We start from the raw sequence: 72,089 nt of genomic DNA, 5'->3' as shown, positions 1-72,089 counted from the left end.
GGTGCCTGTAGCCACCATGGCACCTGCCAGTATTGCCCCTGGCGCCTGCTGAGTTTTCCAGAAAGTGGCTGGGGCAGAGCAAAGATGGACCTTGTCCCAATGAACAGGTTTTCCATAACTGCAATAACTGGAGGATCATGGGAATCAGTCAGCATCCTGGTTTCCCCCTTCAAGCCTTCTTACATTTTCTTCCCTCTTCTCTTTCTCCCTTCTCCCACCTCTCCACATGATTATTTCTCCCCCCTACTTTGTGAGTTTTTTGCAAAGTAAGGATTGAGGTATTGTTTCTTCCTCCAGAGGCAGTTATTTTGTGCTTGGAAAGGAGGGAGGGAGGGAGGGAGGGAGGGAGGGAGGGAGAAGAAGAAGAAGAAGAAGAAGAAGAAGAGTTGGTTCTTATATGCCACTTTTCTCTACCCGAAGGAGGCTCAAAGCGGCTTACAGTCGCCTTCCCATTCCTCTCCCCACAACAGACACCCTGTGGGGTGGGTGAGGCTGAGAGAGCCCTGATATCACTGCTCGGTCAGAACAGTTTTATCAGTGCCGTGGTGAGTCCAAGATCACCCAGCTAGTTGCATGTGGGGGAGTGCAGAATTGAACCCGGCATGCCAGATTAGAAGTCCGCACTCCTAACCACTACACCAAACTGGGAAGGAAGGAAGGAAGGAAGGAAGGACATAGAAGATATCAACCTAATGCTTTGCCTGCCTTGGCAACAGGAAAGACTGGCCTCGAGCATTTTCCTCATGCCACAGCTGCCACAGCCAGTAAGCTACAAAAGGGGAATAAAGCAGGGGGAGCCTATTGGCACGAAGGGGAAGTGGAGCTAAAAAGGAGAGGAGAGTCAGTTGGGGAGAGGGAGGAATAGGGGTAGATTGTCAGAGAAGAGGAGGGTGGAGAAAGAAAGGTAGGGAGGTTTGGCAAAGAGACAGAAGGGGAGAAAGAGAGGGGGAATGTTGACAAAAGGGGAGATTATAAGAAAGAGGGGGAAGACTGTTAGAGAAGGGACAATCAAATGATGAAAAGACATGCACCCCACACATTTAAGGGAAGACTCCTGGGGCTAGGTATGGCAGCAGCTACTGTACAACCTCTCGTCACCCAACTTGGATGACTGACCCAGACCCAGCTGTTTACTCCTGTTTAACAGCAGCTACCCTAGGAGAGCCCATGTGATGCAGTGGTTAGAGTTTGGACTAGCATTGAAAGATCTGGGTTTGAATCCCCACTGTGCTATGGACAGTTACACATTCACAACCTAACCTCACAGGATGGTTATGAGAATAAAATGTAGGGGAGGAACATTATAATCTGCTTTGGGCCTCCACTGTGGAGAAATGTGGGACATCGATACAGGAAATCAATTATAATGACAGCTAAAGATTGGGAGTAGATGATAGGTTGGTGGTGGGTAGGGATGTGAAATGGAACTATGGAAAGGTGAGGATATAGGGGTTACCTGAAGGAGGAAAAGAGGGGGGGGGAATTTCATAGTCAGAATAGTTCAGCAGTGGAATAGGCTGCCTAAGGAGGTGGTGAGCTCCCCCTCACTGGCAGTCTTCAAGCAAAGGTTGGATACACACTTTTCTAGGATGCTTAGGGCTGATCCTGCGTTGAGCAGGGGGTTGGACTAGATGGCCTTGATGGCCCCTTCCAACTCTATGATTCTATGATTCTATGATTCTATGAAACCATGTAGGAAGGGGATATAGTGGAAAGTGAGGTGTTGCCTGCAAATCTTGGAGGGTTCCTCAATGTGCAATAGGCCCTGGTCATGGCATGTAGGAAGGGGATATAGTGGAAAGTGAGGTGTTGCCTGCAAATCTTGGAGGGTTCCTCAATGTGCAATAGGCCCTGGTCAAGGCACTGGAAACTGATGCAATTGACACTGCACAGTGGCTGGAGCCAAGGAGAATGTTCTTATGGAGAGGGTGCCAGGGGAAGGGAAGGAGGGAAGTTAAAAATGGGGGAAGATAAAGATAAGTTGGCTGGTAGGGAAAAGGAAGAGGAGAGTGGACAGAGAGGCTTTCAGAGTGAACATGTTTAGATCAGGAACTTCCTGGTATTTTTCAAATAATCTTCTCCTGTGTCCTCTTTGGACCCACTGGAGACTTTTTGCTCCTCTGAGCTCACTTCCTCCCTATTTTCCTTCAGATTTAAAACAAGAGTCAATCAATTAGACAGTTAGGATTCTCTTTACAAATGCTCTATCCTCAATAAAGCTATTTACTCTTCAAGCAGCTAGTGCTTTGCTCCTCCTTTGCATATTAAAACTCTGCCAACACTCTGGATCATCAAGGAAATATGACCACCCAGGAAATATGAGCCAGTTATACTCAGGGAATGAAAGAAATCTTGGGACCCATATTGGACTCATGATTTGTTCTCCACAAATAACAATGACAGACCAGAGAGGAGACTGTTGGTACTGGCAAGAAAAAAGGAAACTGCAAAGAGTCTTAAAGCTGACATAAAAGGAGGTTGGAAAGACAGAGTGATGGTTGAGAGAAGAAAGGCAGTATTAGGGTGAGGCGGGCAGAAAGAGAGAGGAGAAAAGGAGTATCAGTAGACATGAGGTGGGAGAGACACAAAATGTGAGAGAAGGGTGGGAGATGGAGAAATATGAGAATGAAAGAAGTAGGGAGGGGGAGGAAGCAAAGTTGGGTGGAATGGGATGGCCACCCCTTCAAGTTTCTTGCAGGTTCCCACTTGTCAATGTATCTGATTCTCAATGTGGCTCAGTCTGTGAATACTTAAACCTGCAGACTAGAGCCATAAACAGGCCAGCAGAACTCTTTCTACAAACCTAAAAAAGGCCCCAGGTGTTGAGTTTATGGTTTGTTTCTAGTAGACTGGACAGAGAGTGAAGGAACCAGGTTACTGCAGCTGACAGTATCATAGCGTTTTGAGAAATACACTCATCCCAAAGGATCAACCTTTCTAGTGCAATTTTATCCTGCCCTTCATCCAAGGAACTCATGGTAGCATGCATCATGCTCCTTTCCTTTTTTTATCTTCAAAACAGCCCTGTGAGGTAGGTTTAACTGAGTAAATATGTCTGGCTCATGCATCTCACAGCAAGCCTCAAGGCAGGGTGAGAATGTGCGACTGGATGTCCCTGATCCAGATGTGTGAATGTAGAGAATAAGTCTACCATATTGACCCTGCAATGACAAGAATCAGTTGTGGGAATGTCTTCAACACATAGTTCCTGTTGGGGAGGTCCCATGACAAACATTCCCATGGGAATGAAACTCTTCTAAGCACATGAGGCAGCAGGCTGCAGACTGGCTTGATAACAGATGTCTCCCTATGGAGAGAGCTCACAGAAGACTCGAAATATCATGGCCAGAGATCTTGGACTGAGTAAAAGTAGGGAAGGTATGGAGAACTTGTACATTGTGCTCACTGACTAGCAGGCCTTTGCTTTTGTCCAAAAGTGTCCTGAGGATAAGATTTGTCAAGGTGTACTCCCAATAACTTTGCAGCATAGAGGACGTAATACACATAATCTCATAAAAAATATTTAGCAACAGTATATTAATACCGTGGCCTCTTTCTCTTCTTTCTCCAGCAGGTCAGAACTACCGTCTCCTCTTTACAAAGATCAGATACAGCAGCAGTACTTTCTCATCTGCAGGACCTGTTTGGACATCCTGTCAAATTCCTGGATCTTTTCTTGCAAGAACTACTCACAGTCAGGTTTCTCAGTAGTTGCTCCCCTTGGTAGCATCTCCTCACACCCACCCATCTCTTGCTTGTAATTCTATGTATAAATGATGCCTTTGGGGGCACTCTCAGGAAAGCTGATGTTGGAATAAATCCTGTTAGTTTTTAAGGTGGCATTGAACTTCTGTTTTCCAGAGCAAGAGTTCCTCTCAAGACACATTCTCTGCAGGGCTTGAACACAAGTCACAGTCAAGGATTTTCAAGACCAGGGATGTTCAGAAGTGGTTTGTCACCATCTCTTCCCACATAATGGCTCTGAAGTTCCTTGGTGGTCTCATTCAAATGCCAATCAGAGCTGACCCTGCTCACTGTCTGAGATCTGACAAGATCAGGCTAGCCTGGGCAATCCATTACATGCACAATAAATAGACTATGTAAAAGCAAGTCCAATGAGAACCATTCTGCTAGAGGCAGCACTGGACCCTGATATTTGGGGAGGGGAGCTACTTAATATGCATACTGAATTAGAAGGAGAGTTGGTTCTTCTCTACCAGAAGGAGTCTCAAAGCGGCTCCTTCCCTTCCCTCTCCCCACAACAGACGCCCTGGGAGGTGGGTGAGGCTGAGAGAGCCCTGATATTACTGCTTGGTCAGAACAGTTTTATCAGTGCCGTGGCATGCCCAAGGTCACCCAGCTGGTTGCATGTGGGGGAGCGCGGATTCAAACCCATCTTGCCAGAAGTCCTTGCTCCTACCCACTATACCAAGCTGGTGTCATTTATATTATTAGAACAGCGGCTTTTTATATTTATATAAAATATATTTATATTATTAGATCACCGGCTTTTTCTATGGTAGGCTGAGTCTTCTAGAATGGCTACCAGAGCAGGTAGAGAAGGGTGCCTTTCAAAAGCATCTGAGATCGTTCTATATCAAAGGGCATTTGGTAGTTGTTAGGGAAGACTTGGCTGTGTTCTTAATCTGCACATTTTTATTTATTTTATTAACAAATGGATCCTGATGTTTCTGTGGCCTTGCAATTTACTGTTGTGTTGTTGGCTGCCTCAAACCTAAGGGAAATGTGATATGAGTATTTTAAATAAATAGAACGGTTATACTCCTGCGCAAGATGTTGATGGGAGACTGAGTATAGAATACTGAGTTTCACATATTAATTCAAAACAGTCGATCAAATATTGCCCACATTTTCTTGGTTTACAGTATGAACAAAAACTTAAAAGCTAAAGTGACAAATATTTGACAGTTTGCATTGTTTTATCTTGTATATATGGGGCTAAGAGCAACGTCCCTGAAAATACTGTCCTTGGCCTTTGGAAATCCAGCAGTTATTTCTTTCCTTCTCTCATTCATGTGCACACATTTAAAATCTCACCAGATGTTTTCAAGCCTGTCTTTGACCCAGTAAGAACCAGAAACTTGTGTGTGTTTAAAATGAACTCTGAGACTGTTTGGGCACCGACAGGGATTCCAAGAATACACATAACTTTGCCTGTACCTGTTAACACCTTAAAGCAGGGGTAGTCAAACTGCGGCCCTCCAGATGTCCATGGACTACAATTCCCATGAGCCCCTGCCAGCATGGACATCTGGAGGGCCGCAGTTTGACTACCCCTGCCTTAAAGCATGGAAAGAAGAGAACAGCAGCTTAGTCAGTAACGTGTCAGTCATCTCTCCCAGGCTGAACTCTGGATCAGATGGCATTTTAACCATTTTCAGCACAGCTTCCTGTGCTGTTCCAACACAGACACGGAAAATGGAGTGCTCATTTGCTGACTAGAAAATCGCAGTTGAGGTCGATTGATGAAGCAATGCAAAGAAGCCTGTTCTGTCTCCCAGCTTCTGTACAGACAATACCAATCCTCACCCTTCACTAGTTATAGATTCAAATGCTGAATTAAAAAAAAAAACTAGTTAAGCTGCAGTACAATTTACCATTTCTCAGGAAGATGTCAGATTATTTTTACATTTAGCAGCACTTGAAACAGCCATGATTTTTTAAAAAATATAATTGCATCTAATGTGCCATAAATATTAAGGAAATCCAAGCCATACCAGAAGGGAAAAAAAATATCCTGGAAGCGAGTTCTCCATTGTTCTGTTCAAAACCTTAGACGGCAGCAAATGAACAGAACAAAACATGAAGCAAGAAAAGGTACAGTAGTGACTTTCTTGAAAACAAATCCTATCTTTTTCATTCCTGCCATTTGTTTGAATTCTTCCTCTGGGCAAGCTGGACAGCTGCACCAGTGAGTTTTTTAGTCATGGGTTGTAAGCCCCACCTGGCTAGATTTGTTTAGCAGACAGCTGGCAGAATGAAATAAAAAAGAGAGAGAAAGAGAGAGAGAGAGAGAACGGGGATGCACAGCTTCCAAAACAAAAAAGGGAAAAGACTACTTTTTTAAAATGCTTTTTTGCTTCTGCTGGGTTGATTGGATTGATACACATGCATTTGGGAGGAATTTTTCCTTTTATCATCTGCCATTATTACCTTTTCTGTACATCTCAAAACCCTCCAAACTGCGGTGGAAAATGGTGGGCCCTGCCCCTAGCTTGAAAAATCCCGAATATTCGCACAGCAACAGCCTCTCCCACACTCCTTTGTTTCGTCTGCTGTTCCAGTTCTGATTTACAGGTTTTTAAACCCCTCAAGAACCACATTACTTTTAAATTAACTTGAGTTATGCTTCATTATTAGTATTATTATTATTATTATTATTATGGCTTTCTAATTTTTCAAACGCCTCCACTGGAATGTTCTTTCCAGCTTAAAAGATAAGAAAGGAGTTGGGGGGAGAAATTGTGGGAATGGCATCCGTTCTGCATCTGTTTCTCTCACAAACCTATCAAATATCTAATTTTTGGCATTGCTGCTGGCTCCAACAGGGGAATGACATAAACCAGCTTTGTGGTTACATGTTTCACTTTTAATCTCACAAAAATGAAAATCAGTGCTGAAATGTCCCTTTAAACGCGACTCAATGAGACCTTCTTCCAAAACCATAGAAAGGAGCGTTAACTTGATTCAAGTTAATAAACAGCATATGCAGAAATCTGACTTTCTGTTCAGTCCATCAGTCTTAGCCAAAACTAGCCAATTAAAAAACCACTCCCTTGAAACAATTTTGAATGAACAGGTAACAGCTGACAACGCATAACACTGAAATACTGTGACACAAATACGGGGCCCCTAGCTAGTCAACATGTGCAAATCTTCACTGCTGTTCTCAATGCTATCCATAGATGTTGTAAAATCAAGCCATAGTTCTCTCTGTAAGTACCACACAGCGATTTGAGACTCTTCTGACTTGTTTGCTATATCAGTGATCCCCAACCCCCGGTCCGTGGATCAGTTGGTACCAGGCCGCGGCTTCTCCTCGTCCTCCTCCCCGGGGTTAGGGGAGCAGCCTCAGGGGCTGCCCTGCCACTCTGCCGCCAGCTCACGTTTGGTGCTGTCCAGCGATTGCCACGGCTGGGGCTCCTCCTTGGCATGGCACTGCACAACTGCTGCTGGCAGCACCCCCCAGCGGGCAGCGGGAAGTCAGGGGCACCAGTGGGAAAGCAAATTTAGCAGGGGCTCAGGTGGTGGCAATGTCCCTCAGCAAAAGACTACCCCCCCCCCCCCGGGCATCAGTAAAATTGTCAAGCGTTGACCGGTCCCCGGTGATAAAAAGGTTGGGGACCACTGCGCTATATGATAGATATTGTTTAGAAGATTACCAAGCTATGCGGCTTGACCGGTGCCCCCACTGGAGGAACTCCATGTCAACAGAAAGCCAGAGTTGTGATTCAGCAAGCCTGCTTACCCTCATGATTTCAAAAGCCATGCGGAGGAAGGGAAGGATTAGTAAAATATGTATTCTGGGGCGGGGGGGGGAAAGAAAATCGCTCTGCTGTGTCCCTGGATTTCACTGAGAGACTTCTGTAGACTGCACCTCTGGTGTTAAGGTGAAAATGTTCCTTGCGCCCCATCTGGTCCATTCTGTAAGAAAACAATTTATGATCTGCCCCAAAGAAATGCAAATCATCGGGTTACAAATAGATTTCATGCTGCCCCCCTCCCCTCATGCAACTCTAGTCCTGGTGGAAACATCCCAAGTATTAAATAGCAAGCCTTGAAATAAATCTAACCCATTACATAATACTTCAGTTTTCCTTCCCAGAGCAGAAGCCCCCTCCCCCCATTTTTTTTTGCTTCCATTCACCCATGCCTATACTTCTCTTCAGAGCATAGACTTCATGGAGCCATGTGTGATACATGCATTTTAAGAGTCCAAACTAACGAAAAACACTGGTATCAATATCAGATGCTTCAAAGGGAAGGAGGATCTAGGCTGCCTTAATCCCTTGGGTTGGAGGAAACTCAACGCCCTCTCCTGAGATGTTCCTGACAGAGAGCAAAGTGTCGTATTTATTGTGTCAGGGTGTGTGTGTTTTCCCCCCGTGTTTTTTCGGGACTTCAGAAACTGTGTCTCCATCAAAAAGCAGGCAAGCAGGCACAGTGGGGTGTGGGCAGCAGAGGTCACTTTAGATTTCTGACTGACCCTCCTAGGCAATTAGATCACCGCTGTAACCTAACAGTTTCTCTGTAGTTTACTACAGACAATTACATGTATTTGGTCAGATAATTATAGGAGCCGTACATCTTCCCAGTTTTAACCATGACTCATTAGCATTGCAAAGCTTTGTAATCCCCTCCTCCTCTGCCCACACACACACATGACCGGCTTCAGCTCCTTCTACCCCCTTCCTCCCCTCACACAACTTACACACACTGACAAAAATAGAGGCAAGACTAATTTGATTTCCCTCCCCCCCCCCACAATTCTTTGACAAACATTTTGCTAAGAGTCCACCAGTCCACCAGTATCTGCTCTGGTGTGACTCTGCCAACTTCTTTACTATGGGAAATTGATTCTTGTTTACTCTTTTTCAGAAAAGGAAAAAATCATGATGAATTTTAATAGGGTAACCCCCCACTGTTCAAAATCTCTCTCCTTTAGCTGTGCAAGCTTTGAAATACATACATCAGAAATAAGCTTAGATTTTGCAAAGGAAAAGGTGGGGGATAAAGGGGAGCCAGAAGAGGGAGGAGGAAATTAAGGATTCTATGACTATCCCCCCCCCCCCATCTTTAGACTTGGCTCTGTATTCTTCTGTGATATTCTGTTTCCTTGTGTCACACCCCAAAGACCACTAGTTCAGTTGCTGCATTATAAAGGACTCTAATGGTACATTCACCTTTACACAAACAAACAAAGCAGGAGCACTGATGAATAGCAAAAACAAGTATTTCATTTCTCTGCTGAATATTTACATAATTTCATTTCTGTTAAGCAAATAGAATTTACTCTGCGGATAACTATGAAAACAAAACTCCTAAAGAAAAAGGGGCAACGGTTTGTAGAAATATTGCCCTATATGCTAACAAAACAAGAGTGGCATAGATATATGGTTTCTATATGCCAAGGGGGTACTATGCTGATATTCCTTGTATCCTTCCATTGACCCCTTTACTATAAGTAGTAATTTCCTTACTATTTGTCATGACACCACAGACAGCAGACTTACTAAATGATTACTGGCATATCATATCCTGCAAATTACTATGTGGTAAAAGTTCATTTGTCTCCACAAATGTTTTAATATAAGTTCTGGAGAGGTGACAGTGGTCTAATACTCCATAAATGAAATTAATCCAGGATTCCCTTAACATTATTAGGGGAGCACATTCATAGTGGAGATAGAGTATACCTGTGTTGAGTACCTCAATGTTGAGATATGTTCAGCCATGTGAAAATACCCCAAAGATACCTTGAACATATTACACATTGCAAGCATTAGCCTTTTCCTGGAAATATTATTAGCTCATAATTATTTCAACCAGAGAATATTTCATAAAAACAGCCCTGCTGGATAAGAACAGTTCAGTGGATCAGGCAGAGTTGCCTGAAACTAAACCCTTCCAAGACAGAGGTCCTGTGCCTGGAGAAAAATGGACAGGATCAGCAAGAACATCTTCCATGCCTGGAGGGGGTGCAACTTACATCTGCACCAATGGCCAGGAACTTGGGTGTGATTTTTGATGCCTCCTTATCTATGGAGGCTCAGATCACAAAGGTAGTCCGGATAGCATTTTTCCACCTGTGCCAAATACAGCTACTAGTGCCCCACCTGTCCTTGGAACACTTGGTCACTTCCAGGTTAAACTTCTATAACTTGTTCTACATGGGCCTACCCTTATCCCTGACTTGGAAATTGCAGCTGGTACAAAATGCAACTGCATGAGTCCTCACTAGGTCATCTTGGAGGACCCATGTCCAGCTGTTGCTGCAACAGCTGCATTGTTTGCCTGAATCAGGTTTAAAGTACTGTTTTTGACCTTCAAGGCTATACATGGTCTGGGTCCTACCTATCTGATGGACCACTTATCTCCTTGTGCCCCCTGCAGGGCACTCCGCTCTGTGGGTTTGAATCTTTTGAGGGTCCTGGGCCCCTAGGAAGTGCTCCTGGCTTCGACCAGGGCCAGGGACTTTTCTGGTGGAATGAGCTCCTGGAAGAGCTGAGGGCCCTGCCAGAATTGTCAGCTTTCCACAGGGCCTGCAAGATGGAGCTCTTCCGCCAGGCTTTTGGTTAATGCTGGGCCGCATACCAGACATACTAGGTCCTCCCCTGTGCTTGTACAATCTCGACCCCCGGGAGAGGGCCTACCATTGCCCCCCCCAACTTACATCAGATGGACACAGCTGGGAATAGAAGGAATGGAGGAATTGGGGTTTAGGATTATCTGACCACCATCTTTCTGGATTACTGTTTGTTTTCTGTTTTATCTGGTTTAGCTTGTATTTATGGAGTTATGTTTTTAATATTGTCAGCCTCCGTGAGCTAGCTTGTTTGGGAATGGTGAGATAAAAATTTAATAAATAATAATAACAGTACAGCATCCTAACTCACAGTGGCCAACAAATACCCCTGAATGTCCAACCACAGGGCACAGAAGACTTGCCCTAATATTAATGATTGCTGACCTCCAGGCAGTGGCTAAAGTTCCCCTCAGATTACTACTGATTGCTTTGGAAGGTGGGCTCTATGGAATTATTTCCCATTGAAATCCTTCCCCTCCCAAACCCTGCCCACCTCTGGCTCTTACCCCCTTCCCAACCCCATCTCCAGGTATTTCCTAACCTCCTGGCACTGGGATTCAGAGGTTGATTGCCTGAATGTGGAGATTCCATTTAATCACTATAACTAGTAGCTGAATCCAATCTGAACCACCTATCCCCTGCATTTAAAAGGGGATTGAAACCCCTTGAAACCATTTGGATTTTGTCAAATCGATTTGGTGGAATCTGAAAAAGTAAAGAGATATTAATTCTTAAGAGGACCCACCCTCTTAACCCATGACTGCTAAATTTATTCGGGGTTCTTTGGTGAGATACCATCAAAGTATTTCAAAAATACAAGTATATAATGTCTACCAGGTCACTTTGTTCTACATGCTTGTTGACTTTCTCAAAGAACCCCCAATGCATGTCTCTGCCTTCATACTAATAACCAATGATAGACACACAGTGTGGGAGACAGAACACAGCCTCTCAAAGGACACAATGTAGAACAACATAATCTCCATTCTTTTGGTAATCTCTGTTCCTGTCTGATGTTCCATTTACCTGTACAGTTATAATAGAATTGTGTATATCTAAACATCAAGAAGCCAGATTTCACTGAAAGGTACCCAATTACATTTTGTGTGTTCCTTGGTGGATGTTGTTAAAATCAAGGAATGCAGGATAACTTGGCTAACACACAAGGGAGAAAGGGCCCCAGATAGGTCAGCTTTTTTTTCTGGAAACAAAGCTATATACTCCTCAAATGTCAGGCTGGGAGTTGTGAGGATCCTGTACCCTCCTTCAGATGAGACCCTTTTGGTTAGTAGAGTCCCCATCTTAATTTGGACTTAGATTGTAAAAACAAATGGTTCCTATTAAACAACTAAGTCCAAAATAAGATTAAGACTCCACTAACCCAGGAGGTCTCATCTGGAAGATGAGGTTGTTAAAAAGGTTGTTTAAAAAGGTTGTTAAAAAAATTGTTCCTAATAAAACAACTAAGTGCCAAGAGGACCAGAAATCTGGAGGGTCTGCCATGACAATGAACATGAACCTGGGTGTTGATTAGTATATTTCCAGGGACAGGAAAGGTAAATGCAATATTCCTCATCTGAGGGCTCTCAATAAGACTTCACTTAATTTTTCAATAACAAAAGACTTTCAACACTGGATTATCCTAGCATACCCTAGAGGTGTCTCCCCACCCAAGGAAGTTGCTATTTAATCAACTAATGCCTGGTTTCTCTTTTCCTTTGTATTAATCAAGAAGGGCACTCAGAAAATTAATGTATGTTCCAACCGGTTTCAGAAGCTATCTTCACTCATTCAAACTTTTATGTCAAGTACAGAAGTATGTAAATCATTTTGCCTCACCCAGGCTCTTTGTGCCCATGCAGATTTGGCTCACAATGGTCTCTTTAAGGTATTTCCGCCACTTTACCCCACCATAGTTTGAAATCAGTTCCCATGTCCAGCTTTGGGACTCTTCCACATAAAAAGACCACATAAAAAGACCATCTCATATCAGTGAAAAGTGACTACCCAAGTGTCCCTGCAACTGAGTTGTAGGCTCCTCTCTAGTTGTAGGCTCCTCCAGGACTTCAGATTGTACGTCCCTTTCCTATAACTTCTACGTTTCTTCCCTTGTCATTTTTATCAAGGGCAGCCTCTTGTGTGTGTTAGTGCGTGTTTGATTACTTATTGAATTGGTTTGCAGGTGTTTAGTGTAGGTTCTTTACACTCATACTACTTTTATTTTATGTGATATACAATAAAGCTGTTTGAGTTTTCAATCAATTTCTCACTTTCTTCCTTCATAATTTTATCATGTGACACCCCTACCAAGATCCACCTTGGTATACCCAGACCATGGTCCTGTCTAATTCCTTTCTAGATCTCTTTTAAAGCTCACTCCCCCTTCTTTCTGTCCAGTTTGGGTAACAGAAGAGATGTCTTTCTTTTCCTTATAGAGGCAAAAGGAGGAAGAGGGTATTTGAAGCACCTCATATGAATGCACACAGGCTTCATCTGCACCTGAAACCCGAGACAGCAAAAGAAAGGTCAGTTTTAGTTAAGGCAACTACCTGAATAAGACCAGGGAAGGTAGGGCAGAGGGGAATCCAAGCTCTGCCACATATATATAGCCCAGCCCCACCTTTCAGGTACTCTCAGGCAAATAGAATGGGGAGCATGGAGAATGATCACAGATGTGTTTGGGTCACTGTCATTTTTATGGTCAGGAAGGAAGGGATTTTTATTGATTTCTATTAATTTATTTATTACATTTTTATCCTGCCATTTCCCCACATTAAGTGGGCTATGACCATATATTTGGTTGTGTGTGTTGTAGCTTTGATGGGCTTGAAGAGTATCAACTAACCTAAGCTACTATGGTTTGGTTGATCAATGAGGGAGGCTAATTCAAATGTGCACGGGTGAATTTTAGTTGGTGAGGCTGTGGATTAAAAAAAAACATGACAACTGATTTTAGCAGTTTATTACTACTACTATTATTATTTAATTTATATACCGCCACTCCCATATGAGCTCAGGGCAGTTCAAAGCAATAAAACCACATATAGTAAAATCTATTACAGTAATAAAAATTCAATAAAATACAGTTTATAACCCATCCCCACCCACCTCCCACCCCCATCACTCTCTCTGCCAGCTACCCTAGATTGGAGAAGATGTCAGATAAAAGTAGCAGTTCTGTTCTGATATGTAACAGTAACAGGAAATAAAGAAAATATTAAAACATGACCTTTTCAGTCACCCCCCCCCCCAACACAGCAAATTAATAAAGCAAATCTACAAAGCCAAATCCAATTCAGGTGGTCTGAAGCAACAAAATATTGCATTGATTCTGCTGGGCTTCCAAGCTTGGACTACGATTCTGTGCCTGACATCAGCTGGCATTGCTACAATGGCACTGAGTTTCCTGGGTGCTGCTGGTCCTGCTGGGCTTCCATACCCCTTTCCTTGTACTGTGATTCTGTTTTTGACATCAGGACGCAATGACACTGGGTTTGCTGGGCACTCTGTGGTTGAGCTGATTCTGCACGGCTTGCAAAAATTCCCCCTCTTCGGCTTCTACTGCAAAAATTATCTGGTTTGACTTAAATCCTTTGGAAACAATGGAGGATGGGGCCTCTTTGGGGCTAGGGTGTTTCTTAAACATCCCTTCTGGCAAAGTTTGTGATCACTATTTTGTAACGCTTTGGTTAATGTTCATTAGTTTAAAAAAAAAAGTACAAAGGCAGACTCCTAGCTCTAAAAATGCCTTGTAGATATTTGGGGTGATCAGCAGCTTCAAAATGGGGAACAGAAGCCTTCCAAAATGCCTACACTGATGTGATGGGATTTTTTTCCATTGAGTCACACCCAACTTATGTGTTTTCCAATGCAAGAGACATTGGGAAATGGTTTGGCGTTGCCTGCCTCTATGTCAGCCTGCTTTGCTTCTGAGATCTGGTGAGATCAGGCGCTCCAGGTCAGGGCTAGGCTGAGAGTGATGGGACTGGCCTCTTACCTGGCCTGAGAGGGGATTTGAAGCTGGATTTCCCACGTACTAGGCCAACATTTTAACCACTCTCATGATAGAACAGCATGTTGGAATTTGATTTGGTTTTTACTGGCATGATTATATATACAAAGTTAAATAAAAGGAATTATTCACTGTCCACATTTCTTTCATGGCCATTGAAACAACGTTTGGATCAAGTGGCACGTTAAACATCATAATTTGTGATGTTGCTTCAGACCAACAAGGCTACTCATCTGAATCTATTTTGGGGCCAGTATTTGTATTTCTTTTATTTCATGATTATTACTGAAAATAGTTTTGTCAAATAGAGGAAGGTCCCTGACCTGGATAGCCCCAGCCCAGCCTGATTTTGTCAGCTCTCAGGAGCTAAGCAGGGCCAATGTGGAGGCAGGCAATGACAAATGAAGTCCAAAAATCATGCCTGGAAAATCATACAAGGTCAGCAGTGATGTGATGGCAATAAATAAAGGAAAGGGTGTTAAAAAACGGTCCACCCTGGGAACCAACTAGGCTGGGTACACTGCTGAGTATAACAAACCAACAAACTCCCCTACCACCCGCGTAGGCTGCAGAACTATAGAAAAGTCTTCCTAACTCAATTCTCAATATCTCCAATATTGTCAGATGTGAAAAACAGAACCAGGAAATATTAGGAATGCCTTTTCTGATTTCAGATATTGCAGATTCAATCTGCTACCTGAAATAATAGACAAGGTTGCAGATTGGCAATATCCACTTGCAAACTCCTAATCTAGAAGAAGAAAAAGACAGAAGAAGAGTTGATTCTTATATGTCGCTTTTCTCTACCCAAAGGAGTCTCGAAGTCGCTTACATTCGCCCTCCCTTTCCTCTCCCCACAACAGACACCCTGTGAGGTAGGTGAGGCTGAGAGAGCCCTGATATTACTGCTCAGTCAGAACAGCTCTATCAGTGCTGTGGGAAGCCCAAAGTCACCCAGCTGGTTACATGCAGAAGAGGAGCAAGGCATCAAACCCAGCTGGCCAGATTAGAAGTCCGCAGTCCTAACCACTACACCAATCGAAACCTATTGGTGAACTTATGAACAGATGTCTTGTGCACATGCAGCAAACCCTACAGTTGCAATGGAAAAAGCTATAAGCCACCAAGAAATAGTTGGTTTTGAGGCCTTGAGCTTGCTCCTTGAGGTGCTGGTGCCACCATTGGTCCCAAGTAAGTATAAATTTCTTTTCAGCAGACATTAAACATCGATACTGCTAAATTTTCTTTTCATTTTTATCAGTGTCTGAGCTAACATATAAAAAACTGAAATTAAATGTTAAATTGATGCCTTGTTTAATTATATTCCTGATTTTATTGGATTAAAAACCCCAAAACTTTTACCAAAAATTAACCTGCTGTCTGATACACTAATATACTAGGGTCTTATTTTTGGAATTCCTATTTGTTCCTAGAATAAAGTTAATGGAGCTTGCCATCCAATTAGATTTATACAATAAAAGAAACCCTTTTTCATTGGCATGCTTATTCTCTCTTTTCAGAAAATATTGCAAGTACTTCCTAGTGTTCTAAATAAATAACTGTTTTAAATAAAGATAAGTATAAATAGCTTTTATGAGTACCTGAATTTGCACTGGCGGCCTCCATATGGAGCAATGACCCAATCCCGCTGAAGATGCTTGATGCGATCTCAGCCTGAGGTCATCTGGCTGCAGGCCCTCCTGATTTTTTGTTGTGGTTTTGTATTACTTTGATTCCAGGCTTTTAACATCAGTTTGATTGAGTCTCTGAGGGCTAAATCATGCTCATGGATGTGCAATGCTATCGAGCTTGCAAAATCAGTCCCTAGGCTGGTGTAGGCATGCAGCGCTGGAGGGTTTCCCGAGGAGTTTGATGATGTTGATCTGTATTTGTGTACTGGAAGATCTAGGATGCTTCTAAAAATCATCATTCCCCTCCCACCCATCCCACTCGGTGCTTACATCTTAATGCTGTCTTAGGCAAACAATGAATTCCGCATTGTTAACAGCATCAATATTGCAAAATCCTTAACTGACTTAATGTACAAAAAGCACAAGGTCCCCCATGCTCCACAGCCTGCACACAGTACACAGTCTCTTGCGTTGCTTTTCAGTATTTTCTGTAAGACCTAAGGACTTGTAAGGATGTTCCGGATTGCACCCCGGTTTTCCAACAAATGAGACATGCACTGATTACAAATGGCAGTACAAAAATGCACTGTTGCCACATTAAGAACAGCAGCAAACAGCATGAGAAAGGGCTAGAACATCATCCACACACCCTTATCCTGTGCTGCTTACTGCTGCTGCCTCTTCCGCCCCATTCCTTTCCCACCATTACACTGGAATCCTCATAGGACTACCAGGCCTCCCACTATGTTCGACAGTCTCCTGCTGGCAGCCCACTTGAAGCAATGGTGGCAGGAGAAACAATTTAAAAATAGCAGTGTCGGTGATTTAGCTGTGTCACTTCTGGGAAAACCAGTTTACCATCTGAGAAGTTGTTTCTTTCCATGAAGCACATGGACCAAGCTCTCCTTGAGAAAGCTCTGTTCCACAGCTTTAAGCGAGACATAATGACACTTAATTTTTTCAATAAAATCAGAGTCCAGTAGCACCTTTAAGACTAACAAAGATTTAATCAAGGCGTGAGCTTTTGAGTGCAAGCACTCTTCCTAAGACTATGATCTTCTAGCATGACAGGGAATATATAGCAACAGAACTGATTTTTGCTATATATTCCCTGTCATGTAAGAGGATCGTAGTCTGATGAAAGGTGCTTACACTCGAAAGCTCACGCCCTGAATAAATCTTTGTTAATCTTAAAGGTGCTACTGGACTCTGATTTTATTGTGCTACTTCAGACCAACACGGCTACTCATTTGAATTAATTTTTTCTAGACTGTAATGGATGAGGTGAACTGGTGCTGTGGTGAGCTTGGGAGGGGCTGTATCAAGTGCTAGGATACAGGTTGTGGTTCGGGTCCAGTCTCAATTCCAGCTTTTGCCAGTTGAAGGACCTCGTGTATTAGGTGTTAGGAATAGGGATGCCAGTCTCTTTTAGATTTCCACCTTTTGCATTCATCATCTTCTTTAGTCTTGAGACTGATTATTAAACTAGAAAAAATAATTTTATTCATCTTGAAGTATTTTAAAATTTATTCTGGGTTTCTAGACATTCCAAATAAATTTGTAATGGTATTAAAACTTCTTCAAAATGAGTGTAATACATTGCTGCTAGCCTATCACAGCCTGGTTCTTTGCTCTTTTTCATGTTTTTAATTGGCTGGGAAATTTCTTGAATCGCTATTGTTTGATCTCAAGTTTGATTTGATCTTGTAGTAAAAGAGCATTGTTTTTTCTCCATCTTCTAATTTATTTTCGATTAGATTGCCAGATTGCCACAGGGTTATGATCTGTGAATAATTTTAGTTGAATCTCTGGGTTTATCTAGATTCATTGTTAGATTTTTAAAAATCCAACACATGTCTTTTATTGAATACATATGATGCCTATCAGGAAAAATGTGCAATTTCTATCTTTTTGATTTTTGATCCTCAAGGCATCTTCTAATTTCAGCATTTCCAAATACTGAATTATATTGTTTTGGTAATTTCCCACATTTAGGATTTCTAGTTCTATAATGTTTTAAAGATCAACTCAGTTCATGTCTACAAAAATCGTTATATCTTCATCTAGTAGTAGGTTTATAATGGAATTACACTAGAGCAATAAAAATAGAATACAACATATGAACTGTTTACACCAAAGTAGTACAGGAGAAGTAGGATACAACCTGATATAACGTCCCACATAATACAAATGAAAAATGAATTGTTTTTTAAATGATCAATGGTTTAGGATTGAATTTAGAAAAGTGAGTTAAAACAGAAATCTAAATTTGGAAAATATCTTCAATTTGCCTCAACTTTCTACATACTTGTCTCCAGCTGTACCAAGGATTTTGTCACAAAACTGCTCTCAGAAACTTTACCTGTACCCATACAAGTGGGGAGAAACAAGAAGAACCAAGGAACACGTCCAAGTAGTTGGGCTAGAGTCTTGGCATGGAAACTTTAAGTGCAGCTGGGGAAAAAATGACCAAACCTGTTCTAAAGGAACTTAAGTATATTATATGCAGACACAGATCTGGTTCCAAGATCTGCAAGATAGTTACTATGGGCTAATTTTGAGCCAATGGCCTGCAAAACCATCCTTAAATATTTAAAGCTTTTAACCTGCTCTATGCTATGATTTTTATGTACCACTTTCTAGATGCTGGCAGGGGCTCATGGGAATTGTAGTCCATGGACATCTGGAGGACCACAGGTTGACTACCCTGCTATAAAGGACCCCTCAGTGTGAGGAGGGGCTTGGCTACTAACACAGTAGTCAGCAAGTGAAAATTTATTGGCATGGAGATACAGTAGCAGAGAAACTTTCATTTTGTATAGGTCAATCTGTTATCATAAATACAGAAACCCTAGAGAGAGAGAAAAAACCCAGAACTATTATTTTGGGTCGCAGTTACCAATAACACCAGCCCAACACAGACAAGTTACACATTTTAACATTGTCAGGATAGTGTTACAACAGTGCAGAAGAGCTTTACCTCCTTCACATATGTGTGACGCTTTGATACTTCAAGCACAGACACAATTGGGGGGGGGGCGGTTAGAAGCTGGCAATATTCCCCACATTGTTCCCTAAATCAATCCATATATAAGCTCTTCTCCTTTAATGATCACAGCTTTTCAAATCTGACTCAGAAGATGGGTGGAAAAAAGATGCTTCCTCTCAGCTGTTTCTGTGCCATGACATCTGCTCAAGGTAGAGAGACTCAGTGGTGTGTCTGTTTGATACCTCCTGCTGCCTCCCTATCCCTGGTTCCCACAACATCAGGATATTTCTTCCCCCAGAGATCTCCCATTCATGTACTAACCAGGCCTGACACCGCTTACCTTGTGAAATCTGACAAGATCACAGACAGATCTGGTTTGGCTGCAGGCACCCCTCCGAGAAAATCGCAAGGCAATCACAGCCACCGGCTGGCTACGTACAAATAAAATGTGACAAACATTTTTTAAAAAGTTTTTGGTGGGCCTCAGCTGTGTTGGGAAGCTTTCGTTTGGGAAGGCTCACACCTGTTTCTTCTTAACAGGCCCTTCCCACACTGTGGCCTTGAGCTTCATGTGAAGACAAGCAATTATATCAATATAATCAGAGTCAAATCCTATGTAATTTACACATTAAAAGGAGAGAACGGTGCATGGAACAAAATCAGTTTGTCTAAAGCAATTAAAGCCTTTAAGCAAATACTGGCACTGGCTGAAAGGAGATGTATGAAAATGGCTCTAATATCACAGGACTCTTGTTTCATGAGCAAGGTGGGGATAAGAGTGTGTGCTTTGCCTGCCTTTTGCTGAATTACAGACTCTGATTCTCTTTGGATGTATAGCCCAAGCATAAGGGACCAGGCTGCCTTTCAGTCACTGTTCCTGACTTTATTTTTTCCTTTCTGGCAAGTTTCCTGTGCCTTAAAACACCTAAGTAAAAGACAGGGGGAAAATCAAATATGTAAAAGACAAAAAAGGAATTGATGAAATATTTCCTACCTTTCCACCTGCTTGTCATAATAAAACTTCTGCTGCTGTATAATCTGCATGCCAAAGGTGGAACAGCGCTGCAAAGAAAAAGTTGGCATTTCTATCATACACACACATACAACACACACACAACAGTCCACTTACGACACCCTTTCACAAATACAGATAAATCAGGAAAAAAATGGCCTACCTCTTATAGGCCATGGGCTGAGACAAACTTGACATTTCACTATCACAGGGGTAGTCAACCTGTGGTCCTCCAGATGTTCATGGACTTGCTGGCAGGGGTTCATGGGAATTGTAGTCCATGAACATCTGGAGGACCACAGGTTGACTACCCCTGCACTATCAGATAAGATGGAAAAACTTCTTTTTCTGAAAGCTGTATGTCTATATATTAAGTTTTGATGGGAAACCCCATTCTGATTGATAGTTTAAGCTATGATGTCATCAAGTTAACAAAAAAGGGATAGAGGCACAGTTAAATTTAGTCATTTGTTGTGGGAACTTCTTGGCTTTAAACTTGAAATTGGTCACTTTGTTCATGCGTTACAGCTCAAATCATAAAAGGCAGGGGAAATTGGCTTTAGCCATTTTGATGATATCATTAAAAGCATATGCTACCAATCAGAATGGGCTATCCCATCAACATAATGTCTGGCATACACCTTCTAGAGCAGGGGTAGTCAAACTGCGGCCCTCCAGATGTCCATGGACTACAATTCCCAGGAGCCCCTGCCAGCGAATGCTGGCAGGGGCTTCTGGGAATTGTAGTCCATGGACATCTGGAGGGCCGCAGTTTGACTACCCCTGTTCTGGAGAAACAGAATGAAACTTTGCCTCCTTACCTTATCATGTTCTCCCTCAGAGCTTATATTTATCCTCAAAACAGAGTTGTAAGATAGGGTAGGCCAAGAGAAAGTGCTGATTCAAATGTTACAAAATCCATATGCCCCCTACATAGACTTTCACCAGATGTGTCCTGGGACTTCCCTGCTTGAAACTGATTTGGATCAGACCATGGCACACAGGGACAGAGAACTCATATCTTCCCCATAGCACCATTTCCAGCCTGAAATGGCCCTAAAGAGATGCTGTTTTATCTACTGATAATGTACACTTCTTCAGTAGGGTAAACAGTCGCTCCTCATGCCCATTTCCAGACAGAAAAATTCTGGTGGTGAGACTGAAGCCTGTTCTCCAAATATGTCATGGTACCAATCCACTAGCAGCTGGCACATACCTGGAGATTAACATCCCAGCAGGTGCATATCTGATTAAAGTTCTCATAATGATCATATGACAGACATAAGGACTTTGTAATGTATAAATCAGCCCAAGGGTCACCTGGTAATCTTTATGGAGTCACTGAACACAAACTTTGTTCTTTTGCTTCAGACCAACACGGCTACCCACCTAAACTAGCTTCATGGGGTCAGGCACTCTACTTTGCCAGTCTGGTTAGTTAAGATACTCCAAGGCTAATTTGTAGTTTTGCTATTTTAAGACAGATGCAGACTAGTTGCTGGCCTCATATGTGAGAGAACCAACTATGTTTACAATCTGGAGAGCATACTTTTTATTGTCCCCCCCCCCATACCTCCCAAGGCTCAGCCCCAATTCAACTGAAGCTTTACCACAAAGAACTTTACGCTCTGCCACCTCCAACTGGCTGGTGATCCCTGGCCTCAATGAAGTTCTTCTGACATCAGCTTTCTGTGTCCTGACCCCCACCTGGTGGAATGAGCTCCCAGGGGAGATCAGGGTCCTGGGGAGCTAGATCAATTCCACTGGGCCTGCAAAAGGGTGCTCGTCTGCCAAGCATTTGGTTGAAGTCAACCAAAACTGACAACATCTACTTGGCCCCCAGAACCTCTTTCTATGAAGCAAACACCCTGAACTGACCAACCATGTGACTGTTGTTAAATACTGTTCTCTCTGCTATCACTGTTGCTACTGTTACTCATTGACATGGTTACCAAGTTATATTGTATTGTTGCATGTTCCTCCATGTTAGGGGAGGGCCACAAATGGATGGATGGATGGATGGATGGATGGAAGGAAGGAAGGAAGGAAGGAAGGAAGGAAGGAAGGAAGGAAGGAAGGAAGGAAGGAAGGAAGGAAGGAAGGAAGGAAGGAAGGAAGGAAGAAGGAAGGAAGGAAGGAAGGAAGGAAGGAAGGAAATATGTTATTCAATTCACAATTTTTTTTGCCCAAGTACTGGGAAAAGGTAACAGCAGCATGAAAAAAAAACAGTACTTGCCATTCCTTTGACCATAAACCTGGCCTTTAGCTATGAAACTTATATATATATATCAGTGTTTCTACAGTGCAGAACTTCTACACGTACCTGTTACTTTTGTGCCTCTCCTTTCCATTTCAAAGCTCTTCTGATCAATAGATCTTCAGCAGTGACTAAAAGAGTCGTCAGCTTATGAAGGAAAATGTGATAGACAGGAATTTAGCAACCAATAAGGTTATACTCAGATCTCTGTCTGGCATCAGATAGGGAATAACATCTCTTTGAGAATAAAGGCCAAATCCACCAATCCCTAACAACAGTATAAAAGGTACATTCCAGAATTTTATGAGATGAAGTGTCAATTTTACCTAGGGCACAGGACAAAGATGATCTGATACTACGGAACCTCCCATGGAATACTTCAGAAGGGTTAGTGTTAATATGCGCCAAATCCCCTAGCATAGTGAGGAACTGTTAAATATCTTGTATAGGCTGTCAAGGACTGAGGGGGTAAAATGCCAAAAAACTGAGTCAAACAAACTCTACGAGCAGGAATTACCATAATACTATCATAACAGAGCGTCGTGAGACAATGCTTGACAATATTGAGGGTCTCTGCCTTACCCAGCTGGAAAATTTCTTCTAATGTAAGGCCCAGCTGCTATAATCTAGTATCAACAATATTCATCCAAACTGAGTAATAAGCTTCTTGTTTGAGAGAAAACAACAATCCGTCTGCTTCTATAGCAAAGATTGTATTTATTCTAAACTTAAATGCATGAAGCCATGCTCTCGCTTCTGATGACCTTTGACCCAATTCAACTTTAAGAGACACATCTGAAATACATTGAGAGATGCCCATTATCTTACACAAAAACTGACAAAGGGAATGATCAATAGAGCCCGAGAATACTGAGATCCAGATAGCAACACGATAGAGTAACTGGGAAATTATTTTTGAATTGAATGCCTGAATTTCAGCAGGGATATATCTCCCTCTCCTAGGGAAAAAATCTAAGATCACTCCAGTACTAGGCTTAATGTTATTCACCACAGAATTAAGCTGGGGAGACCAGAAAGCGTTATACATTTATCATTTTTCACCAAAGTTAGTTCGCTGACCATTTTAAATAATCCCTTTTTAAAACAGTTCTCTTTATGAATTTGCACTGGTGCTACAGTGGGTTTTTTATAACCTAACATTGTAAACGATATGCATTTGAAACATTCAAGATGGTGAATCCTCAAAAACTGAGGGCCATTTCGCACGGCTTCAAAGTAGCAGAATGGTTGCTATTTGGAAACGCTACTAATTTGCCATAACCCACGACGTCGTAGACAATCTGCAACAATCCTGAAACCAATCAGCAAAAAGCGCTTCGTTGTGGCGCTTTCAGGGGAATCCAGAAAAGTGGATTCACCCTCCGGATAGCGATACACTCCTGCAACCAATCTGCAACAGTAGCGCTAAAGACCTGTGCGTTACCATTGTTGCTGGTTCTTCAAAGTCCCTCCCCCTGGCTCTCTCCTCCAAACTTCCGGCGAAGCGATCGCCATTTTTTTTTCTCCGAGCGAGCGGGGATAAACGCACCGGCGAGCCTCTTTCTGTTTAGAGGCTTCCCTGGCTTCAGTCCTTCACCTTTAGTCACTAAGCACAAACCACTGAAAAGCCCGTTTGCTGAAATAAAGTCCCTTTATTTTTTACAAATAAATTCAGCCGAAAATCGGGCCCGTGAGAGGGGGGGGGGATTTTTTTTTATCACTCGAGGCAGCGTGCAAACGATCATACAATCAAACGACAGCTCACATTAGGCAGCTGGATGGGTCTCTCAGTAGCAACGAATCTACCTAGATTCGTTGCTATGGGTCGTTTTTTTTTTTTTTTTAAACCTTTCTTAAAGGGAAAGGGGCTGTTTGGGAGCATGCTAACGGCTGCCCATTGGCTGCTTGACGGCCAGGGGCGGGACGAGCTTGGCAATAGCGCTTCCTTTCTAGCGATTTCTGCCGAGACCGGAAGCCTGTGGGAAACGCTAAAAAACGCAACTGATTCCACTACAAAGGCAGGTATGCATAACGACGAATTCCACTATTTTAAATGGCGATTTTTCATTCCGCAAACAATTTGCAACAAAGATCCCTGTGCGAAAAGGCCCTGGGAATACCAGTCCAGTGGGAGGGATAGTTCCTCCATCATATTGGATGCTCATTGGCTAGCTGGGAGGACAGGCGTGCCACTAATAATCTCTGACTTTTCCCACTAGGGTTTGCTGTTCTGGTTGCCAACTCTTAGCACTGTGACAAACTTGGATTAGCTGTCCAAGTTTGTCACAGTGCTAAGAGTTGGCAACCAGAGGAACGCTGTGGCCATACTCTGAGATTTCTTCTATTGCTGCAGTCAGTTTTGCCTGTAAGCTTGTATTTTAATAAATCTGGCTAGAAAATGTTTCTTTCTATGCCTACACCCACTAGATCTGGGGAGCACAATGAAGGGGGATGGAGGCGGGAGGGGGGCCATTACTTGCAGGCAATTGGTGGAGAGCAGCTACTGAGGCATACAAATGAGACATGTGTTGCTTTCAAAATGGAAGAAAGTCCTAGTGCATCCAGCAGGGGTTCTTCTGTCATGCATTACACCATCAGGAGATATTTATATCCACTCACCATATGTTTCTGGCCATCAAATGGCACCTTGCGGTTCGCTGGACTCCCTAAACTGGGATTTCCCTCCTACTGTGGAGCAACAGCAGGCTGGAAAGCCAGTCTCGTGTGTGGCACCTCAGAACAAACTGAAGGCCACTGCTGGTGGTTGTTACGGTCTGACTTTGTGCGTTCAAATCCCGTGCTAGAATTTTGTTTTTGACTTGTTTGGGTTTTGGAGTCACATAGGAACCTTTCAACCACTCAGGATGACCCCTACTTTTGGAAACAGAATACTTTCCCTGATTGGCACAATCCTCTGAGGTATACTTTCCCTTTTATACTGTATTAAAATGCCTCTGAGGGAATGACAGTTTAGGAAGGGGACATGTCCACACGCGGCAACAAAAGAAGAGAATGGAGACTGTGAAAAAAAGTGATTTACTGTTAAGTTTGTACTTCTTTTTCTTAAAGGAATCTTAGTATGACCTTCCATGTTCACACACAGCTCCAACGGAAGTCCTCAGAGTTAAAGTGATATTTGTAAGAAATATTTTTTTCCTGTAACCAATCATGCACTATACTGTGCTCCCATGCATTCATTGCTGTAGAGTTAATGAACTGTGAGGTGCAACATTGTGCTCCCTGCTGGTGGCATGCTGTAATAGCAGAGTGGGAAGAGCAGTGCTGAAAAATATTGACATCCCATTGGTTGATGAGGGACTACAAACAGAAATGGGGCTGTCCATTCACCCATTGATGGATGATAGCTCAGGAGAGGAGAGAAAAAACATGGTAACATTTATACATGCAAAAAAAGGCATCCTTGGAACTGTCATAAAGCAAAAGGCATCGCAAAACCAATTTAAAATGCCATGAGGAAACGACATGAAAAAGGCACACTCACTGCTAAAAGGAGTGAGTACCATGCAGAATTGAAAATACAATGGTGGGGTTTCCATGGGGAAAATGGTGCCACATGCAGAAAACAGGGGGAAGGGATATTTTTAGCAGAGTTTTTTTGACCCCCCCCCCCCCCCCGAATAATTCCCCTAGGATAGGTTTGAAGCAAGAATAATTCCCAAGTAACAAAATTTGCAACTTTTCTTCTAAACAGTAATTTGAGAACTGTCTCAGAAGTCTCTTCAGACCAATCTTTAATACAAAAAAATAAGGACAGAATCATCAGCATAAAGCAGCAATATCTTTTGAAGCTAGTTTGGAAGCATGAAACTCCAGGGATGAGAGGCTCAACATCAGGTCATTTAAGTATAAATGAAAAAGTAGGAGAGCAAGCAAACAGCCTTTTCGAACCTCCCATCCCAAACTGAAACTTTTCAAGAGTTGTCCATCATCACTACATCAAACCTGAGCAGTAGTGTTAGGGTATAATATCTTGATTAATCAGGAACATCTTTTATCAATTGATGAGCCCTCTAGTTTCTTCCATAGCTTTGCCTGGCTGAATTAAATGCACCTCTGAGGTCCATAAAAGACCTCCTCTTTGGCATAGCTGTATTCTTTTCTGCTAAGTGGAGAAGAATTCAGCAGTGGTCAGTGGTGGAGGATACTCACCTGAAAACAATTTGTTCCCATCCCAAAATATTATTGGTCTCAATCTATTCTATTAACCTTTGATAAGGGAAGAATATAATTTCCCAACAGATGACAAAAGGCTAATCGGGCAATAATTAGCAAGATCAGACTTATTACCCTTTTTGAAAATTGGAAGGGTTATAGAAATACTTTGAAATGAGGGAATTTTGCCCACCAAAATTTATCCATGAAAAAAAATGGTGCTAAGCTACGCCACCAGGAAGTCAGTTGGTACCCTATTTATGCCTAGAGCCTTATCAGATTGCATCTGACAGATCATACCACGACCCTTTGCCCAGGGCCTCTCTCCTTACCTGCTGCTGGCTCCAGGCACTGAGGCATCTGAGAGCAAAGAGGCTAGAGTCCAGGGACGGAGGGCGGGAGCTGCAGGGGCACGGCCAATCAGGGCAAAGCTGGCTGCACCCTGATTGGCCCTATCCTAACTTGGACAGCCAGACACGTCCCACCCCCTAGGCTGTTTCAGAAATATATAGAGGAACAACAATGGATAAGGATTATTCAGGTAAACCCATGATAATATCATCTGAGTTTGTGCCAGACCCTGATATAGGTGGAGGAGTCCATTTTTCAGAAAATAGATCTGGATATAGATGTCTTCAGCTCTTCCTTTTCTTCCTTAGAAAAAGCAACTAAGAGTCCTCTTCTTCTGCACAAAATTTACAGTATGACCATATTCTAAGTTCATGAGCTTTCTGTGATCCTTTCTGGGTCATTTTGCCTCATCATTCGCTCCTTACCATAGGGTAATGGTCCCTGATATATCTGAAAGAAGAGGAAAAGAGACAAGCCAGATTTGGTTTGTTCAAAAAAAAAATCAAACTAACAGTTGCCTTTGCCAAGCTACCCAAAAATGAAACTAAGCCCATCTCATTGATTTTTTAAAAATGTGTTCATTTATCTGTTTTTGTTTGTTTTGTTTTTTGATACAAAGAGTGAAGAGAGGGGAGAAAGACAAAAAAGTGAAGAAGTGAGAGATAACAGAGGGAGATATCGATTGTATACAATTTAATATTGCAGTCTCTGTCCCCGAATTTGACTAACATTCTATCGGGTCTACATAGACTTTTACATCTATATGATTATTTCCCCTTATGATCCAGGAAGCATTGCCAGCATTGTGAAAAGTTTTCACAATGTAGCAAGCTTGTTAGCTTTGCCGTTGAGACAAGATCTTCCAGCTTACTTATCTATGTCTGTGTTTCAGGCATCAATTGTTGTTTTTATCTCTGTGCTACTACTAGCTGTACTACTGCTGTTGTGTAAAAAAAAAACAGTTCTTTCAACTGTACACAATAGCATAGATTTGGTATGCATTGGGAATTTGTGTTTCATGATGTTCTGCACCTGGGTGTGAATTTTGCTTCCATTCTTCATGTTGAATTACATGTCCAAATTCCTGCATCCATTTGATCATGCAGTTATTCACTTGTTCTTCCTCTGTGTCCAGTTTTAATAGACACTTGTATATCCAGTTTAGAAGGTGTGGCTTGTTTATTTTGACTTGGGTTTTAAATTCAGTAAGTTCATGTTTGTTGTGCTATTTCCTCCTTCATTGTGGAGACTAACTGCCTGTGCACTTGCCAGTCTAGGTTTTTATTTTATTTGACTGAGTATATTCCTTGAAATCTCCTTCAGGGGTTATCAGGTCCTGGTATCTCAGTGTGAAGATTCTGTATAATTCTGTCTATTCCATGAAAGCCTCTACTGGTGATTTGAATGGGGATACACTTGGCCTGATTCTTTCCTGAAGTCTCCTTCAAATTTTGATTAAGGGTCCCCTTATTGGGTATATGTCTCTTGCTACTCTTTCCTTGCCCTGGGGCCAGAGTAGATTGTGTAGGCCTCAAGTCAGCCCAACTTTTTCAACCTCCAGATCCCTCTTTGTGGGATTGCTAATCCAATCCAGTCTGACACCCAGGTAAGTGTGGCTGCATGATGATACAATGTCAGATTTGGGACTCCCCAAAAGAGTGGATTTGGGACTCCCCTTCTGTTTTCTCATCTTATAGAATCTTAAATGTGATTGTTGATCTTTTGTGGTTCCAGATGATTTTATTGACCTCTCTTTGCCAGTTCTGTAGTGTTAGTTCTTTGATATCTAGAGGGGATGTTTGAAACAGAAAATTCATTTTTGGCAGGACTGTCATTTTTATTTCAGCCATTTTGGCCGACTAAGAGAAATTTTGTGTAGTCCATCTTTCAAGATTTGTCTTTATCAGGGTCCAAGCCCTATTATAGTTGTTTTACATTAACTCATAGAGGTTTTTAGCAAGGTAGATGCCTAAATATTTTATCTTATCAGGATTTACTTTGCAACCTGTAGAGGACTTCATCTCTTTTATTTTCCAGTTGTTATTTCAGTAGCGTAAGATCTTGTCAGTTGTATTAATTTTATATCCTGAGACCCATCCAAAATCTGCTATGCAATCCACGAGTTTTAAGACAGACCTGTCCGGATCTTTTACAGTTAAAACGAACTCATCCACATAACTTCTTACTTTATATTCTTAATTGTCTGTTCTTATGCCTACAATCCCTGGGTTGGCTCTTATTTTGTTTGCTAACACTTCTAATGTTATATTAAATAGAAGTGGAGATAGTGGACAACCTTGCCTTTTTCCTTTGTTTATTTTTATCGGCTCCTCAGCTACCATCCCATTGACCAGAATTTTGGCTTCTTGCTTGGAATATATTAACTGTATCCACTTTATGAAATTACTGCCACAGTCCATCCAATGAAGGATGGCATGCATGAAATCCCACTGAACATTATCGAAGGCCTTCTCTGCACCCAGAAAAAGGAAGGCTGCTTCTTTAGTTTTGGAGTTTGCTAGTTTCATGGCATTTAACACAAAGCGAATGTTGTCTCTCATGTGCCTTTTAGGCATGAATCCTGTTTGGTCCTCATGAATCATCTCAGATATGTGCCTTCTAAGCCGGAAAGGCATTTTTTAATGCAGAAATGGACTGAAAACTCAGCCCTTTAGAAATGCAAATCCATACAATATTGCTGGTGCAGATATCGTCTGATAAAGATGGAACTTTAAATTTTTTAAGTCCTCAAGGTTGCTTTTTGGGGGGGATGGCATGAGAGAGTCCTCAAAAGGATAGCTTCTTTTCTTAGACATCATTAATAAATAAATAGGTACAATTAAATTAGTAACAAAAATGAAGAAAAGACTGTAAATACAAATAGATATGAAAGCAAATGGGTAATTTAACATGGTGACAAGGCAACCATTAAAAACAACAATAAAAAGGAACAAAAGAAAGAATATAATAATAACAAATCACAAGTCAGTGATCCTGAAAATAAAAACAGGAGATAAAACTGGTTAAAACAATTAAAATAAACAATTCTTCACAGAACAAACAGCAACACTATCACCCAGCCCAAGCCTGAAACCAGAAGTCAATTTTTTGTGTAGTTCACGAGGTTGCTCCACACAATGATATGATTGAAACTGAGAAGAGAGGAGTTTGTCAGAGTTTTGAAACAGGCAGGAAAGACCTGACATCTTTTAGTTCACAAACATTCTGAGGAAGATCTCTATGGTTGTGATTTTTTGAACACCATGAAAACCCAGCAAACCTCTGCAGCCAGAATCAATCTAACACCAAACTACTAAACAGTGGGATTCCTCTAAATCTATTGGTTTCAGTGGACATAGAGGGGTATAAGTAGTTCAGGATAAAGTTTGATTCCAGTGGCACCTTTAATTCTGGGTGTAACCTTTCTTGTGCATGAATTAAACTTTGTTGGTCTTAAAGGTGCCACTGGACTTAAAATTTATTCTGTTGTTTCAGACCAACACAGCTACACGCCTGCATCTGGATAACACTGTAAATCAGTCTTCAGCAAATCTCATCTTTCTCCAAACAGGTTTTTTTTTCCCCAATGCAAATTCTCCATCAATCCTTCTCCAGCTCCAGTAGATTCCCATCAGTTCCCTGTCCCTTTCCTCACTAATTTTTCATTTCCTTTTCTTTATCATATCTTTCTCCAAACTCAGCTTCTATCTTCCACTCCAATGAATCTATTTATTAATAAACCAGTGTTATCAGTACACAGCAGTTCAGTTAGTCAGCATTCTGGAAAATCCTTTCCAGTATTGAATAACTGTAAATCTTCATTACTGCTTCCAATAGCACAAGTAGAGAACACCCTCTCACCTTTGTGACATTTTCTTTGTTGATTTTAAGGGTGAATGTGTATCTTCAGTTCCTGCACGGGTCAAATAGCAGACGGTTAACTGTAGCTGAAGGAAAAGTGACTAGTTACAACCTAGTAAACATGGGTTTAAATTTCAAGGAGGTGAACATGTTGTAGCTGGGTTCAAGCACCATATGTACTATGATTTATTTTGCCTATGGTTCATTTGCAAAACTGGGAATTGAGATGGAGAATTCTCCAAATCCTGCTTTGCCTCAGAACTGCTGGTTTCATTGCTGGGCCCCTGCCTCCCTAGCAGAGAGAGAGATGGTGTCTTGCTAGGGGTACTAGGCAGTGCCATAGAGTTGCCAGGGATTCCTAGAGCTACCCCTTATAACATCCAGTAAGTACACAAGGCTGCATTAAAATTTCTTCAAACAGCAAAGAGCAATGGGACACAGAGAAGGGGGACCCGCCATTCCCATGAGGGGCTTGGCAGCCCTAATCTTGTCCCACGTTGCAGTGAAGGTACTGCTGGTGACTGAGCCAGCATGAAGCTAGGATGTCCATCTTCATACATCATAGAGTGTAACTTGTGATGAATAGCCCAATATAAAACTATGGTTTCAGATCCAGATTTGATGTATCCCAGTTAGTAGAGTGGCCTTGTTTGGTTGATTCACACTAACCATAATTAAAAACCCTAGTTATGCCTGACAATCCAGCAAGGGAGTCAAAACAAATGCCATTTTTCACACACACTTCAAAGTTCCACCAAGATAGGCTGTTAATCTGCGTCAGTCACTATATAGAACCTGGGGTACGGACATCAGTACCTATACAACTGTCTCAACAAAACAACTAGTGGCCTTTAAAGGCTTTTTCAGGTCAGAAAATCAGTCTGAGTTCTAACATCCTGCACAAGAGTTTCAATCAAAATCAGGCACCAGTGACCCCAATAATTACATTTAACAGACTCTGGGGGTCATGATTACAGAGCTCCTAAAATATTGTCTACTTTGGCCACAGTATAGACCAGCCTTTCTTAACCGTTTTTATTGTTGAGAAACCTCTGCAACATTCTTCAGGCTTTGAGGAGCCCCAGAAGTGGCACAGTCATGCAGAAGATGGTTGGGAAACACAGCTATATACATACCCACCTGGGGCCCCGCCTCACCTCCCACAGGCCCATCATTGTTCATTTTGGGAGGGGTGCATGGGTCAACATAACCATATATGGTCATATCACCTGAGCTGCGGGCCCTGCGGGAGCTTTTGGCATTCTGCAGAGCCTGCAAAATGGAGCACTTCTACCAGGTCTATGGTTGAGGCTGGTGTGACAAGGAAGATCTGTATGGCCCCCATTCCAGAATTAAGTAATGTGTATGGCAGCTGTGGGTTTCATCCCACCTCCGTTGATGAGTTCTGTACTGGGAGAAGGTATAGGTTTTTGTACTGTTTTTCTGCCGTATTCTTCTCTGCTTTTTTGTATTGTGATTATTGGATTGTGTTGTTTTTATATTTGGGGTTTTAATGGGGTTTAAATCCCCATTAATGGAGTTTTTATTCAGATGTAACCTGGTGGGTAATAAATTGAAAGATAATAATAAAAAGTAATAATAAATGTTTAACAAGTTTAAAATATATATGTAAAAATTAATTAACTCCCACCCATTCAGGAAACCCTTCTAGAGTCACCATGAAACCCCAGGGTTTCACAAAACGCTGGTTGAGAAAACCTGGTATAGACATCCAGCCTGAAAAACTGTTGCTTAACACTAACCAAATATTCAGAAGAACAACAACATGGTCACTACTTCATCAAGCTTTTGGATTAGCTTTATTCTGTGGGGGTGCTGCCATTTTTACCTTTGATGCTATTTTCGACCTTCTTCAGCGATGTTTCCTTATAATATGCATAATCCAAGAGATTGTAAAAATTACATTAATAGAGAAAAGAATCTGGAAAACTCACTCAAACCCCCAAAATATGCCCAAGGATTAAGCTCTGAGAAGCCTGAGCAGAGGATTCTTTTCCACCACCACCCAGCTCCCTGATCCTTATACAGCATTCTAGCCCTTGTAATCATTATTCTTGATCACTAGATAATATAGGAAATACTTTCAATCTTCCAATATGAAGGGAAAGTGCAATGAAATTGTATTAATAACATTTTTAAAATATAAAGATGTTAAGATGTTTTATGAAGAGCCTCTTGGATGGGTCTCTGGAGTTTTTCTGTGGAATAATGTCTGGAAGAAACTTTCTTGCTGCTTCCTCCTTCTGCAATCTCCAGTACCGCAGTCCTGCACCTGAGGGACAGGGAATCCTCAGGAGCAGCACTTAGGAGATGGGAGGTAAGAAAGTCAGGCTCCGTGGGGAAAATCCTTCCTCCCTTCAATGAAATGGTTTTGCTGGATCCAAGCCACAGGATTTTGTCTTCTTTAGTAATCAGGATCCCATCAGGGTCCTATCCTTTCAGCACTGTCCCTAACCCTGTTCTGGTGGAATGCTCTCTCTAGTGAGATCAGGGCCCTCCTGGATCTTAAACAGTTCTGGAAGGCCTACAACAGGGGTAGTCAACCTGTGGTCCTCCAGAATTGTAGTCCATGGACATCTGGAGGACCACAGGTTGACTACCCCTGGCCTACAAGAATGATTCTAACAGGCCTATAGTTAAGGTCAGGAAATAATACCATGAGGATGCTAGCCTCCCGGTTTGAGAACCCACCTAACTTCCACCAGCTACTAACCTTCGTTTTTTTAAACAATAAGGTGGGCAGTTTTAACAATTATTTGTTAGTAAAAGGCAGTGAGGGGGATGGCAGGGCCATTTTCATGAATGTTTTGGCCTTTCAGGAAGAATTCATTAGGCCTAGTGAAAACCACCAGGCTGTCTGCCATTACCTGATTTACATGACTCATCTAGGCCTAGAATCATAGTCATAAGAGTTGGAATGGACCATACAGGCCATCTAGTCCAACCCCTGACTTAATGTAGGATCAGCCTAAAGCAGCCATGAGAAGTAAAGGTCCACCTGCTGCTTAAAAACTACCAGTGAATGGGACTTCAACACCTCCACAGGCAGCCTATTCCACTGCTGAACTGATTTTTTTCTGATACCTAGTGAATATCATTTTAAATGTAGTTTGAAGCCGTTGCTGCAGGTCTTACCCTCTGTGGCCAACAGAAACCACTCCCTGCCCCTCCTCCACGTGACAATCTTTCAAATACTTAAAGAGAGCAATTTTATTTTTATTTAATATTTCAATTTATATCCTGCCACTCTCCATGGCCTCCACGTTCCCTCTCAACCTCCACTTTTCCAGGCTGAACATACCTAATACAGTTTGGTCCCCAGGCCTCAGATCATCCTTGTCACTCTCCTCTCAATCTTGTCCACATCCTTTTTGAAGTAAGGCCTCTACAATTGTACATAGTACTCCAGGTTCAATCTGACGAATGTGGTATACAGCAGGACTATGACATCTTCGAATTTTGATTGGATGCCTCTGTTGGTACAGGGAACTGTATCTTGTATGCATGCTTCTCATTTTTGTGACCCAGAATTCTGCACTTATGTTTATGTAATTGCATATTCTCATTTGCCCACTTTTCTAGCATGTTAAAATCTCGTTGAGTATTTGCTACTCCTCCCAATTTGGTGTCATCTGCAAATTTAATGAGTAGTTACTCCACTTCCTCATCCAGTTCATTTATAAAAATGTTGAAAAGTACCAGACTCAGTACCAAGCCCTATGGCACTCCACTGCTCACTTTCCTCCAATCTGATGAAACACATTAACAACTACTCTTTGGGTGTGATTTTCTAACCAGTTCCTTATCCACCTAACCATCTGAAAATCCAGTCTTCAGTCCTCCAGTTTATCCATCAGAACATCAGGGGAACTCAGTCAAAAGCTTTACTGAAATCCAGGTAAACAAAATCAACTGAGTTTCCACAATCTAGTAAACCGGTCAAAGAAGGAAACCAGGTTGGTCTGGCAGGACCTGTTGGAGACAAATATGTGCTGACTTTCCCGGATCAAAATTCTCTTTTAGTTATTTGCAGATAGCCCCCTTTAAAATCTGCTCCATTATCTTCCCTGCAGTGGAGGTCAGACTCACTGGCCTGTAGTTTCCTGAGTCATCACTCCTCCCTTTTTTTAAGATTGGGATAACATTTGCTCTTCTCCAGTCCTCTGGCACCTGTCCAGTCCTCCAAGAGGTCCTGAAGATGATGGACAAAGGGTCTGCAAGTTCTCCAAAAAGTTCCTTGAGCATTCTCGGTTGTGCACCAGATGGCCCAGGAGATTTGAACTCATCCAATTCAGCCAGGTGCCTCTTGATAACCTATCTGGCTGCTTTCGGCCTAACCTGCCTCACAAGGCTGTTGTGAGAAGAAAAAGAAAAGGAGAGAGGATTGCTAAACTCCAGGTGATGGCTGGAAATATTCTAGGACAAGCTTGCCACAAGTCCTGGAGGACTGCCCGCTGTCTATTCCATCTCCATAGAATGGAGTGATTCAGCTCTTCACCCCCAAAACCCCCATTGCTAACAGTCCATCACCTTATTTATGAGCTTCCCATCATGGGTCAGCACTCCCTAAATTGACTTTTGACCACCACTGATCTAAAAAGGAATCCAATTGCTAAAGTTTTCCAGACTCAAAAAAGGGAAGGCCCCATCCTCTGCACTTCCCATCCACACTGTAATTGCTATCTCCAGGCATTTTCAGTGAACCGGATAGTGTCTTGCAGTGTCCCAGTGACATCCAATGGTACGGAGACATTTGTGACATGACGTTGGCTGCTGATACAATGAGACAAGGTGTCCAAAGGAATACCTGCTTTCAGCCAACTCTCAATTAACTATAACGTGTATTTTGACATTTCTGTAGAGAATGTGAACCTGCAGGTAATTTCAGTTGCTATCTCCATCAGCACAGATGTCTTCTTGCTTGATTAGGAAAAAAATCTGAAACCAGGGAGTGTTTAAATTATCTTTGTTCGCATCAGGACTGTCAAGCAGGTGGGAAAACCTATCCAATCCAGTTGCTTCAACACGTCTCAAGATGACTCCATGTCCCTCAACATGCCTGGAATATTAGAAACCATGCACTTGCACCATAGACATTAGAAGACCCCGGTGTATGGCAGAGTAGATTTTAGTTACTCTTGGAAACGTTTTCTATACGGATGAAGAAATTCCCAAAGCACATGCATTACATGAGTGGGTTGTAACCTGGAAAGAAGGGGGGGGGGGGGAGAGTGATGTATTAAAAGATGGCAAAATTACAAATGCAATATCCCTTCACCATATTAATTAATTCTGAATGACTGTGGGATTTTTTTTATATAAATGCATATGACATACCTAGCATGCCAAATTAATTCTTTATTATCAGTGACCTATTGCAATCAATACTAAATGAATTCATAATGATAAGTTACATTAAAAGCTAACTCAAAAAACAATGAAGGGGCAATCATTGTCAAAGCCAGAGCATACCAATAGAAACATGACTCATTAAGATGGGTGGGTAGATCTCAGATTGAACAGTGCAGGCCTGTACAGAGTTACTCTAGTGTAAGTCCATTGAAAATCTGTTCTCATCATCCTAGATATCTGTCTGTGGCCCTATGGAACATCCTCTGTTTTGCATGCAGAAAGGTCCAGGTTCAATTCCCAGCCATTGCCAGTCTGAGTAGACCAGCTTTCTTGATCAGCTTCATGAAAGCCTGGGATTTCTTGAAAACCCTAGAAGGGTTGCCCAGTCGTGTGTGTGTGTTTTTTGTGAAATATTTATCAGATTATATGATTATATATGATCATGCTGATACCCCTCCCCAAATGGCCAATGATGGGCCTGGAGGGGGTGGAAAGGGGAAGGGCCCCCGGTGGGTGTGTAAACAGAGCCAGCATGGTATAGAGAGAGCCAGCATGGTATGGTGGTTAAGAGTGACGGCTTCTAATCTGATGAGCGTGGTTTGATTCCCCATTTTTCCACATGCAGCCATCTGGGTGACATTGGGCTAGTAACAGCCCTGTTAGAAGCTGTTGTCACAGAGCAGTCTCTCTACCAGTTCTCTCAGCCTCACCTCTAACAGGGTGTCTGTTGTGGGGAGAGAAAAGCAAGGTGATTGTAAGCCACTTTGAGACTCCTTTGAGCAGTGAAAAGCGGGATATAAAAAGCAACTCTTCTTCTTCTTCTATGTTTCCCAACTATATTCTGCAGGGTTCCACTATGGGGTTTATCAAAGCCTGAAGAATGTTTCAGGGATTTGTCAACAGTAAAAACGTTGAGAAAGGCTGGAGTAGACAATACTGACCTGGATGGACCGATGGTCTGATTCAGTATAAGGAAGCTTCATGTGTATTCAACTCACTACATTCTTTAATCCCATGCCACAGAAATGATGGGTGCGAAAATTCTGTTATTGTCCCCCTCTGGGTGACCCCATTACTTTCCTTTCTTTTCCAACTCAGTTGCTAGTCCCATGGACTTGGAGCTTTTAAAGGAAGGAGTCAATACATACTTTTCTATTTGCTGACTGAATAATAGATGTAAAGCTCAAGTTGACAACTAACTCCCTAACTGATTTGCCCTCCCTGGGGGTGTGCCATCAACAGAGAGAAAATTCTGCCAATGAGGGTTAATCAGTTCAAATTGAACTATGCCAATGAGGGCCAATTGGATCAAATTGTGTGCAGACAACTCACTCCCTACTAGATTGGCACTCCCTGGGGGTGTGCCACTAATGGGACTGCACTTTGCCCATGAGGGCCAATCATGAGGCTTATCTGTACTCTCCTTCCTCTTCCTGCTGCTTGCCAAGGGAAAGAGGTGGTGGCCTTTCTGAAAGACCCTGCTACTGGTAAATTGCCCCATCCTCTTCCCACCCCTACCCCCACCATCCCCAGGCAAGGGAGGGAAACCAGCTGCTTCCTTTGCCTCTTGTGTGGATCTCAGGTCTCAGCTCCTTGCTGGAAGGAAACACAGATGTTGCCAGGAAGGCAGAGAATCAGTGTTTTAAAAACATAATGCCTTAACTCAGTCCAGTGAGTCAAGGGTTCATTCACGCATCAGCAGAAAGAGCTGTTGCACAACCCAGACCTCCCAGCCTCAAATTAATATAACTGTTAGCAGCCTCTCGGTCCCCAGTCTGCAATGACTCAAAGCCTTCTGCTAACATGGTGTGGTGCCTTTTAGGCTGGAGCTCTCTTCCAGCACATAACTGGCATTGCTTAATTGGCTCAGGGGAGCCAGGTGGGCTGACAAGGCAGGCAGCTACAGATAGAGGCTGGGCAAAGGATCAAGGAAATCCTGCAACAACTTTGGAATCTAAGCCTTGGTTTGTCTGCAGCTCCATTCTCTCCTGCTGGTCAGAGCTCTCTGCCTATTCAGCATTTGCCTGGGATACACTCTCATCCAGCTGAGACTCAAGTAAAGCAAGGTTTTTCCTCTGAAGAGGAAGGTTTTTCCTCTGGCAAGGTTTTTCCTCTGAGGAGTCATCCCTAACAGGACCTGAATCACAGCACCTCCCCATGTCCCTGCAGCTGGCCACTGGAGCACTCTTTGCTTTCCCCCACCGCCCTCTCCTCAGAGGAGCTGGGGGGATCTAGCAGTTTTCCCCACCTAGCCTGGTCCTTGGGCAATGTTGGGGGATGAGAAGGAGGCAACCCCACCCACACACCCACACACACAAAGCCTTACTTGTCCAGCCTGTCCTTAGGGAGATCTCGGGGGTGGGGGAAGGAGGCAGCCCAACACAACCTTCCCTGTCTGGCCTGGCCTTTGGGAGACATAGGGTGGGTGGTGAGGAGGCAGCCCATCCCCTATGGCCTTCCCTGCCTGACCTGCCCTTTGGGAGATGGGGTTGTGAGAAGGAAACAGTCTCTCATGGCCTTTCCCAAGCAGCCTGGCCATTGGGAAATGTGGGTATGGGTGGGAAGAAGGCAGCCCCCCATGGCTTTGCCTGCCAGTCCCAGCCTTTGAGAAATTGGGGGGTCAGGAGGGTGGCAATCCACACACACCCCACACACACACACACACATGGTCTTCCCAGCCTGGCTTTTGGAAATGTGGGGGGCAGGAAGGTGACAGGCCACCCCTCCATGGCTTGCCTGGCCTTGCCTTTGAAAGATGCGGGGTTTGATCTGAAGGTAGGGACAGAGGTGACCTGTGTAGAAACTGTTGTATGAGGGTGGGGGTAGAAGGGCCAGTGCCCCACCAAAGCAGCTGTTTTCTCCAGGAGAACAGATGCTTGCCTGCCTGCCTGCCTTCCTCCCTTCCCTCTCCCCTCCTTCTTTCTCTCTCTTTCATCCTGTCTTTCTCTTTTTTATCTTCCTGAAGTTTTCCAAGCCCCCACCTGGAAGTTGGCAACTCAGTTGGCTGCATATAGAGGAGGAGTCAGGAATCAAACCCAGCTCTTGATATTAGAGTATGCTACTATTTAACCATTTCACCACACTGGATCTCAAGATCGAGCGGGGGTGGGAGGGAGAAGGGCCAAAACCTAAGAAGGACACAATGCAGGTCTATGTACTAATGCCCATTGTATTCCTGGCTACTACAGGCTTTTCCTCTAGTCAATTTGGTGTAGTGGTTAGGAGTACGGACTTCTAATCTGGTGAGCCAGGTTTGATTCTGCACTCCCCTACATGCAGCCAAGTGGGTGACCTTGAGCTCACCATGGTGCTCATAAAGCTGTTCTTTCTGAGCAGTAATATCAGGGCTCTCTCAGGGCGTCACCCACCCCACAGGGTTTCTCTTGTGGGGAGAGGAAAGGGAAGGCAACTGTAAGCCGCTTTGAGCCTCCTTCGGGTAGAGAAAAGCAGCATATAAGAACCAACTCTTCTTCTTCTTAAAACTATAAAACTTCAATTACATATTTCCATTTTCCATGAACTTCATTCTTTAGATTAACAGAAAGAGCAAGAGGTTATCCTGTCTATAGGGTATCTTGCTATACGGTTCCTCACAGATGCACGTTGGTTGCAAGCTCTTTTTTCTCTGGTTTTTAGATCACTCTGCAACAGGGGTGGCTCACTCTTTGGCACACTCCCCTTCTCTCTTTATGTTTGTGTAAAGTAGCTCTGTTCTATTCAATAGCAGCAACAGTTTGCCAAAGAGGTTTTTGGGAAGAAGCAAGCCTGCCTTACTGAACAGAATTGGTCTCAAGAAAAAAAACGGAACAGCTTGGGAGGACATCGTGTTTAGGAGGTCAGCTCCTATGTTGCAAGGAGCAAATCAAGAGCTCCAACTGTTATGGTTTCTGCCCCCTTATGCAGGCAGTGAATGACCCAGTGGGATCACAAGAAAAGTGAAAGGAACAAACTGCCTTTTTAACTCTCAGACAAGGAGGGGGAATGTAGCAACATGAAGCAGATGTGCTGAGACCAAACTGAGCTCTTCCTCATGATTGCAGTTGGGTATACCTGGGGAGGTGCTATTTAAATTCAGATGCCAACATGCAAAAGAGAGCAACACGGAAGTCAAATATGAAAAATGAATGGCTTCTTTGCCATTTACAGTCATAATTATGCCATATTTTGTTTTTCCAGACATAGCTTGCATGTAGAGAAAAGATGCGCAGTTTGACACCCACTGTCACCCACAAGCACAGCTAAGAATGTGTGTTTGTTCTCAGCACTCTTTGTCATAAATATCATGAAATTTCATGTTTGAAGTAAGGGAAGAAATTATTCTTTCTTCTGTATCTTTGCACCCTATTGTTTCCCACACTTGTAAATGCCTGGGATTGTCATTATACCTTCCCGTATCAATATGAATCCTTTACAAGCTGTTGACTAGATGAGCTGTTATTATCTTTGTTTCTGAAAATAGTGTACTTTTTTTAAAAACCCTTTCATTTATCAGTAACTAGGTATAGTCAATTACTCTCTCGTATTGATCACAATATCTATAAGAGTTGTAAAGTACCTTTGCTCAAGGTCATTGTAAGGTCAAGTTATGATCAATATGAATTGACTGTCTGCAAATAAATTTAAGTAGCTGACATAATTGCAAGGGGTACCTATTTTAAATTAAGGTGGACCATTCTGGAGTATGGCACGAAGGTTTATAGCATTAACTGCAGAGCACTTGATCTGCAAAAGAATGATTCAACAGGTTTAAAAGTAAAAAGCTGACAAATATCTAAATGATCCAACTCGGACAGAAAACTTGACACTGTTGTAATAAGATGGTCATTCAGGAGAACCTCTAGATGTTTCAAGCTTAAAAAAAAACTATTGAAGAAAGTGCATAAAGTAGTGCAAGTATGCACTGACTGGAACTACAGAGAGATAATGGAGGCCAGAAGGAAAACACTGGCCATAAATATTTCTTTCATTTCATTTCCATTGGTGGAGGCATCCAAAATCTATCAGGTGTTTTTTTCTGTGGTTCACTTCTGGTTACTACTACATCCATGCAGGCAACAGCTGTTCTTATTACCCAGTCCTGTTGCAAGCTTCTATTAGACTGAGAACAACAAGACAATTAGACCGTTCTTAGATGTAAAAAATTCAAACAAACCAGAGTTTGCTCATGATGAGAACAATTCTGGTTTATTCTCAGGTGGATGTATTTCTCTTCCTCCTCCTCTTGTGCATGGAGCCAAGATTGAAGACATCAATAGACTTCTAGATTTGACACAATAAGAAACCTAGTTTAGATTGAAGACTTTATAAATCAGGGAGTAACTCCATGCATGAGAGAAGTGGGAATCCGGGGAATTAAGCAGACTCATTCTTCTATCTGAATAGAGTTACTAGCATGGCTGGTTTCCCTACCTTCAACCTGATTGCTCGAAAAAGGGTTTTCCTCACAAGAATTGCTTTTTGATGTAGTTCAAACAGATTAATTATGAAGTTTGAAATTAAAAACAATTGAATACAACTGTATTTCAATAGAAGTAAGAAGTATTGTATATAATAGGTAATACCTCAAAAGTTTCAGTGATGTAAGGGGAAGTATTTTCTGCCATATACATTTTGTATTACATGATTGTCCTTGATAAATGCAATTATATTATATAGCCCCCTTTATCCTTTCTGGTTTATTTTCTGTATCTCCACTGTCTTTTTAAATAAACAGATTCTAAAAAGAAAAAAAAGGTTTTTAAAAAAGTTCTTTAGCTTTTAAAAAAGTTTTTTGTTTTTCATTATATCCTTCAAGGGTTTGGAACAGTTCAGATGAAGCCACAGAGTTCCCCTCCAATCTCACCCAACATCATACCTAAGGGAAATTAATGTGGATGCTGGCAGGATATAAAAGCCTCTGGCTTCTGTGGCCTCTATATGCCATTCTCTCCCTCCTCCCTCCAGTTTTGTGGGAAGTACACAGTGAGTAGGCTCCACCCCCAAGTAGGCACACTTCTTCTCAGATTTGTGCTTTTCAGGAGTTGGCAACATGACTTACAGTGGGTGTGGCAGTGCTTTGGGTCCCTTAATAATTTCCATTTCCTAGATTCTCAATTTTTCCTATATCTTGGCACAATTAATCAGATTAACTAAGAATTTTAAAACTTTACAGAAGAGATAGGATGTGTTCTTATAAACAGAAAGCAACCACTTGCAGAAACAGATTGATCTTAAATGAACCAGAAAGACTAGCAATGAAATGAAAATGAAGAATTAAGTACAATGATAAAAAAACTAGAATTTTAAAATTTGTGCTAGATCATGATGTGATTTAAATGAGAAATTTTGCCTTAGTTTCTCCAGAATTAAGACAGATGTAGCTGCTACCAGTTCTAGTCTACAGCTGTGTTCTTTACCTTAAGAAGACCAATTATGTTCATGGAATTGACTGTTGGTCCATTGGCTCAATTAGTCTTTATAAGCCAAAACCACAAATCCAGACTATTAAAAGCTAAATCACAAGAATTCCCCAACTAAATCAGTATTTAACTCAATGCTGGTATCTTTAACCCACAGATAATTGATATATAAATGGTGAAAAGTCTTGATTTTGGCGTCCTGAGATTGAACAGTAAGTGGATTTACATCTAGTCCCCTCTGGGTGGAGGTCAATTCCACCCAGAGTTGACCGAAGTATTGCCTTCTAATACGAGTTGGCTCATTGGTGATGACATTACATTTTTCTCTGATTGAGAGTGATTTTCCTAACAATTAAGGTGACATAGAATTAATTTCCAAGCATGAATCCTCATATATCTAACCTTAATCTTACAAATCTTTCCTTATTCCTTGGGCCAAATGAATTAGAATGCTTGGGCTAAATGAATCAGGCAACAAATCTTGTGATCTAGATAGCACCAGCCATTGACCCAAAGGCTTCCCACCTCCATAGCCTAGACCCTAGGGCTTTTTTGTTCTTTCAAATTTTGAATATCTTACTATGATTGCATCTCACAAATTTGACACAAGATTAAATAATATAAGCAATATAACCTGCAAGCACTTGTGAGGAGCATTTCATTTTTACTCTTCTTCACTATCTTCTCTTTCCCATTTGTGCAAGCCCCCACAGGTTCTCCTGTTTTCCTGCTTCTTTCTCTCCTCCCCATCCCCAGTCAATCTACTGTAAAAGGAGAAATGTGCTCACCTATGTTGAGCTTTCTTGCCTTCCCTACCTCTGGCAGCCTCTGCAAATGAAAACTATGGTTGATGTATATAGCACAGGCCATGGGCCCAGTTGTGTGCTGGAGGAACCCTCAAGGACATTCAGGGGTCATTTCACTTTATTTTCACATTGTTTCCTTTCCCCTTCTGGCAACCACCATATCTTCGCCTTTCCCTACTTTCTTCTGTCTTTTCACTCACCCACTTTTTATCTGCCCCCCAATCTTCAGGTGTATTTTTTTATTTTATTTGTACACCACTTTCCTCCATAATATGGAACCATACCAGTTTACATTATTTTTTCTATCCTCTATTTTATCCTCACAGGAACCCTGAGAGGTAGGTCTGGCCTGGGTGGGTCAAGCAAGTGGCATGGTGGTGAGTTGCCTGGTGGTTGCTGTCAGGACTTTCCCTATGAGTCCTCTCTGACCTTCTTTCTGCACCAGGAATCCACCCTGCACAGTGCTTGTACAGTCACAGAGCTAACTTCTACTTCTGGATGAATGTAGCATTTCCTTGCCACAAGGCAAATGAGGGCCTGCATTGTTTCAGGCCTGGGACCACCCCAGACCAGTGCTGACATCGTCAGGAAGCAGAAATTAGCCCTGCAACTGGACAACCTCTATGCCGGGCCAGATTCCTGGTGAGGAAAAGGTCTCTTAAAGGTCAAAATAGCCCTGGAAAGGAGCCTGGTCCCACCTCCCTGGCTATTGCTGTCAGAAACCAAGCACTGAAAACCAGCAATAGCAACCCCCAGAGTGGCCACTGACAGGGCATTGACTTCTTAGAGCTACTGAGCTGTTTCTATTATTGGGGCAGGGTTAACCTCATTTCCCCCATTAAAAACTAGGGCTTTAAACAAGATTTTTAGAAATAACCATCTTGTCTGTTAATGGCTCCAGTATTTGAATTCCCTTTCTTTTTTTCTAGCTACTTTTATCCAGTCATCTTGAGCAATGGATAAGGAGTCTTTAATTCTTGGCGAGATACTTGGCCACTGTCAGCATAGTCCTTGGATCTTTATCCAGCAACAGATAGGGCCTTCATTGTTTTTTAATACAGGTAGTTTAATTAAAATAGGGGCAATCCATAACTCACAATAAAGCTGTAATAAGGGCATCCCAGTAGCATATGGGACAGGGATTCAACTTTTTTCAAATGACACTGGCGAAGCCTTTCGGAATAAGGTAAATTGCAATATCTCCCACGCAGGACTGCTAAAGGAAGTAAAGTTCAGATGTGCAAGCATAAGTGCTCTACAGTAACAAGGAACTGTTAGGTACTTGGTATAGGCTGGGATGATAGAAGATGGACGGATGCCAAAAAACAGTCGAGCATAATCTCCAAGCTGGTATAACTGAGCTGAAGTAATCTAGGTCTTTTATGATTCTTGATAATAGTAAAGTCATATTTTCCCCAGTTCTCAGTATATCACCCATTGCTAAGCCAAGACAAGAAACTAGAGTCTCTTTGTTACATCCAGCAGAAGTATCATTGATCTTGATTAAGCTGACAGAGCAGTCCATCCTTCTTTTGGAGGGAAATGACCTGTAGCCTGTTTAAAGTGTTTAACCAAGGTTTTACTTTGATAGAACCCTGGCCCAGTTCCAGTCTTAAAGCTATCCCAGTGTCCTGAGTCAGCCAGCTTTCCCTTCCCTTGAGGATGAAATGGAGGGATCAGGAGCTGAACCAGTGGAATGTTCATCTGAACAGCTAGATTTGGAGTCCGAACCAGCTAATGAAACCTCAGGGGGTGAAATCAGTTTTTCTCTCATCTCTGGAGTGTCCTGAGCCAGTACAGCATTGCAGACAAAAGGTAAGATTTACAGCTCAGGAAATATGAAGGATTGCCATGTTATTAGCATAGCACAACTTAGCCTTCTTGACTCCCAACTCATGCAGCACCAGGAACTTGATGAACACCTGGATTTCAGTAATTAGGCGGATAAAAACAAAGATACAGGCAGAGCCCATTTGTGGGAGCAACTTTCCTAACCACTGTTCTGTCCTTCAAATCTTTTGGTAAAACAGAGTATTGTCTGTGCCTGGTTACTAATATTGCATTTCTTTTCAGTGAGAGATCTTTCCTAATACATGCCTTGCCTGTGGGCCTTGAACCCTGGTTCTCCCAGTTTTCTTGCACAACACACCTGGCTCTCAGACCTGTTATGGAGTGATTACCTAAAACGACTTTGTTAATTACCTTGTTATCTTGTAATTGCTCTGAGCCGCCCAGAAACTCTCAAGCACATTAATTGATTATCATTGTCTGCATGTGTTCTGAAGACTGTGTCAGCAAACACCAGGCATAGCATTGAATATGACATCCAGCTACACATCTTGATGTTCTTGTTGTGTTGTATGAAGTACAACATAAAGAGGATAATCTAGCTTCTCAAAGAAGGATCCATGTTTTTAAATATTTTAATATAAAACACATGCAAGCCCCTTGGAATGTATTTGCCTTCCCTGGAAAAGAAAAAGTGGTCGATCACTGTCACAGAGAAAATATGTATGACTAAACATTATAAAGTTGAAGTTGTATGCAGCCAACTCACTCCCTACCTGATTGGTCCTAGGGGTGTGCTGCCAATAGGGAGATACCAGTCTGTCAGTGAGGGCCAACCAGATCAAATTGCACTGTGTCATTGAGCCCAATCAGTTCAAATTGCATGTAGACAACTCAATCCCTGCCTAATTGGCCCTCCCTGTGAGTGTGCAGCCAGTAGGGAGAGAATGCTCTATCAATTAGGATCAAGCAGTGTAAATTGCACTCTGTCAATGAGGGCCAATCAGTTCAAATTGCATGGAGACAATTCAGTCCCTACCTGATTGGCCCTTCCTTGTAGTATGCTGCCAATAGGGAGATGCCACTCTGCCAGTGAGGGCCAATCAGTTCAAATTGCACTCTGCCAATTAGGGCCAATCAGTGCAAGTCTGCCAATGAGGGCTGACTGCATGTAGACAAAGCACTCCTTACCTAATTAGTCCTCCCTGGAGGTGTGATGCCAATAGGAGAGAGTACTATTCCAATGAGGGCCAATCATGAGGCTTATCTGTCCTCTTTCTGCTGCTTACTGGTTGGAAAAGGTACTGGCCTCTCTGAAAGACCTTGCTGCTGGTAAGTTGCTCCATTCTCAGCATATTCCCATTCTCCATCTCCCTAGGAAAGGGAGGAAAGCCAGCTGCTTCCTTTGCCTCCTCTGTTGGTCTCAGGTTTTAGCTCTCTGGTGGAAGGAAGCAAAGACAAGATGCAAGGGAGGCAGAGATAATCAGTATTTCAAAAAAAGAATGCCAAGAAACAGTAAGAATGCAGTGAATGGCTTAACTCAGTTCACTGAGCCAAGGGTTCTTTCAGTTAATCCAAGGGCATCAGTAGAAGGAGCAGGTCACAGGTTGTGGCCACAACCCAGGCCTCCCAGCCTGAAGCCAGCAGTCTTTCAGTCCTCACTTTGTGCAGTCATCAACTGTCTTGCTAACATGGTGTGGTACATTTTAGATTTCACTCCTCTACCAAGGCAAAAACACTCTGTGTTCTCCCTTTTCTCCACAGTCGAGATTTCTTATTAGCCAAAGCAATCTTTTATCAATTGACGTATATTCCAGATTTCCCCACCATCTACTCTTAGATATGGTGTCAAAAGCTCTCTTAAGTTCTCTAAATATGACATGCATATCTCTGGGCAGAGAAGTGTATTTTTTATGTAAGTGAGCTAAGATCACACAATGAGGTGTGAAGCCATTCCTGAAGCCAATTTGTTGCCATCCGAGAACATGATTAGGAGCTATCCATTCCTCTAATTTGAGATATAAGTATGTACAACTTTCCCACTGATAAGAAGTGGTTTATAGGGTGGTGGTTTATTATTTATTTTTTATCTGATTTATTACCTGCCGCTCCCAGGTTAGCTGGCTCATGGCGGGTTACAATAAAAATTGCCAAAGTAAAACACTTAAAAAACCATCTTTTAACAATTAACAACAATGGCAGCAATCCAGTCCTGGAGCCCACCAACCCACCAAACTCAACAGACCCCCATTTGCTGGATCTGACTTGGAACCTTTTTTAAAGATTGGAACAATAACATTTCCAAATTGAGGAAATCTTCCCAGAGAGGTTGTGTTCCAAAAAAAAATTGAGGCTAGAACCGTGGCCCATTGTACTGGAATAACTTTGAATAAATTGTTAGACACTGAGTCCATACCTGGAGCTTTCACTGCATGTAAATACTTGATCATGGAAATAAGCCAGGTTGGGGATACTGGGCCAAGAAGGGAGGTCAACAGGAATCAAATCACATGATGTGGTATTTTCAGAAGAGAATAGCACTCATTCAGGGGCAGAGCTACAGAACAGAAAGGGTGGTCTCCTGTCTAGATTTCTAGAGAAGAATTACAAAATAAGTCTGTAATTATTGTTAATTGCAGAGATCAGAAAGCCCCACGCCCATTACATCTCCTATCTTTTTTCTTATTTAATGTTTTCATATATTGACCTTTAAGGTTCAACAACTCCCAATGTGTTGTCAGTGTCTGAATTTAAACATCCACAGATTTCAACATGTTGAGAATTAGATATGTTGATGATTATAATGTGAATTGCCAGCTGTCAAGTTCTTGGTAGCACTTATTGAGCAGACAGCCTGTGACAGCCTTTCTGCCAAGCCCAGAACCTGCAAACCTAACATTTCTAGTTGTTGACTGTGTCACACATCCCTAAACCCAACCCTGGACTTATCCAGTCTCCTCAAGTGCCTAATGATGCCTCATATCTATGTATACAGCCGTTCCCCAGCTTTTATGCAAATGGACTTCTTGCTTCTTCCTGGCATAGCTTCAGACCTTTGTCACGAATCTATATGCAGGCAACTCTAACTCTGTTTACGCACTAGGAACTTCACTGCCCCAACTCCCGTGCAGGAGTACAAATCGGAGGTGGATGAGGTGCACCGGGCCAAATGCTCCCCCATGTGGGTGCAGGACGAGGTGGGGCAACCTGCCACAACTAAAACTCCAGCCTGCAGTCCAGCATTAAATCTACAGTGTGTAAACGGTGTAAGCTGTGAAACAGTATTTAGAAAGATGGTTAGTAGAACGGAAAAATATCTGGACTTTCCTGGACTTAGCAGAACTAAAAAATATCCCCTTTTCTTGGACTTTTAATATTTCTTTTAATGCTTAATGTTTTAATGTTTCTTTGAACATTTAATGTTTCTTTGACTAAAAATACATCTGGCATTATTTCACATTACAACAGCAGATTTTATATTTAGTTGGATTTCTTGAGTCCATTTCTAATAATTTTCATATACACGACCTCAGTAATCTTAACAACTACCCTGCATAGTTGGTCAATACTATTGCCTCCAAGCTTAGTGCTGATGCTGAGAGATGAGCCATTTCCTTTAGGGTACTCAAGTTCACTGCTGAAATTTTTTGAAGCAGGGTGATGATGGAGCTACACAGGGCACTGGAAGATCCATGAATGGATTTACTGGATAATTTGTATTAATAGTAGCAGCTACAGAAGGCTGTGATTCACAGAGAAGGGAAGAGAGCTAGCCATTTCTCCCACTCTCTTTTCCTGACCTGCAAAGATTTGTTAGAAGAAACCACCTTTTCAAATGGATCAAGGAACAACGCTGGGAAAGTGAGTGCAGGGGGAAGACAATACCCCTTCCCTTACATGATGATCCTGATTCCTGCCCTTCTCCCATTCCTCACTGCTATTACCATTTAACAATAAAAGCCACTAGGAAAATCCTTCTATGTATCTCTCAACATCTCATTGACTTTGGCCCTTCATTTTTGGCAGCTTCTTACTTCCACAATGATGTTTCACATAATCAGAACCCTTTTTTCCAGCAGACCGTACTTAGACTTTGGAGATACACATTTTGGATCATGTATTCCTGTAGCTTTCAAAGAAGCCATATCCCACTGAAAATATAAATGTTAATCCCACAGTTGCTTTCCAAAAGGCATCTTCCATTGAGGAATATTGCTGTTGAAAGGGCAGATGTGCCCATCAGCTTACAGAATGAACAGAAAACTATAATGCTGAGACCCTGCTTTTCAATGTAAACTGAAAAGAAAGTTCAGGTAAGTTCAGCCCAATTTTTCTAACAGCAGAAATGAGACCTCTGGCAGTCAAAGGAACCACAGCAGTTGAAAACACAAATGGAACCTTTAAAATTATTTCCCAGAATGCTCTTTAATTATGATCTCTATAAGAAGTTTTAAAAAAAGAATCAGGCATACTTAAACAGAACGGGGAAAGGTGGGGGAGGACTGCTTGCCTGCTTTGATTTATACAAGCACAACCATGATGCTGAGAGTTGCCAATTTTGGACAAGCAGAGTAAATAGCATGGCTTTTTCTGGCAGGCATGGTGGGCTGTGAGCCAGACTAGATGTTGCATGGCAGATGAGTGTAGCAGTCTCCCAATTTTATTAAAAAAAATAAAAAGCAAATGCAGGAGACTGCCAGTTTGAGTGAAGGAATGGCAAGGAGAGAATCCACTTCATCCTGTCCTCTTTAGCTGTTTTTCTGTTCAAAATTTCCTTGCCCAGGTTGTTTTTACACACAGTGGGGTGGGATGAGAACAAACCTGACTTTTCCTTCATGGCCCCAAAAGCACATTCTACAGGAACATAGCAGTAAAGGAAAGAACTAAGTGGCATCTTCTCCTAGGTGTCCTTCCACTCATATTCTCTTTTGAAAAAATCAATGGGCAATGTTAAATGTAAGGTCTAGTGATGGGGAAAATCCATGCAGAGAAACAGAGGTAAAAACAAATCCACATAAGTCCCAATACGAACAACACTACATACTTTGTAGTGGTTGGCTACTTATTTAACCTCCTAGTGAGGAGGGAGACATGTGGAGGAATCACATGTATGCAGGCTTGCACATAGCATTATGCAAACTAATGTACTGGGACTGTCTTGGCCCTTCAGTGCCACATGGGCTACGTATACATTTCAACATGTACGTTAAGTAAAAATGTGTTATCTGACTGCAAACAAACAAAATTGTGAAGACAAAAAGCTGCAGCAATCTTGAGGGTGATACATTATTTAGGATGGATAATCATCAGTACCCCACATTTTAAAACAACTTTTTTATTTGCATCCTTGGAGAATCTAGCTCTAGAGTATTTAAAAACCATGCGTCACTGTTGTTAGTACAACCACCATGGGCAAAGGGGCAGTTTGCTCACAAACCACCTTTAAGTCAACATTGCCTGCATCTCTTGAAAAAAACAACACTCAGCCAGAAATATATTAAGACATGACAGTTTCATCCAGGAAGCTGACCTAGCCATGTTTGTACACGTACAGCAAGCAAACTATACATTCTCTAGCTGGATACTACTTCTTTCTGGGGGAATCCTAGAGTATGCAGAGCGATATTGTTCTCATGAGGGGACTTTTCATTGACCTTTCTCTCAATCTGGACTAAGTTAATGTTGCCACCCAGGAGTTTGCTCATTTCTTTGACTTTCCTCACACCTATGGTCATCCATCCTATCTCAGCCATCTCCCTTCCTTAATTACCAGAGCGTCAAATACCTTGACATTGAACTATGCCATTACCGGGCCTCCATTTCTCTGCTACATCCTGGCAAATACATTAAATGCTTTGTTTTAGGGGCTAGCTGCCCAGCCTTAGCCTCTAAACATGAAATAGGTGGTTGTTCTCAGATTCAAATGGCACACCCAGCACTACACAGGTCATCTACACAGGAGGTAGCTATTAATCTTTATTTGACCAGAATTATTACACCCTCTATCACACCACTGCAATTCCTTACTTTCCTCTTATGTGCTTGTGTTAGTTTAAATGTTTCAGATATTGTGGTCACCATCACCAGAATAAGCCACTACACATCATATTCAGCCCGGATGCCTTCAGAACCCACCAGGTTTTATTCTGACCTTGCATATTACATTTGCAAGTTCTATTTTGGTCTTCCCCACTCTGTGGCTCCACACCCAGGAGATTACAGTTCGTGCATCCAAAATTTGGCAATCCCAGATATAGGGAAAACTCCCTTCTCCAAAGTAGGCTAGTGACCTTCGGCCTTCTCCCGGGGTTTTTCAACAGCTACATGTTATGTTATCATTATCTCTGTATGGAATACCTCCTTACAGCGCACCACAAGCAGGGAGTCCAGCCCTACTGGAGGCAATGATAATCAAATCAACAATGTCTGCAGTGGGTGCTGTATTTGATTAAGTAAAGCATATAGTATGTTAAGGATAGCGTGCAGGCACTAAAAATCATGTATTCCATAGTGAAAATGCAGCCCTTCCAAAGCTTCCATTTATTGAAAGAGAACTGATTTCTGCAGTATGGAGAACTGCTGTAGCTCCAGGAGATCTTCAGGTCGCACCTGGAGCCTGCCAACCCTAAAATGCTCATATGAGGAAGTGCAGGCCAGTCTGGTGGGTGGGCAAGTGAGGCACCCTCTCATTGTGTGTCAGTGCAGGCAGCTTTTCTGATTTAAAAATGGTATTCCTCAGGAGAAATCTGGCTTTCTATGTAGGATAGAAACCTGTGGGGGAATGCTGCCATTTTGGATCTGTTTAAGAATGTGTGACCTTATTTGAAGTATTAACCAATGACTTTGGAGGAGATGCCATAGAGCAGTTCAGGAGCAGAGAGGGAGTGATTTCTGGAGTGTTTTGAGTTATATCTACCAAGCAGTTCTCTCTTTCATCACAAACATACATTTTGAGGTGAAAACTGAGAATACTCAGCTCAGCTGTAGTGAAGCCCAAAGCCAACCGTCCACCCACAAATGCCAAGAAAGTGAGAAAGCCAAGGTTTATATTTCAGAGAAAAGCTACTTTTTTGCAATGAGATGAACCAGAAATCAAAGCAGAGTAGACCCTCAATTATTTTTTCCACATCGCTTGTCTGATTAAAAATTAGTGCCGGATACATGACTGGATTAAGGGTGGAAGGGCTCTGTTAGCCATGTTCAAGTGCAAGGGGCCAAAATACAAGGTAGGCTCAGCAACGCACTTCAGGAGGAGCAGAAATGTTTTAATAAATATAAATAGAGCTTTGCTGCAATTCTCAGAAAAATTACCATTCCACAGGAATGTCAAGGAAGTGAAACAAATCACCCAAGTTCCTAAATTCATAGCCAGGAAACACAAAAGCATAGACTATTTTTATACATGAGAGTTCAAGTACCTTTGGACCTCTCTCTGTTATTATTTTTGTTAATGACCATTGACTGTTCATGTAGAAGAGACAGTGGCGGTTGTAGAGGGAAAGGGAATTCTGACGATCATAGATTTTACATCCGTATTGCACATCGTATGAACACGTGTGGTGTTTTCCTTTGGATCATGGTAAAACTCTTTCCTGATGATTTACATGGATCAATCTATAAACATGTAAATCTGTCATACAGCAAGCCAGACCATTGTGTACTCTGACTGGCAACGGCTCTCCAGGGCATGAACAAGGAAAGGTCATTCCCAGCACCTGCTGCCAGAACTCCTTTAACTGGAGATGCCAGACATTGAACCCTGGAGCTTCTACTTGCAAGGCACAACCTTGTCTTATTCTCCCTGTGGACTGGAAAACTGGGGCTTTTGGATAGTGTTTCAGTAGACACTGACTTCTCCAGCTTGCAAGCATTCTGGGCAGCACTCATAACAATGAAACTAGAAAGTTCACATTATGGGGTGGGGGAAAGACAGGGCCATTACCTTCCCAATTCCTTATAGATATGGTTGTCAACTATCAGGTGGAGTCTGGGGTTCTCCTAGAATGACTATTGATCTCTAGACTACAGTTGTAACAATCTTTCCCCTTCTTACATCTACATCGTTCAATAAGTAAAATAAACACAGAGGCAGTTTTGATGCAAACTAAGTCATGGCTATTGGAATAGCAGTTTTTGAATGTACTAAATGCTTTACTATTTACCTTCTTACAACAGCTCTATGAAGTAGGCTTGGTGATGTGGTTGCCAGTATGGTGTAGCGCAGGGGTAGTCAAACTGCGGCCCTTCAGATGTCCACGGACTACAATTCCCACGAGCCCCTGCCAGCGAATGCTGGCAGGGGCTTGTGGGAATTGTAGTCCGTGGACATCTGGAGGGCCGCAGTTTGACTACCCCTGGTGTAGCGGTTAGGAGTGAGGACTTGTAATATGGTGAGCCGGGTTTGATTCCCTGCTCCTCTACATGCAGCCAGCTGGGTGACCTTGGGCTTGTCCCAGCCCTGACAGTACTGTTCTGATCGAGCAGTCCTGTCAGAAGTGCAGTCCTCAGCCTCACCTCCCTCACGGGGTATCTGTTGTGGGGAGAGGAAGGGAAGGAGATTGTCAGCCAATTTGTGACTCCTTCAGCCAGTGAAAAGCAGGGTATAACAACCAACTCATGTTCTTCTACTGACCAAATCAGCAACTGGAATCCAACACTACTGTGCCAAACATTCTATTCCAAACATTCCAGTTGCCAGCTCTGGGTTCAGAAGTGCCTGGAGATTTGAGGGTGGAACCTGAAAGAGTGAGGTTAGGAAAGGAGGGACTTTGGTAGCGTAGAATGCCATGCAGTCCACCTTTCTGAAGCCACCATTTCTTCCAAGTGGAATAAATGTTTATAATCAACAAGTAATTTAGGGAGTCTGTAGATCAAGTGCAATTCCCAGAGATCTCCAGCCTCCACCTGGAGGTTGGCGACCCTACTGAGCATGCCATTCCACCTTCTCTCGTTCTCAAGAAAGAAGTTTGGCTGCCGAATTATATCCCAAGCGAAGTGAACGGAAGGAGGAACGGGGAGGGGAAAGACGCCTGCTTCTTCAGCAACCTTGCTCACATCTGTGTTTTCAGGTGTTAAATTGCGTGGAACAGTACAAATCTGGGAAGTTAAAAGCAGCTGTCTTTTCCCTGGCACTGTGAGGCAGCAAAGTTTCCACCTTAAATACATTCAATTGTGCAGCAGCAGCTAAGGTGGTCAATGCAATTAAATTCAAAACCTGAATGTATTGAACTTTTCTGCAATTATATATGGGTCATCTCTGGACAATATGTTGGCCATCTGGTAGCATCTGTGCTGTTCCCACTAATAGAGTTCCCGCTGTGTCTCCAGGCCATGACAGGCAGCACTAAGCGGGTCACATGTTGTGTCTTTCAGCCATATTTAGGTCACAGGATGTGGAGGGTGTTTGCTTTTTGTTTTTGTTTTTGAAGGGGCAAACCAGAGCAGTCTAGTTTTTTCACAACGGCAAGGGAAAGGAAGATCCCTGCACTTAGGTGCTGGGTGTCTGTAAGGAGAGAACGGCTACTTGGCGCAGCTGAACAAATACGTTTGGTCCAAAGGTGTACACACACCGAGGGCGAGGGGAATAAATTGAGCCCCTTGAAAGTCATGCTGAAATGTTAAGATGCTGCAAAAGCTCGTCATGGACTCTGAGATGCAGCATCATCCCCAAATGAAGGCCTCGTAAGGCCCACAACCATCACCACACACAGTGCATACATACATTCTCCTCCTCTTTGGAAAAAGGCAGCACAGGGAGTCCAATCCAAAGACATTTCTGTATTTCAGGCACAAAGCGAGGTTGCCTCTTTGTTGATGGTGGTGATGTAATTCTGTGATATAAGAACAGATTTTTCTGAGTGATGCTTAGACAGGGCTCTTGGTAGGGTTGCCAACGTCCAGGTGGAGCCTGGTTCTCTCTTGGAGTTACAACTGATCTAAACTGCAGAGATCGGTTCCCCTGGAGAAAATGCCTGCTTGAGATGGCAGATTTTATGGAATGATATTTGCTTGAGGCCCTTCCCCTCCCCAAACTCCAACTTCGCCAGACTCCATGACCTAGAATCATAGAATAATAGGGTTGGAAGGGACCTCATGGGCCATCTATTCCAACCCCCTGCACTATCGCTCATCCACTGTAACCTGCCACTCCCTTTAGCCTTCACAGAAACCCTAAGTGTCCAGGTACTCCCCGGTCTGGAGTTGGCAACTATAAATCTCAGCCCTTGCCTCACAACCTGTGACCTGTACTAATCTGCTCAGCAGGCCTAGACTTTCGTCTATTTGTTTAAATGATTCTGTAATCTGGAACATTTTCCTTTTCTGTAAACTTCTTTTTGTCTCAATGGGGAGAAAAGCAATCTAAGAATGCTTAATTATTTTTTTTTAATCTTTGCTGAAGTTAAGCAGCTCTGGGTCTAGTCTAATGCCACCAGGTCCCTGGTACTGGCTTGGTGGAGCATTGTGAAAGAGGCATTGTGGTGATGCTACAACTTCACTGTGGGTTATATACCCAAAGTGACGTAATGGCATCATGCCAATGCTCTAGCACTTTCCCAAATTACTATGGCTTTTACCACAGAGTTCTGGAAAACTCCTAGAGCAGGAGTGGACAAGATGTCCATGCCAGTGCTGGCAGGGGCTCATGGGAATTGTAGTCCATGGACATCTGGAGAGCCACCATTTGGCCATCTCTGCTCTAGAGCAGTGGTCCGCAACCTTCCGGTTGCTGTGGACCGCTGCTCCAAAGTGCCAGGAGAGGGTGGCCCAGGGCCCCGCGCACGCGTGGCAGCCCCAGTGCTAATGCGCATGCGCGGCAGTCTGCACATGCGCGTTTGCGCCGCCGCCATGCTGGCGGCCGCGGCTCGCTCTCCCGGCCCCTCCGGGCCACCAGCAAATCGGCCGCCTAAGCAGCCGATTAACTTGTGGCTTGGCAAGCTTCTCTCCCCCCCCCCCAAAACAAGAAGCTTGCCGGGCCATGAGCTAATCGGCCACTTCGGGGGGGCGGAAAGAGGGAGCTGCGGCCCGGCGCCAAGGCCTTCACGGCCCGGCACCAGGCCGCGGGCAGCGGGTTGGGGACCACTGCTCTAGAGCATCACCACAATACCATGATGTCACTTTGGGGGGATGGGTGGAACTGAATTGATATCATGTCATTATGCTCCACAAAGTCACCCTGCCCAATCTGCAAAGCTCCCAGGGGTTGTTTGGTTGGTGACTGGAACAGGCCTCTGGAACCCTTAGTACACTGTCAAGAGTTCCAGGAAGGAAGGGACATGGGACATCAGCGCATAAAATAAAATAATCTGCAAGGAGTTGTTGCCAGTCCAATGTCTCTGTCAAGAGTCTTTGTAGAGTGCATTCAGTTTATTTACATTCACACTTCACATTTTGGGCACCCACTGAAAACCTTAGTAAGAGGAATGCTTATGCACAACAATAAATCATACATTTTGCTATTTTCTCTAAGAATTTCATTTTGAATTTTACATACTGTTCAGACCTCCCCCTCCCCCCCATGTCACATGGCCTTATGCTCTGCAAGGTAAGTTTCATGCAGTTTTTAAAACACCCTGAGCTTGTCTGCATCTTGACCAACATAAGCAATTTCAGTTTGACATCAATTAGCAAGATGCTTTTACTCTTATAGACATATTTATAATGGAAAGGAGTGCATTTAGGCTTTAAGGTCCTGCCAACTAATCAATTTGATGAACTAATTGATAATAAATGTTAATTGACAAATAACAGCAGTCAATTAATTGCATTTCAAATGCAGCTCCAGGAAGCTGAGCTGAACACTATTTCACCTCAAGCTACTCAAATAATAGCTCCCAATGACTTTGAACAGGCTTCAGAGGTCAAAATGGGCAGCCTTCGCTCTTTGTTATTAGCAGATCATAGAGTTTGTAAAAACAGTGACAAGTGTCTGCTCCATTTCTAACATAACTTAAAGATACCGGAAGCCCCCCTCCCCCCTTCAGGCGCCAATGGGGGGAAAAGGCTGTACTAACTTTTGCCTTATAAAGAACTGTCTTCAGGCTTTCAGTTTCCTTTGGGGATGGACTGAGGCACATAGGTCTCCAGCTGAAAAGGGAACATTTGTTTGGGTAAAGGGTGATTCAAATCAATACATTATGGGGGGGGGCAGGACACAAGGATTCCTTTGGCTTTGTTTGTTAACAGCAATGGGATCCTGAATTATGTCTTCTGCTTAAAATAGCCTCAGTGATGTAAGTATAAAGCACTCGTGTTTTCTGCACCCCAAACACAGAGTGGCAAAGGATGGCTTTTACTGTGGTGGAATGCTTTTAGCTAAACTAAGGACAATTTAAAGAAAAGAAATACACAAAATAAGACTGAAATTGCTCTTCTTAAGCAAGGATAAGGGTTCTGATGATACTGTATGAATAAAAAACATACTGGGATTAGAATACAATAATTGTAACATGTGTGCTGTTTGTCTTTGACCTACAATGGATGAGAGAAGGGCTGGCCCTAATCTCCTCAGCTCCTATGAAGACATCAGATACAGGTCCCTATGGCATGTATGTTTACAGAGGCATCTTAAAATGCTTGGCTCTACCTATGAAAAGGATCAAAGGTGTGTAGCCTCTGAGCATTACTACATTCCAACAACCACTCAGGGAAGCAGAGAAGGAGCCTTATTAATCAAGAGCCAAATTTTAGAGCAAAGCTTTCCCCAAAGTTGTGTTGGATCCAGACAAAATTTTCCTTCAGTGGAAAAATAAGAAGCATGCATAGTAGATGGGAGATACACTTCTGGGTAATAGTGTGTGTAAATGTGATCTTGGGGTACTTGTGGACTGTAAGTTAATATGATCAAGCAGTGTGATGCAATGGTAAAGAAGACAAATGCAGTCTTGGGTTGTATCAACAGAGGCATCACTTCAAAATCACTGGGATGAGCAGGTGCATGCAGGTTGGCTGGTGCTCCATTCCCCAGCGAAGCATGGCCACAATCTCATTAAAGGTTCTTCAGGACATCCTGAAGTTCCAGATCCATTCATAGAATCATAGAGTTGGAACGGACCTCATGAGTCATCTAGTCCAACCCCCTGCACTATGCAGGACACTCACAACACTATCACTCATCCATTGTAACCTGCCACCCCCTTAAGCCTTCACAGAATCAGCCTCTATGTCAGATGGCTATCTGGCCTCTGTTTTAAAATTTCCAAAGATGGAGAACCCACCAACTCCCGAGGAAGCCTATTCCACTGAGAAACCGCTCTAACTGTCAGGAATGTTTTCCTGATGTTTAGACGGAATTTCTTTTGAATTTATTTCATCCTATTGGTTCTGGTCCGTCCCTCCGGGGCAAGAGAGAACCACTCTGCTCCATCCTTTACATAGCAGCCTTTTAAATACTTGAGGATGGTTATCAAATCCCCTCTCAGTCATCTCCTCTCCAAGCTAAACAGACAAGGCTCCCCCAACCTTTCCTCATACGTCTTGGTCTCCAAACCCCTCACTCCATTCGTCCTCACTCCAGGTTGCCAGGACAAAATTATCCCACCAGTCCATGGTTCTCTAGTCTAGCGGTCCCCAACCTTCTTGTCGTCGGGGACCGCCTCCGAGGGTGGGAGAGAGCTGGCAGCCCGGCCAAAGCAGCTGCACATAAACACCACTAGGTGGCGTTAACGTGCATGCACAGAACAGCCGCACGTGCGCATTTTCGCCAGCAGGGGGCACAAACACACATGCGCAGCGGCTCCGCGCACGCGCGTTTGCGTCACTGGCATGCCAGCGGCCGCGCCTGCCTCTTCCCCCCTCTCACTGCGGGGGGGGGGAAGGCAGGCGCGGCCACTGGCGGCCCGGTACCATGGCCTTAATGGCCCAGTACCGGGCCGCAGACCGGGGGTTGAAGACCCCTGCTCTAGTCCACCCACATTTACTTGGGAAAACACATCTCAGAGAGAGCAAACCACCTTTGCCTTGCTGCCCTGTGAACCCTCCTGGAGAGACTCAAGGTCTGGCTTTTCAGGGAAGAGCTGGGGAAGGATCCATAAGGATCCTTCCTTTGTATCATCCTTTGTATCATCAGCATCCTCTCGTGGAACACCGCCATGTCTGACCTGATTTGCAAGAGGGCAGCATAAACTCATCCCACAAGAATGTAGATCTGAGCAAGCAGTGTGAGCAGGAGATTCTCCATTTCAAATTTGCTCCCGAAATGGCCAGTCAGATGAAGCAGATAAAGAACAATGGCAACAGGTGTGCTTCCTGGAGGCTTTATACAGGTATGACATGGGTGTGTCATGGGGTGTATAGGTTAGATAGATGTAACATTTTCCAAAACGGCGCTATATGTGAATTGATGAAATTAGTTTCAAAAAACCCTGTGCATATGCATTGCAATGAATAACTGCCAGATCTTTAAACAGCAATGAGATATGCCAGGAGGGGATTGGTTGCCTAAATTGATTGACAGGCCAAAGCGCGACAAGTTTAAGGCGCGTTGCTCTCTCTTATGACTTTTCAATCTGCAAATGAGGAGGCTATATTGTGTGATAAGATGGCAGAAAAAGGCAAAACAGCTATAAGGTGTGGAGTGCTTTGCTATTCAGTGGGCATTTCACTATTTAGGCAAACATGCAGAAATGCCCAAAGAGTTGGTTCTTATATGCCACTTTTCTCTACCAGAAGGAGTCTCAAAGTGGCTTACAATCACCTTCCCTTTCCTCTCCCCACAACAGAGATGGGGTTTTTTTTCTTATCTTTCCCCCCACTCTGATTAAAAGGAGAGAGACAGAGACAATGTAAAAGCAGAGCAATTCTTCCAGCTTCAAAATATTTCTAAAATGGGATTAAGAGAATGATTTTGAGATTGACTGAGAAATGGATATAAACCCCAGTGATTTTGGATCATGCCACTGCTAATATATCCAGATTAATTAATATAAAGTGAATCTGATTTATCAAAATACCGTGCAAAACTCAATCAGAGACTGTGCAGTGGTATTTCTGGGTGGAACACAACTTTATTTTTAAAGCTCTAATTCACATACAGAAGTGATTCCAAAATATTACTGAGGTTTCAGCAGCGGGGGTCCATATCTGAAAGAAATATCTAGCGGGGGGTATTCCATGCTCCTTCTTTATCAAGCAAAGGATGTTCATTTCTGCCTTCAAAGTGTGCCCCTATGGATAGGTGGCTGGTGTTTTATACTGAGCCGTTTCCTGTCTTGCTTTTGCCCATTTACTGCAATATCTGAAGTCATTTGTTTTACACCATGACACAGATTCTGCATTAAAAGCAATCACTGCCAGGAGTCCCTGTGACTGTAACTCTTTTTATGGACCAAATGTTTTGGGTCAACACTTATAACAAAAGCTTCTTGTACAGTATATGGCTCAGCAAAGTGTCCCACCACTGCAGGCATTTAGTATTTGGTCTGTTGCTTAGGCTTAATTGCAATCCAGTGTTCCCGTTGGTTACTATTACTGCGCTAATCAAAGAGAATGCCCCTGGGCTCCCCATGCCTCATGGAGTTTTAGGACAAAGCCTGAAGCTGCCTTTGTTTTGAGTATAGGGCACTTTGGGGGAATAGCCCAGCTCTTCTGTTCATGGCCTGGCTCTGGGTTCACTGATGCACAGATTAATATGTTAAGGCTGATTTTGAAAAAGGAAAGGGAGCAACTTCCCCTTGTTGCACTAGCCTTCTACTAAACATTGGTTGATCAGAGAACACACAATAACACAGGTGCAAGCTGTAGACCTGTCTGCCCTGTTGCCCATGTCCTGTTCAAAGCAATGGAGTTCCAAAGTGCTGGGGCCATGTTTGCAAGCAGCTTCCCATCACTCTTAAAGGGGGGGGGGAATCAAGCCAATGTTGTTGAGTGTAAAGCATTGTTGAGCGGACTAGGCTATTTAAAATTGGTGTAGTGGTTAGGAGTGTGGGCTTGTAATCTGGAGAGCCTGGTTTGATTCCCTGTTTCCCCATGTGCAACAAGCGGAGTGACCCTGGGCTTCTTATGGACACGATAAAGCTTTTCTGACCGAGCAGTGATATCAGGGCTCTCTCAGCCTCACCCACCTCACAGGGTGTCTGTTGTGGGGAGAGGAAAGGGAAGGTGATTTTAAGCTTCTTTGAGACTTCTTCAGGTAGAGAAAAGGGGCATATAAGAACCAACTCTTAGTATTAGTATTAGTATTAGTATTAGTATTAGTATTAGTATTAGTATTAGTATTAGTATTAGTATTAGTATTAGTATTAGTATTAGTATTAGTATTAGTATTAGTATTAGTATTTGTTACTTTTTAAAGAGTGGAATATGTGAATGAGAAACATCCTCCCAATTCATGAAACTATTAGAAAGAGACTAAATGTTTTTCAAAGTGGCGAAGAGGTAGTAAAGCCACAAAATCTGCCAAGGTCTGTCATGGGTGCCACACTTCACATAACCTGGACCCAAACATAGGAAATCAAATCACACAACTTAATCCACATAATTAGCCCAACTCCATTCTGCCCTGGATGATCAGGGGACACGAGATTTTGTGTCCCATTTTTCTTCCTCTGTCAGCTGTATATGAAGTAGGTCATAGGTAGAACACATATGCATTGGTTAATTCTGAAAGCATATGCACATGGTGACCAAGCCCTCACCCAAGTGCATTGTGAAGAAGGATAGGGACAACAGCATAGAATCATAGAATACTCAGGCATAGTTCATATTTTATCTATGGTGTTCTGGCCACCATATCTCCAAACGATCATTGCTGAAAAGCAAAAAAGTACAGTGGAGGGCAACCAAGATTATTTGAGAGTTGAAATACCTTTCCTAAGAGAAAAGTTTGAAGAGTCTGGGACTTTTCAATTAGAAAAGAAGTGATTGGGGGGGGGGGAGAATAAGTTTATAAAAATCTGCATGGGGTGGAGTCTCCTAAATAACTGGGGGGAATTGCCTTAAAGGAGGCAAAGGAAGAGGGGAGTAACTGGGCTTCTCCACCTATTTATATGGGAATTGCTTCGTAAGAGAAATCTCAAAATAAAACAGTTGGATATTTGACTGGAAAGGCTCGTATTAAGGGAAAACAAGGAGGTGCAACACAAAAAACACAATGAAAAACATACACAGGAAGAGCTAAGAATTCAGGAAGGAAAGGGACATATTTCATAAAAGGTTATATTACCAGTCTTGATTAGAAGAGGTCTGCAGAAACAATAAAATGACCAGCATTTCACAGATGAGAAGAAGGGCACAACACATTGGATATACGTATGGATCCAAGCACACACACAATAAAGCAGAATGCCCCTTGGTATAGAGAAAAATGCTTCTTGAGGCTGTCTAATGTCCTAGCCCCAAGAACAATGGGCTTTCCAGGGTTGAACAATGATTTGGAAAAAATTAATGGGTTTATTGGGTTTTGAACTATAGGTGTTAATAGTTCTTGATAACCCTCTGAGTACTGGACAAGAAAATTATGAAGTTTGAGAAAAGTGTTACCTAATTAGGGTAGTTGGGCACAGGGGAAGTGAGACTGGAAACTGATTCGTTCCAAGTTCTTGGGAGATCTATTGTTCTAAATTATGCATCTTGATGGGTTGGGAATAGCCACTGCTGATGAAATCCCAGTAGACAAGTGGTTGAGCAGGATATCACCTGATCACAGGGTCTGTTTCATAATCACTGTTTCTTAGCCTTCTTTAAGAAATAGAATTGTACAAAATGATTATAACCATGAAAATTGTCTTAAATTATGCACACATCACATTCTGGGTAGAGAATTTTACAAGGAATGAATTCACCACCACCATCATCCAGTGTGTCTACAATCATAGAACAGAATCATAGAATCATAGAGTTGGAAGGGGCCATACAGGCCATCTAGTCCAACCCCCTGCTCAACGCAGGATCAGCCCAAAGCATCCTAAAGCATCCAAGAAAAGTGTGTATCCAACCTTTGCTTGAAGACTGCCAGTGAGGGGGAGCTCACCACCTCCTTAGGCAGCCTATTCCACTGCTGAACTACTCTGACTGTGACATTTTTTTCCTGATATCTAGCCTATATTGTTGTACTTGTAGTTTAAACCCATTACTGTGTGTCCTTTCCTCTGCAGCCAACGGAAACAGCATCCTGCCCTCTTCCAAGTGACAACCTTTCAAATACTTAAAGAGGGCTATCATGTCCCCTCTCAATCTCCTTTTCTCCAGGCTGAACATTCCCAAGTCCCTCAACCTATCTTCATAGGGCTTGGTCCCTTGGCCCCAGATCATCCTCGTCGCTCACCTCTGTACCCTTTCAATTTTATCTATGTCCTTCTTGAAGTGAGGCCTCCAGAACTGCACACAATACTCCAGGTGTGGTCTGACTAGTGCCGTATACAATGGGACTATGACATCTTGTGATTTTGATGTGATGCCCCTGTTGATACAGCCCAAAATGGCATTCGCCTTTTTTACCGCTGCATCACACTGCCTGCTCATGTTTAGTTTACAATCCACAAGTACCCCAAAGTCTCGTTCACACACAGTGTTGCCTAGAAGCGTATCCCCCATCCAGTAGGCATGCTTTTCATTTTTCTGACCCAGATATAGAACTTTACACTTATCTTTATTAACTTGCACCTTGTTCTCCTCTGCCCATTTTTCCATTGTGTTCAGATCTCATTGAACTCTGTCTCTATCTCCTGGAGTATTTGCCAGTCCTCCCAATTTGGTGTCATCTGCAAACTTGATGAGTAGTCCCTCCACCCCCTCATCTAGATCAGGGGTAGTCAACCTGTGGTCCTCCAGATGTTCATGGACTACAATTCCCATGAGCCCCTGCCAGCGTTTGCTGGCAGGGGCTCATGGGAATTGTAGTCCACGAACATCTGGAGGACCACAGGTTGACTACCCCTGATCTAGATCATTAATAAATATGTTAAAAAGTACCGGGCCAAGCACCGAGCCCTGAGGTACCCCGCTACTCACCTCTCTCCAGTCTGATGAAACACCATTGACTACAACTCTTTGAGTGAGGTTCTCTAGTCCAACCCCCTGCTCAATGCAGGATCAGTCTAAAGCATCAGTCTAAAGCATTTTCTGTCCAGCCACTGCTTGAAGGCCATCTGACAGCTTGAATTCCATATCTGGCTCACTCATTTAATCCATATTTACTACCATTTTAAGCAGGGGTCACTAGAGGAGTGGGATTTCCTGCAATATGCAGGGGGTTGGACTAGATGACTTGAGATCCCTTCCAGCACTATGTTACTTCAGGTCTCTATTAACATATTGCTATTTCCCTCATGGTCCTCCTCTTCCAGTATTCAACCTCAAGGCCTTAGCATCCTTTCTCTAAACAGGATAACATCATCTCCTCCCCACAAACATCCTCCTCCCCACATACATCCCACACCATTGCATGAATCATAACAGAAAAGTGTCTATTTCATTGAGTTCTAGGGGAAAAAATGAACTGTGAACAATGCAAGTACAAAAAAGTAACATTTATGGCCTAAATAGACAACATCATGGTTTGGACTAGTAGCTCATGTTGTGAGGATCCCTGGACTTTTATACTGTGTGCTGCCCTCTTTTCTACCCTGTGTTTTAGATGCCCCGTTGTAGCAAAATCCAGGTTCTGAAGCCTTTTTTCAGTGGGGTAAAAAGCAATTTGATGAGGCTGTTTTAGGCCACAGAAATGGCACAGGGAAAATACTTCACGTCTCCCCCCATGCCAAGGTTCCACACACTAGTTCCAGTACTAATTGGGGTCATGTGCACCAGCTATTAAAAACGAACCTACTTGGAAGCCCTATACCAGCTAGTCTTATTTGCCCTTAGCTGTGGCACCACAAATGGGGATGAGAAACTGGGAACACTCCCTAAAATGGCAATGACAAGCGAAAGAACACCAGTAGTATCTCCTTAATGCTGCTTGAAAACATCTGATTCTGTACAGGATACACCGCCCTGTTAAAACAGACTTACAGGATCATGCTTCAGATTTCCTGCCTTGCCTCGTTTAAAGAGGCTTCCAATCTCCAGTTGAAGACTTTCATTTGGGCAAGCTGCCAGCGGAGGGTGCTCTGTCGTTAGCCGAAAACCCTTCCAAGTCGGATAGATGGAACAAAGAGGAATCCTCTTTACCTTATTGTGACAAGAGCCTCTTTTTCTGTGCCCCATTCTGTCACTTCCCTGTTCTTTGACAATGGCAGGACGATGATCTTGTCTAAATGATTTCACAGGCTTTTGTTCTGACGCTCTACTTTTAACATTTCAATTTTGTCATTTTGTTGTTACACAAAAGGTGCACTTCTACAGTATAATGTTGCCAGAATTATCTCAATGAGAAGTAATGGCTTTTAACGTGTGTGTTTTTTTCTCTTCTTTTTAAAAAATCGTTAACAACGACATTATCCGTGGCTTGATCAACATCTTGGCCTATCTAAAGAGAAGGCCCAACGCTGAGTATGGAACCTAATAAAAGCATCAGTTAACAGCAATCTCTCAACATTTTAACTGAGAACACTCACAAATAACTATGATTATCGTGACGAAGTTAGATAACACAGTGGAATGGATTTTAAAAGCTGCATTCTACCTACTGCTGTAAATATTGTACAGTACTATGGAAATCAGGTTGAGATTTTTGGATCAGGAACTGAGCCAGCATTGGGCCTCGAACTGGTGACCTGGCTGGACTAGCCAGCTTGTACACTCCTGTCCATATCTGGCCAGGGCAAAAGACTGCAGAGGAAGAACCCTCTCCATCAGGAAAACGTCTTACAACAGACCCACCAGAGTGTTCCACAGAGATTAATTTATTTTCATTCACAGAGCAGAACTTCTCTGACATTCACTCCAGATGCAGTCCCAAATTACTCCCCAATAGTGTCCTAGGAGAAAGGGGACATCTAAGTATGGCATTGGGGGGGGGGGAGTGGGAAATTTGCAGCGAGAGGGAACACTCAATGAAAATCACTCCCCTCCCCTTCCACCTGCCAAAATCCTCTGTGGGACTCAGACTGGCACTTGATAGCTCTAGACCACCTTCATCATCTTCATCTCGTCTCCCCCATGCCCTTGTTCTGCCATCAACTGCACGGGATCCAACTATCTCACCAGATACACTGCCCAGCATAAATTATATAGTTATCAAGTGTATATTCTAACATATAAAAACAATGGTTTTACTCCCCCCCCCACCCACCGCTGGTTACCTCAGCCAGAGAGTCTGCTATTCCCATGAGTGCTCTCCTTATAGGAGCAAGGGAATGGTGAAATTGTCAGTGAGGGTGACATCACTTCTAGGGAAAACCTGATGTCATACATCTCTAGGAATCACTGGCAATTATATGGTTTCACCCAGAGTTTCCAGCAATTCCTAGAGAGGCATGACATCATGCCTGAGTTTTCCCAGGAAATGATGCCATGCCATTGCTAATGGGTATTTTAAACAGTATTTTTCTCCTCCTAGTTGCAGGACAGATGGTGGGGACAAGAAGCTGGGGGTGGAGGAATCTGTTGACCTGGTGGGAAATGGTAGTCCCCACCCCCACCCCATTCAGCATTTCTGTTATAAAGCAGAACTGGAGACTTTATTGGAGTAATTATTTTTAATGTTTTCTTCAAAAATATTTACATTATCAGCTTCTTTGAAATCTGTGGCTTCAAACTGGTCAGAATTACACCCTCTGTAGGTTCAACAGTTTTTATGAAGGTCTTCCTAAAGGTGGCCCAGCACCAAAATACGTTAACAGCTACCACCAATTGGCCAACATTTCATTTTTGGGGAAAGTGCTTGGTCGGGTGGGTGTTTAGCACAGCTTCAAGCTGCCTTAAAGAAGATGGATTATGTAGACACATTTCAATCTAGACTCAGGCCTCAGTTTGGATGTGAAATGCCCTTTGTCACCCTGATTGATACATTTTGCAAGAAGAGAGATACGGGGAATGCATCCCTGTTGATTCCCCTGGACTTATGGTCAGCTTTCAAAACCATCCTAGAAGGTGGTGCTAGGTCAGTGCTGCTTGGCCTTGTGGCATGGATGCTATGGAGTTGTGCAGGGTCCCATCTGGTCTGCCATGGTGTTTAACATTGTTGTCTTATAAATGCTAGACATCAAAATAACATCAAAACAACATGTTTTCAGACAGGCACACCACATGGTGTAGTGGTTAAAGAATGGGGGACTCTAATCTGGAAAACTGTCTTTGATTCCCTGCTCCTCTGCATTCAGTCAGCTCGATGACCTTGAGCTAGTCACAGTTTTCTGAGAGCTGTTCTTGTAGAGCAGTTTTCTTAGAGCTCTCTCAGCCCCACCTATCTCATAGGATGGGGTGATGTGACAACATCGCTTTCGGTACACACAGTATGTGACAACATCACTTTGTGATGTTTTAGCTCTGGTATTTGGTTTCTGCCATGAAGTTTTCCCACAAATACTAGAGTGTCACCAGGACATTGCAAATGTGATGATATCACTTCCTGTGCATGCTGGAAGTGACTGTGCATTCTGGAGCTTGGTGACAGTGATCCTCACCTCCACTGTGAGGGTGGGCCTCCTTATGTGTCCAACATAACTGACAGAGAAGCCAAGCTGAATGACAGCATAGATCTTCAGTCCATTTTGATGGTTAAAGTCACCCAAAATTCAATCTAAGTGAAAGAAAATCATAAAAATACCTAAATTTGTCCACCCAAGGCAAGAAACAGAAGCACTAGTCTGGCAATGTCGTTTATACTTTGGACAGTGTCAGGAAGTTTTAGGAAGCAGATTGCCTATGGTACAAGAACCCTGAAATACCTGACAGGAAACTTGGTTACTGAAGGTTCCTTTATAAATACACACAAATCAACCTCCTGCCAACCCTTGTTTTCTGCATAAGAACCATCCCCAAACAATATGGACGATTGGACATTGCTTGAAAATTAGCGTACAATTTGCCTTAAGTGTGGTATTTCCCTCTTTGAGGCAAATTGATTCCTGTGGCGTTAGAAACATAATCTTTTCAGAAAGGGCAGAGGGGTGCAGCTCAATATTGAAAAGACAGGCCCAACACTAGGTGTCAGGAACAGAGCTGGAAAAATGGCTGCACAACAGGCACAACAGGCCTCCTGTAAACACCAGATAAAAGAGGTTCTAATTGGTTGCTCTTCTTTTGCTCTCTATTCAGCCTTCATGGAGCTGTTGGTTCCTTAACATGCTAGAATGCCAGGAAAAATTAGTCTGTGCCATCCTAGCCATGCAGCAATAAATCTACTCGTTACTGGGTTCTGTGAGTCCCCTATCACGGGGGTCATCAACCCCCGGTCTGCGGCCCGGTACCGGTCCGCAAAGGCCACGGTACTGGGCTGCCGGCAGCTGCGCCTGCCTCCCCCTCCCCACAGCGAGAAGATCGCCAGGCCCGGCTAGCTTCTCGCTGCAAGAGGGAGGGGAAGAGGCAGACGCGGCCGCCGGCATGTCGGCGACACAAAGGTGCATGCGCAGTTGTCGCGCATGTGTGTTTCTGCCCCCTGGTGGCGAAAATGTGCATGCATAGTAACTGCACGTGCGCGTTTGCACGCAGCTGCCGCTCGTGCACGGCACCCGGGCCGTCGGCTCTCCCCTCACCCCGGAGGCGGTCCCTGACCACAGAAAGGTTGGGGACCGCTGCCCTATCGCCATTCTAAACAGAAGGCTGTCCACTGCCTCACTGTCTGTCTCAGTTGTGATTGCACCATCAGAGAGGCTCGTTCCACAGGGGCTATGGAATTGCACGCTGGCAGTGGAAGCAGCCACAAGATTGTTAAAGGTGGCCGGGGACAGCATTGTCCCATGCTGCACCCTGATTTTGATGGTCCAGCAATTAAGGATAGGGAGAAGTTTCAGGCAGGATTGCTTCATAGAGAAGCGACATAAAGGGAAACAATACTTTCAGGTGTGGAGAGTGATTGAGAAGATTAGCCAGGTGCTGTCAGTTCTTTTGCCCTCATTATGCCAGGGTGGGGGAATGAGCAGACAGCCTACCTTTTCTGTGGTGCAGATTAATTGCATAACTCTTGTGACAGTCATAAAGTCTCTTGGGCGAGACTTACCTCACATAGAGACAGCAGTTGGCTTAGTTCTGGTATGCAAAGTTTTCTGGGTAGGCTTCTTTGGCCTAGCCATTCTTTACAGTGAACCAGAAATAAAGATGAAGGCTTGCAGCCATGTTCCTCCTTGCACAGAGAAGGGTACCTCTTCGGGGGAGGGGTATCAAATTTACCTCAGGCAAATTAGTCCATATTGACCAATACTGGATATTCAGGCTCACAGGAAGGGCATCAAAGAAAAGGAACCTTTTCTATTGTACTCTGTCAATGTTTCGGCTTGAACCAGAGATTTTCTGCAGGAAAATCTAAGCTAATGAGCCTGGCTCCTCCCCAGGCTCTTTTGAGTATCTTAATCGAGCCTCAGACATGTGACACCGAAGCAGACCATAGGGTTCTGACTAGCAGTGACTTTCCAGACAGAGATACAAATACCTACTCTGATAAGATTCTAAGGAACATATCTTCTGCATGCATTCTACCAGTAAACCATACCCCCTTTCCCATCGATTCCCTCCTCACATTTTCAGGAATAACCGTGATGGGTTTTCAGTCTCAATTCAATAAAACTGGATCTTATCTGTACAAAGTCTGGTAAACATGACCATAGGTAATGCTCTTTGAAAGCTCTATTGCTTTTATATTTAGTTTGGTTTAATTTAAAATTATTAATTCAAACTCACATGAGTTGATTAACATTTCCCCGTAGAGATGGAGAAATTGAGGTGCTTAAATGTGAACTTATTTATTTTATTACATTACTAGGGGCAAAACCCGTTGTCTCCAAGAATACAACGGGCGCTAGAGCTTGGCAGTGGGAAGAGGAAGGGGAGGAGTTGTCCAGTCTGTAAGGGCATGGGGTTGTCATGTGTGTTGTGTGGGAGGTTGTGGTGGCATGGTGGCAAATGAGGCCATGGGTGTGGAGATATGGGTGTCAAGAACCTGTGGTGTGGAATGTTCATTGATTGTGGGAGAGGACTGACCTTTGGGAATTGTGGCATAGTGGTTACAGATGAGCTTTCCAGAGCCATGTCCTCAGATATGTGAAGGGAAAATCACACTGGAGACTCTTCTTAGGGGAAGATTACATGGCAACCAGTTCCCCCCCAGTTCTGCGTCATTTCCCTTCTTGTGTGAATTAGGCCACATTCACCGAAATGCCCCTCTGACCTAATACACATAGGGTAGTCACAGTACACAGGTGTCCACCCTGTTCCTTCTGTCTCCCATATTTTCACTGTTGGTAAAATGTTATGTGCACACATGCTTCTTTCATGGTAGCTCCTTAGAACAATGGATTTTTGTACCCTGTTGTTTACTACCCAAAGGAGTCTCAAAGCGGTTTACAAACACCATTTCCATTTGTCTCTCCACAATAGTCAACCTGTAAGGTATGTAGGGTTGTGAGAGATCTGAGAGAACTGGGAATGGGCCGCAGTGACCCAGCAGGCCTCAGGTGTCTCAAAGCATTTTCCAATCGTCTTCCCCTTCTCTCCTCATAGCAGACTCCCCATGAGGGAGGTGGGGTAGAGAGCCTCACAGGGAAGCTGGCAACCCTAAGAGGAAGACTGTCTGTGCACAGCAGTTTTGACCTTAGTAAGGTTTTTAATACTGTTTTTTTATTTGCCAGGTCAAGGTTATTTGCCAGTTACTATTTCAGTTACGATGTGTCTCCAGACATTTACTTGTTCTCTATTTAGTTTCAGGCTGATCTTCCTGCACTTTCCAGACTCACAGGACTGATGCTGGTCTGCCTGTCTGCGCCCCAGAATACAAACAGTTGCTGATAATGGCTGGCCATAATCCATAGGCCAGGAGGGACACTCCTGCACCACTCTCTACCAACTGCAGGCAAAAATGGCTCATTTGAAGGTTGGACTCTGAGGCATTGTACGATTTTGAAGTCCCACCTCTAAACCTCCAGGAATATTTCCAACCCAGGGGTAGCCAACCTACAGGTGTGGCCTGGAGAGCTCCTGGAATTACAGCTCACCTGCAGAGTATAAAGATCAGCTCCCCAGGCAGAAAGGGCTACTTTGTACAGGGTTGTGGTAGAGAAGAAACATTTAAGGCTTCCCACACAGGTTGTTGGTGAATTGAAAGACTTGAGGCCTACTGCACAGGGTTGTTGTGCAGATGAAACAGGAGACAAAAGAGCCAGCTTCCTCTGCAGAATAACGCTGTGCAGTGGCCTCAAATCTGCAGAGAGTTGCAAAGAAGAAAGACACATGGCTTGGCTGTGTCTAACCCCCGGCCAGAGCAGTATTTTAAGTGAGAAGGGGCTTTTCTGTGGCCTCCCTGTCAGGCAACTGTTTGGCAGAAGGGGAAAGTCCCCCCCCTCAAAAGGAAGGCCCTCAGTCTCCCCTGCGTTGCTCTTGGAAAGGCCTCCCTCCCCTCAGTCAGGGCCTGTCAGAGGTTCCTTCGCAGCAGGCCTGAAGGGGGGAGGGGGAGGGTGGGCACTCTGCAGCCTCCTGCCAGCTCTGTCAGGGTTCTAAGGTAATTTGCAGTTGGACATGACAGTTAGGACAGCCTTGGGGCGAAAAGGGCTGGCGCAGCCTGTCCAAGCCTCTGTTCTCATCCCCCTTGGCAGCCCTGCTGACCTCCTCTCCCTTCAGTGGTCAGGAGCAGACTGGCAACCAGACTGGGCTGGGTGAATGGAATTTTGGTCTGTCCTGGTGAGGGGCCAATAGGAAGGCACTTTGCACGCCTCCCCATTGGCTGCTTGGCCCTGGATGGACACTCGGAGGGCCCAATCAGGAGCCGCTTTGCGGCTCCTGATTGGGCCCTCTGAGTTTTTATCCTGGACAGGGCCCGCCCTAACTCCTCCCCAGGTGGCCTTACTCTTTTATTTAATAGGACCCTGTCCTATTTAAAGATGAGTTATTTATATACTGCCCCACTTACCCTGTTGTGTCACCTTTTTATTTATTTTGAAATAAATAAATTGGGAGCAGAGTCTAGTTTTAACATGGCTTGCTCAACTCTCGGGCATGCATTCAAATCCAAGATATTTATTTATTTAATATATTTATATCTGCGCCTCTTGTGGCGCAGAGTGGTAAGGCAGCGGATATGCTGTC

General features: G+C 43.2%; 1 protein-coding gene and 1 long non-coding RNA gene across 6 annotated transcripts in view; one reads left to right on the top strand and one right to left on the bottom strand.

Moving 5' to 3' along the window:
* Window positions 1-4,981, top strand: part of ARHGAP15 (Rho GTPase activating protein 15) — a 557,102-nt gene extending 552,121 nt beyond the window's left edge. For 4 of the 5 annotated variants that reach the window (XM_077320150.1, XM_077320153.1, XM_077320152.1 and 1 more), the window contains one exon: window positions 3,572-4,981. In XM_077320150.1, coding sequence (XP_077176265.1) covers window positions 3,572-3,711 — 140 coding nt within the window. In that variant the 3' untranslated portion in view covers window positions 3,712-4,981. The remainder of the gene's footprint in view (window positions 1-3,571) is intronic. The other variant, XM_077320154.1, reaches the window with a different exon arrangement.
* Window positions 4,982-25,979: 20,998 nt separating this feature from the next.
* On the bottom strand, window positions 25,980-46,399 carry LOC143828665 (uncharacterized). Its single transcript, XR_013227815.1, has 3 exons — window positions 46,170-46,399; window positions 30,614-30,665; window positions 25,980-27,202 (listed from the first exon to the last, which is right to left on the bottom strand). It is a non-coding gene; the product is annotated as an uncharacterized LOC143828665 (long non-coding RNA).
* Between the last annotated feature and the right edge of the window lie 25,690 nt (window positions 46,400-72,089).

The sequence above is a fragment of the Paroedura picta genome, chromosome 2 (assembly GCF_049243985.1).
Source record: "Paroedura picta isolate Pp20150507F chromosome 2, Ppicta_v3.0, whole genome shotgun sequence".
NCBI lineage: Eukaryota > Metazoa > Chordata > Lepidosauria > Squamata > Gekkonidae > Paroedura > Paroedura picta.
This window is presented reverse-complemented; position numbering and strand designations above follow the sequence as displayed.